Source organism: Rhopalosiphum padi, chromosome 1, assembly GCF_020882245.1.
Source record: "Rhopalosiphum padi isolate XX-2018 chromosome 1, ASM2088224v1, whole genome shotgun sequence".
NCBI classification, from domain to species: domain Eukaryota; kingdom Metazoa; phylum Arthropoda; class Insecta; order Hemiptera; family Aphididae; genus Rhopalosiphum; species Rhopalosiphum padi.
In genome coordinates, this window is record NC_083597.1 from 53,883,136 (window position 1) to 53,935,485 (window position 52,350).

At 28.8% G+C, this 52,350-nt stretch overlaps 1 protein-coding gene across 5 annotated transcripts; it reads left to right on the plus strand.

Annotated features, from left to right (window-relative positions):
* Nucleotides 1-8,782: 8,782 nt before the first annotated feature.
* Nucleotides 8,783-32,356, plus strand: LOC132917058 (LIM/homeobox protein Lhx2-like). Of its 5 annotated transcripts, none has more exons than XM_060977582.1 (6): nucleotides 8,786-9,444; nucleotides 17,378-17,630; nucleotides 20,861-21,249; nucleotides 29,962-30,239; nucleotides 30,324-30,505; nucleotides 32,061-32,349. In XM_060977582.1, the coding sequence occupies exons 2-5, from the start codon at nucleotides 17,398-17,400 to the stop codon at nucleotides 30,495-30,497; spliced, it is 1,074 nt and encodes a 357-aa protein (XP_060833565.1). In that variant the 5' UTR covers nucleotides 8,786-9,444; nucleotides 17,378-17,397; the 3' UTR covers nucleotides 30,498-30,505; nucleotides 32,061-32,349. The 5 variants fall into 5 exon arrangements, with proteins under 5 accessions (XP_060833567.1, XP_060833565.1, XP_060833566.1 ...); XM_060977583.1 differs by having other exon boundaries at nucleotides 32,099-32,348; XM_060977584.1 differs by having other exon boundaries at nucleotides 8,783-9,444; nucleotides 29,965-30,239; nucleotides 30,324-32,356.
* The last annotated feature ends 19,994 nt before the right edge of the window (nucleotides 32,357-52,350 follow it).

Below are 52,350 nucleotides of genomic sequence, written 5' to 3' on the forward strand. Positions count from 1 at the left end.
TAATTTAAAAAATATCATAGAATACTGAAGTTTTTATAGTTTGACGTGGGAAGTGTGAATACGAAAGTCATTTTGTACAAAAACGGCGAAAAAATGTCATCCGAGTGCAACGCAAAACGTACATTTTTATTTTTTTACTGATTTGGATATAGAAATACAACTAGAACACCTCTAGGAATCTCAGCGCGCAACTATACTATACATACTATATATATAAAGACGCTTTATAATATTATTATACGTACTATAATGTATTATATGACTCGGGTTCGATAATTTTTAACGTCGAATTCATTGTCGGAGGGGGCACGGGAAGGGGCGTATTTTTTACACATCGGAATTTCTCCTAAACGTTTCTCTGTGGCACACTCGACTGCCGCAGTTTGCATGAGCGTGGGCGCCTATACCATAGCGCATAATACACGGGGGAGGGAATTTTTTAATTTTTTGTTCCGTACGCCTCGAAGCTCGCTCGTTTAAGCACACGCAACAGCATATGGCAAATATCAATTTACCGAACCGTACGATTTTCGCGGTCGGGCGAACACACGTTCACTCTACATTATATACTATTATTATTATTATTATTATTATTATATACACGAGCGTTATTGTTGTTGACGTTGTGCGTAAAATAATAATAATAATATGATATAATAGGTTGGTACATACGCGTGCAAAACGTTGCCGCGGTTTCTACGAATGCGGAGGCTGCCGTAGAGGGGTGGTCTGGCGCGATCCCGGAACGGCTCCCTCATCGTCGCTCGAGACCGTATAATATCGCCCGTGTTCGTCGAGCCCGGACGGATGCCGTATGGTTTATTATTATTATTATTATTATTATTATTATTGTTATTTGCTTTCTACTTATCCCACCCCCGACGAGACTTCGTAGACGTGCTGCAGGCATCGTTTATTTCTCCTTTCATGCCGATGTCCTCTCGTCGTCATAGATAACGTGCATGTTATTCGAGTTACACAACAATGATGGAGATGATGATAACATAATAATAGTATTTGACATTATTATAATTGCATTTCTCCGAGTACTGCGCGTAGGCGGTTATTATTGTATACACTGTGTCACTGTACACACTGGCGACGTCATATTCTTATATTTATTGACTATTCCTATTATTATATGCATACATATTATAATGTATTCTCGTCGTCAACGTGGTGCGATAATATATAATTTATCACTACACCCAAACGTCCTATAAAATAATGTACCTACGTGCGGTTATTGGTTTTACTGGTTGCAATGCATTCATCGATTGCATGATTAAATCATAGGTTTAGTGACTTATTGTAAGAAAAAAATGTAAGAGACTTACTATACAACTAACTACTACGAAAAGACGTGGTAAGAGTTAAAATCTTCTTTTTTCTATAAATATTAGTGTAAATTGATCACTCTGTATGATAGACACAACGCGCATAAATACGGTTATATATATTATATTGCAGATACTCATGATTAATATAACAGTATATATTTTAAGATACTTGCTTATTATTTAATATGAGGTTTTTTTTAGTCACTAAACGCGCTGCGTTTAACATAATATTTTGGGTATATGTCTAAATACTAAATAGATATTTATAAGTGCACGTGTGAACATTTGGTATATATTATATTGTGTTATTATTAAGGTTCTTAGTCTTATTGTATAAAATAAAGTTCTAAAATATCTAAGGATATCTTATTGTAGATTATATTTTATGTAAATATAGCATATATGACATCAATAATTGTTTAAAATATATTTTTAAATTCTTAGCTACATCTTACAAATTTTCTTTGTAAAATATGAAATATGCAATAAATCAAAATGTGTATGTAATTTCAACATTTCACCGCAAAACAATTTTTTTTATTTTACCTAGAATATTAGGTATACAGCCATTACAAAGTGCATTTACAAGCAAAGAGTTTAATTCATCCAATTATTATTATTTAATAAATATTGTGTATGTTCGAGTGTGTTTCATACATTGTGAAAAAATGTGATGTTGTTCACGTTACACAAGTTACGTCAAGCTGTAAGTATAGCAATATATATTATTTACATTTTACAGTGTACATACTCGTATTTATTTTCTATCACCGTCGTCACCAAGAAATCGAGGAAATCATTAAACAATGTTATAATATATTATATTATTATTATACGGATGGTTCGTTCACTGCAATATCTCCTTACGGGAAAAATGAACGGTGCTGCCAATAATATATTTGTATATAATGTATATATAACTATAGATACTATACGCACGTACCGTATCTGGAAAATATCAATAAAATATCAATACGCATCAAATGATTTGTAACAACTAACAGATGGATTTATAACAGTTCTTTTAAAACAACAATATCACATTACGTTGTAATATAATGCAGTACCGTATAACTGTATAAGTGCATGTATAATGTAATGTATTGCGAACGGCGTTTTCGAGTGATGGCATATAACGATGACAAACGATGATAATTTACATTTTTGCGTTTTTTTTATTTTCAAAATAACTAAAATCAATATACAGATCAATATTATAATAATAATATAATGTGATATAATAATAAAATAATATATAATATAGTAATAAAATAACACACTATAATATGTGTAGTTAAGCTTTGTATTTGTTTGTAATTAATATGCCATTTGAACATGCGCATTTGTGTTTATGTAGAAATCCAATAAATTTATTGATAACACGATGAAATACTGAAGTATTTTAACTGCGCGCCGACTTTTTTTTTTATGTTTTATACAACAGTAGGTAGAATCCAACTGTCACTTCTACCGGTTTTCTATCTCTGCATCACAAAATATCCGTTCCGATTTATTTCATTCCGTGACTTTATATGCATGTATCAATGTACCTATGCATCAGTGCGTGAGTACCTACCATATATATATATATTACATACAACTGTATGACTTGATTTACCTTTGGGTAGTATTATTTCACATAAATAATATATATATATATATATTTCAGCTTATATTAAGCTGAAATATACTGTATAGGAAACATATATAATAAAAATATATAACATAAAATGTTTTGAATGTTATTACAGCTAAACGAATCAACTAAAATATAGTTATTAGGTCCAATGTTGTGGGTGTGTACATATTATATGTAAATTTATCTCCCCGCAAGCATCTATATTGCAAAGTATACATATTGTTTTATTTATTGAAATGTGATTACTGATTAGTGACTATATAAAATGATAAATATAATTTATTATAGTTATCAGTAGTTAGAAATATCACTTGATCTTATTTATGGCGCAAAATTAAATAATGATACATTTTAGTTAAATAAACAAATTTGTCAATTTTTAGTAAAATGTTTGTGTTATATATTTATAAATATTTCGCATTTTTTTAATTTAAAGCAAGAATATAATTATATAAATCTTAGTTTTAATACGTACCTAATATTTTGTTTTTAACAACTAGAAATATTCCATTTATCAATAATAATCTTGTTTATATAATATTCGTCTCCAACAATACATTTTTTTAAATAATAATATAATTACTAAAAGTACTTAATTACATAATATTTGTTTGACAATAATTTAAAAATAATGAAAGTTTTCTTAATAATCAATTATCTGGTGTTTTTGGTAAAACTCAAAATATTTACTAAATGCATTATATTGATTAAAACTGTTATTATTTACATACATATTATATGTATATAAACTAATTTTTATATTTTATTTATTTAAATGTGTATTAATTATAAATTATAATAACTTTATATTTAAAAATTCTGTATGGTTATGTAAACTATGCAAGTATTACAACAACAAATCATTTTAGGCGTTAAGTGTAGGCAACTACCGAGGCTGGTAGGTAAAAATATTTGGTAATTATTAAAAAAAACATTTTGCGTTGCTTATATTTTATACATTTTTAACTTTACTCACCAAAATGAATTAGATTATGTTATTGTTTAGTGATTTATTGGTTATTTTATTTTGGATTTAACTGGTTTTGCAAATAAATTCTAACATGTGAGATTTTAAAACCCGTTTTTTTCGCGCGTGGTAAACAAATATCAGTCTCATATACATTACTACATAAATACATACCAAATATTATTAAATTTTTATCAAATTCAATAATACAACTAGTACATAGTATTATAAAAATGGATGGTATTAATGTGAAAAATATATAATTGCTCAAAGTATCAATATTAATATTAATATAAATAGTATGATCATTTTAAATACACAATAATGTAGTTTTAAAAGAGTAACACACGCTCATAATATTGCTATCAGTTATCGCGCAAGCCACCCGCTGACCACCGAATAAATTAACGTTTTAATATAATCTAATAAATGTAGTGAAAATTAGACACAAGACAGTGATGGTTTGGAAACAACACGTCTACACGGTTTACACGTACAGGTCGTACACGCTTCTAGATGTGGAAGACGTTTGTCGCTGGAAATGTTGGAATTATCATAATATTTAATTTCGTTTACGTGTCGATGGTGCGCACTCGTGTCGGTTATTATTAATATTCATGAACGACGTTTACGACGTGAGCGTTCACAGTGTGGGGTGGAGGAGTTTATGCGGACAGGTGTATATTTTTATTATTTCTACACTATACATTATAGCGTATAAATGTAACATAATTCGTTATATATTATATTCGTCCGTACGTTACGTATATTGCACGATACAGCAGGCCTTCGATACAAGCAGACCGCCACTAAACGGTATTATATAGACGGCACGAGCCTATATATTAAATTAATGTGTAGGTATAAGTAATCAGTATACGGCGGGCGCGCGTGTTTTTGATGCTCTTGAAAAAAAAAAAAATAAAAATGAATAATTAACACCTGCTATTTATGATGTTTATAATAATTAGGGCAGAGGGTTAGGGACAAACGATAATCGTGTTTATAGCTTAAAAACCCCACCGCTCGTACAATGTATTATGTATATAATCCACCCATGTAATAATATTATATATACCTGCCGTTGCCACTGCCCTACAAAACACTACTGAATAATATTGATAGTTATAATTCTGCAGTAATCGGTATATAATATTAATTTCGATTCAGGAACTCTCGCCACTCAACCCTCTATAATATAATACCTACATACTGTACTTACATATACTTACTATGCTTTATAATTATAAATCTGACGTACTCAATATACACATTCATCCATTTGTGTACATTATGTAATACACGGAATATTACGGCGCGTACGCGATTATTATTATTATTATTTTTGTTTGAATATACGTTATGTGGAACGTTATTACTCCCATCATACTTCGAGAGAGTAAAGATTTGCGGATGTTTCGGGAGCAAATACATACTGTATACAGCGCAGCGGCACCGTGCGTAATGAAGAGAGTATATAGATATAAATATTATATAGAGAGAGGTAAAATGAACAGCAGAAAAATAAGAGAATAAATAAATTCTATACCGATTTTAGGGCTTGTAGTGAGAAACCAAGAGGGTTATACCGTGCCATCGGAAAGCAACGCGACTACAACGACAAAACAATATAATGGTACAACGTCATACATAACAATATTGAACCCTAGGGATTTAGCCAGTTATATTTATATGTACCCTCGCCGTCGAACGGTTCGCCAAACATTATGTTAAATAAAATACATGTTTGTTTTTAATGTAATAAATGCGAATTACTGGATATATTCTGTGTTTGTTTAGAGAGGTATAAAACGGGTTTTACGCTTTTCCGAACAACTAATCAGCTTAAACGCTTGCTGCCGTCGTTGCTGAGTCAAATTGGGGGGAGAGAGAAAAAATAAATAAAATAGAACGCGGTCGGCGGTGACTGCAATTTGTCAAAGATCTAAAAAATAAAAATAAACAAACGATTAATAACACACACTGCCGGGTTTGGGATAGGGTGACGAGTCGAAATGAACTTGAAACACATTTACTTCGGCTCATCATGCGCGCATATAAAAGGTTATATCTTATGCGCTATACGAAATTATTTTATTTTTAATTTAGACACATTATATTAATGTTATTATTTTATAGTTAAGTGTCAAATAATTTAAGTTATGCTTTCAGAGGTACAAAAATATACAATTATATATTATAATAATATACACACGATATACAGATATAGCTGTACATGATGATTTGAATTTATTCTATGTATATATAAGTATATATTACAAGTCGTTATCTTGATTACATTTCTTAATTTATTATTCAATTTTATAAAATATCAAAAATTATCAAATTTCGTCGTTTTCGATGATGACACTTTTTACATTGTGTAGGAATGGATTTGGAATAATATTACTGAAGAGTGAAGGTTAACTAGATTTGCATTTAATACTTTTGATTAAAAGTGGTGAAACTGATATGGACAATAGACAAATCGAATCCCAGGTTTGTACAAGAGTATTTTATTAATGACAAGTCAAGTTCAGTCGATCGAATACATTGATAAGGATTTGTTCGACTCTTTCAATATTTGATTAAGAATTCAAAAATTCAACAACCAGATTTATTATATTATTTGATGTTGTAATTTATTAAATACCTTTATATGGATGATTCTTACTATGAGATGTTGTTACCGAGAAAGTATCGCTATATAATTATTACATTCAAATAAACCTACATAATATATTTTTTCAATTTTATTTAATTCCCTGTATTTTATTATTCACGTTTTTATATTAAGTAGACACTGCTGTAATTTGTATGTGTTTACTGATTCTTTAATCTAAAAGACACATTTTGAAAAAATGTATTTTAGTTGTCTTATTTTTATGCCCAATCTTTTCCGACGTCAAAAAGTAGGTAAAGGTGCTGCCATTCATGATGATTATTTTTTAGTGAAATGCTCCTGATCCCTTTGCTAATATAATTAAAATATATAAATTATTCAACCTAATCATATTTTCCATCTATAATATTAAATAATAAATATATGCCATAATTATACAAGTTTAAATAATATGTTATAATATATATTGCAAGTTGTATAAGGTAAAGAAGTTCAATTGTATAACAATATTAAAACTCTTTACATAAATTTGACGACTTGACATAGTATTACAGTTTATTATAATTTTATGTATCATAAATTCATAACTGATGTAATATGGAATATAAGTATATGTAATAAGTTGTGTACTGTTATATAGGGTAACATCGTGTTCCGTGTATAAATCATCTATTTCCAGTCCCATTTTAATAATATTATTTCGTACTATGCGTACGAGTTCAAGAAGTTTAAATTTATAAACCGAGTTAATCTGATTCCTGATAGCTACCCAGTAGGTAGACATATAACAATGCCTCTGGCTACGATTTACTCGTATAGCAAACTATCATTAATATTCTAATATTCAATCGATAAATTGAAGCATTTAAACAATATTGAATATATATTTATACATATATATATATATGTAAATATTAGGTTTATGTTAATTATGATAATAAATAATTATTATTATGATATTATTATGCATACAAATAATATAGGTATAACCATTGATTTTATAATATATAGTCTATTATAAAATCAATGGTATAATTTGGTATAACCGTATAACCTACACACATTGTTTACTTGTAAGTCAATAATATGTTTGTAGTATTACTATAGTATTAAATTTGAATATCAATGAAAATTTAAATAAAATAAAATTTACTTCTCTTTATCTACTAGCAAAACGTATGCATGTACAAAATATAATTCCCAGCTCGTAATAAATAATAATACATAATTAAGTATTGATATTTTATCGTTGTCTTGCCACAATAATAAATTCTTACTTCTTTAAGTGTTTATGATTTGATCGCGATTTTGTAATTTTACTAATTTATAATAGGTATACTTAACTATGTAGTTTTACGTAAGTAAATGTTATACTCATCGACGTTAACATACATAATTGATAAAAATTATACGATCTCTGTCGTTTAATATTATCATACATTGCAGACTGCAGTTATCGTCGTCTTTGGGGGGGAGGGGGTGAACGGCGCATTGCGTGCGATGTGCTTGCGTAACAACGACGATTCCCAGGCAATATATAAATCGGATTCGAACACCTTCGTGGTTTTCCCTCAGAGAAATCACAACATCAAACAACATTTGGGCGGCCGACACCGTATATTTAGTATGTAAACATCGATGGGTAAATTATCGTCACCGTCGTCGCCGGGTTCGCGCGGCGGTGCTCCTCGCGGAAGCGCGCTATACTCGCAATCGAATCGATATACTCACCGGGTCCGCCGCGCGCGCGCTCGCCCGAGCTCGGAACGACCGATACGCGTATATTATATGGGCGAGCGACGGCGGACGGAGCGCGGCGGCGTCGTCTCCGGGCAGTACAGTGTGGGCGGCAGCGGCGGGGGGGTCTCCGGCTCTGCGAGGGGGGACGCGGAGGGGGCGTGGTCCATTTCTCCGGTACACTCCTCCCACTCTACACGCGCAGCATCGCTCGCACACAAGAATACACGAACGCGCGTGTGCATACGCGTCTGTGTGAGCGTGTGTGTGTGTATATATATATACATACGCGAGCATTATTCGCGTGTGCGCGCGCGCGTGTTTACCGTCGTCGGCGCTCCCACCCCTCCTCGTCTCACCCCGCCCGCGAACGCGTCCACCCACTACACATGATATTATTATTACTATTATATTATATTATATCCGTCGCCGCCGACCGCGTTTTTTTTTCGCCGTTTTTCGTACCCGCTCGCCCTACTGTACGCACGACGACGACGACGGCGACGGCGATCGCGACGCGCCGTCGCGGCCTGCGCCTGGGGCTACGCCGCCGCCGCCGCCGGGTTTCCCGTCCGCGTCATACTCGTATTATACGGCGTACGCGCGCGAGCGTTATCTGATGATTCGCGTTTCTCTCTGTGAACCACCGCCGCCGCCGCCGATATATCCTCGTGGTGTGGGTGCCGCCGCCGCCGCCGCCAACTACGCGGTATTCAATTTTTCTGGTTCGCTGCAGTGACGATCTCCGCAACCGCCTCGGCAATCGGTCTCTCTCCACACCGCCGTCGCGCGCATACTTATAATAGTTAATGTGTATTGCGGTAATAACAACACGAGTACATAATAATATAATATAATGCCGTTACCGTTATCGTAATATTGTGTTCGCGGCCCGTCCGGGTGCGTGTCGGCCGACCACGAAATTTTTTATTTTACATACGCTCTGAAGTCGACGTCCGCGACAGTCGTCTTCGCCGTCGTTGTCGCGGTCGCCGCCGCCGCAGCAGCAGCCGCCGTCGGTACAGTGCGAATCGCGCGCGCGCGCACAGTCCGTCGTCGTAGGTGGATGAGCGCGCACGGACGGCGCGTACTCCCGCCGCCGCCGCTGCCGCATTGACAGACACACAAGGATACCGTGGTAATATTATAAATTATTAATAACATATCATAATATCTAACCATATAGTGTTGTATCGTCATTGATAATTCGAATATATACGTGGCTAGGTATAACGTTAAAGTGACGGAAAAATCGCGTTTTTACGTTTAAAATTTTATACTAATATCGACCCCATCACTGCTTAATAATACCGACGTGTTATCGTTACTTCGAGATGTACAGCGAGTGCAGCGTCCTATAGGTACGGCAGGACCTCCGTGTGTCCTTGCGCATTTCATGTTACACCATTTTATTTGGGTTCTCGATGGATCGGTGCTATACGTACATTATACCGGGGGTCATCTCGGAATTGTCTATGTTTTCAAGTATCATATTATATACCCGTTTTACCTGGGTATAATATGTAAATATATATTGATATTTTCGACTGAGGATACCGCTGCGATGATACTAAGTTATTATTAATACCATCAAACTTTATTATTGTATCATTATTTGAATATATTAGGTATATAGTTAACATTGAAGTAGTACGAAAAATCACACTTTTATATATATGATTTAGTTCGATTTTCTCCCATCACAACTCACTATAACTATGTATTATCGCTACTCCGAGTTGTGCAAATGCGAGGACCAAGGTGGTTTTGCGGTAGATTCACTGTGTATCCTTGCAGTGTATTTTTATACAATAATGTTTTATTTGGATCCTGAATGTCATGCGTTTTTATATACGAAAGTGAGTTACTCAAAACTAACGAACGTTAGTTAAATTTAACTATTCATTATTTTATTCTCATAGACTATTCAAAGTACTAAGTGCATAATATTTTTCTCATAATCACAGTACCATGTCATAAACACATTATTTATTATATGTATACAAACATAAAATTATAAATTCCTCTTTATAATTGTCCATGGTAACTAAATTTAAAAAATATATATAATTATGTTATTTTATCCAGACTACATTGAGTATAACATACTGTCAGATAAATAAAAAAAGCATAATCAATAAGTACTATAGTAAATTTTAGAATTATAAAAGCATATTGTTTGTGACTTTTAATAAATGACTTAACTCTATTTCTAATATCAATAGGATTAATAGGATATACCTATATATATATATCACATTTAGCTTATAATGCATTTACGTTTTTGTATAAAAATTTAAACTTCTCAATAAATCATAATAGATACTAAATTAATTTTAATTTTTAAATCACTGATATATTACGTTTAGTGATATAATATTCATAAAAACGTAACTAAACATAATTAAATACTAAAACAAATGGTTAATTAATTTAATTATGACCAATGTCGTGTATAGTTATGATACACTCGAAAAATGAAGAATTTACTCTGTTTTGATTGATTTTAAATGTCCTCATTTGTGATGTATGTGTTTTAAAAACCTCAATAAATATATACACATTATAAAAAAGGTATTACATTGGTATAACGCATTCATTAAAAGTAATAATATATTATGTTAACTTAAAATGTAATACAGAAATCATATTTAAAGCGCATGTATATAGTATAAAGTTGATATTTTGAAGTTTTATTTAAAAACAGACATGATATATCATGGATTTGATAGTATATTTATTAGAATGTTAGTAAAACACATTTTGGTATAATTTATTTATGTACTTTAAACAAATGACTGTACCTATATATAGTTACAACTCTATCTAAGATAAAAAAAAACCTATATGTATATAACAATTATATAGGTAGATATTACATTTCAATTTTATTTTAACTTAATTTTTGAAACAGGCATATTTGTATTTATTATTTATATTTATTTATTATAATATATCCAGGTTACAGTCAATGTTTATTTTAAATAATTAAACATATAATAGATATTATATGAGTGTCGAGTATAAATACTGCGGGTGATTGAAAAATGTATTCAATAGCGATTGTAAATATTTCAGTATACATTTTTTCGTGGATATTGTGTTTATAGTACATATATGTGTATACTTTTCAATTAATAAAAAATAATTAATGTAATTTTAATTTATGTTCTATTTCGTGAACCAAATACGAAGAATTATATTAATATGTTTCATATTGAATGTTCATCCCTGCTGCATACATATTAATCACGGATAATCAATCTTCGCTTTTCATACGAAGAACAAATTTCCATTATGAATAATATATGGTTACACCAGTAAACCCACTATAAATATAAGTCTCCCTCGCCCTAACCAGATTATATAAACTTATAAATATATTTATTTTTTTCTGAAAAACTACCATATTATATACTTGACATGATTTTAACAGGGCGGTTTATCCACACTTTTTTTAAAATATAATGTACACATTAATTGTTTGATCAAATTTATTTGTTATTTCAATAATAAAAAAAGTAAAATATTTAGAAAAGTACCTTTTTGAAACCTATAATATTAAAATGAATACCCATACACAAATTATTTTTATCTAAATATAATTAAATATAAATCGTGATGGTTTAATAGATTAATTTGTAGATTTTCACCAAATAAATCTATAAATTATAATTTATTTATATTTTAATTGATTAAAAATATTATAAAATTGATAAAGTATATTTAGTTAACGATTTAGTGTAATGATTATACTGATAATTGATTTATATTAATTTATGTTTAATATACTGTTATTATATATATATATAATATATATATTATAAATTAATATATACATAATATATGTATATTATCGAATAAATAATAAATAAATAAAAAAATTATAGATTTGTGAATATTATAAAATATAATATATATATTGTGTATACCTATGCGGCTATATAATATATAATATATTATTTGAATTTCAAAATTAACTTTTCATACATAATATTATGAAATTTTTATTAATTACTTAAACTGTTGACTTTAGGTAATACTCAAGTTTTAAAAATTATAAATAATGATGATATACCTAATTAATATATAACCAAATTCTTTGTATTTTCATAATTTTAGTTACATGACAAATATCTACCAACGTTCGTGTTTATTATAATCTATATTTATAAACACAAAAATAAATATTTAATCGATATTATAAATCACGAGATATTGAGATTAAACCATTTGAAAAATTTTACATACAATGATTTTTTTTTATTTAATAAAAAATACATTTCTTTAAAAAAATATAATACATACACACCTATATTATAATTATATATATATACAAAAATATGATTAACTACTATGCCCTTTTGATAATAACAAATAATTGATAACTGAATACCAATCGGTATTAAATGATACATAATAATATTATGTCTTATAAGAATATTAAAAAAGTTTCTTTTTTCTAATTTAAAATATTTATAGTAATGTATATATTTTTTTACCAATAATGGGCCACTAAAGAATGTTTAAAGGATCATTGGCCTCACTATTGATTTATTATATATTTGTAATTGTGATGTAATCAAAAATTAGAATATTAGCATAGGCAGTATACTTAAATATTATAGAAAACTTTGATTACATATTAGTTTGATGCTATATGGTACTTAAAAAATTGCTATAAAATTGCAAGAATTCAGGATTCGTTTTTTTTCTTGAATGCCTATATTGTATTAAGTTAAAAAGTATTGTTTACTTTTCCATATAATTAAGACGACGTGTTGCGATGTGATCGTGGTAGATCACGTACATCATGACCAGTGGTACATGATCACTATACTTGGTTCAAATAACCCATATTAGGCTTTAAATTGGTGAATTAGTCATCGTATTATGGAATATCATATAAAAAAAAGTATGTACAAATTATACAAGTTACTGTGTGGCCAATCGTTTAAAATAGCATAAAAAACATATATGCACTTACTATGCGGATGGTGGATATCAATTATCTCAATAGTAGTTAGAACATTTTGATATAACTAGTATAATAAAAAATTATGTCGATACATGGCTATGTTATCAATCGATATATAAATATAATAATAAAATTGTCTACGTTAGAATGTTGAATGAAACCACTTTTATTTTTGGTGAAGTATTTAAATTATAAATAATTATTATTTTTATTGTTTTATGTTCATAATTAAAAATATATTAGCTGTATAAATTATCTTCACATAGACCATTGTTAATACTATCAATTATTGTGTGTAAAATGAATGAGCATTATTAATAATATTATAGATATTATATTATATTAATTGATATATTTTATTGATTATTAAATAAATAACACATTTTCATTTTAATATTAAATTAATTTAACAAAAACAAACATTAATAATGGTATACATAATATATAACAATCACGGTCCATATATACCTATTATTTATTATTTTAGTATTAAATAATTGATGAAAATTATAATATTTTTCATGATAATTTTTATTTCTAAACCCTATTAAGTGAATGCAATAATTAAAAAGAACGGTATTATTTTGCATATAGTTTTGATTACGATTTTCATAGTTATTTTAAGTATATTTTGTTATTAGTATCCAAGATGAGTGGCTTAGGTTAGGCATTTTTCGATTGTAAAAATACGGAGGAATGCGATTTTAATGATTTAAACAGTGAACAAATCCAATGCAAAACGTTTTGTAGACTTCTGTTTGACATTTTTGTTACGAGAACCGAGCTCAGTGGTCTGAATAACAATAATATGGCCACCGCTTTTCGGGTGACTTTGACATTTTGTGACCCAAAAATCCGGTTATGATAGATAAAGAGGGGAAGGCAGCGTGCGTCATCGAATTTACTTTATTTTTTTTTGCCCGTCCACCTCCTCTGACCATCCTTATAGAATTTTTTCCACATAAAACGTACATGCTACAGATAGATTTTTACTGTGCGACGAATTTTCCAAATAAGTCGAAACCGGTCGTCCCGCAGGAATCTCAACCGTATTGCAACAATGGCTTTTATTGGCTAAGACAGGTTCTCTCTGTGCTCGGTATATAAACCGAGCGGTCATTTCACCTGCGAAGTATTTTTATTATATTATGTGTGTGTATATGAACATGTGTGTGAGCGCGAGCGCGCGCGCGCGCGTTTTATTTTTTTATAATACCCCGCTATAACAAAACGCGCCGCCGCCGCCACTCTTAAGTCGGATATATATTTTTATATGTATAAATGGGAATCATAAAAAAAAATAGCGCTTGTCGAGGAAAAATACACAACTACAGCAGCAATCGATTATAAATTGTGGCAATTTACCTTGGCAAAAGTATTATTATTATGCGTGTACGATAAGACTGCAACGACGACAACGGTACTTGATATACAAGATAACGAACGGACCTATACAAATAAGAGCTAGTGCGGACACACGCGTCTTAGAAAAGTATGATAATATTGTATGCATAGGCACAAAATCGCGAAATCTTTTCTTTTTTAAATAAGTACAATTGCAATTGTGACAACAATATATAATAAATATATTTCATCACATGTTTAGAAGTTAGCTATGATCAAGTGATACAGTTTAATTAAAGTTATTTTGTGGCCTATGTATTCATAACAGTCATAATTTAAAAAAAAAAATGTTAACAACAAATTAATACTGTTTTTATACGTAGTTTTAATATATTTTATAATTACAACCATTAACTTTATATCAATGTTAGCAACATTCTGTACCATATATATTTATTTATATATTCGTATATGAATATTCGAGATAGAAGTAATAAATTAAAATACTAAAAATAGTATGGTATTTATATTATAATTTTATGATTTTTATATTAATGTAAAATAAATTCATTATATTTTAAACATAATTTTATTTTTTCTTTCGATTTCAAGTATCAATTATACATTTTAATTTCAATTTCTACCTATGAGAAACCTGTCGTAGTTTGTGCGTCCCATACGCATCGTTAGGTTAGTTACGCACTGCTGTGAAACGGCGTTAAGAAAACGAATATTTTAATATAAATAACAATAATACTGATAAGAAATACTATTGTTTACCTATTTATGTATATAATACATTGGCAGGTAACAAACTAATAAGTAATAACTTATAATCTACCAATGAACAATACCTAACCTAACCAGGACGTTGGCTATTCAATTTTAAATCAATTTGTGTGTAACAAAATTATTGCTTTGAAATAAATTATTGATTTTAATTTTTTTTCACGTTCTATATAAATGTTGAATATCATTAAAAAAAGTTGGTTTAATATTACTTTTGATTTTTTTTAAAGACTTTTAACGATTTTTATTGATTTTGAAATCGATTTCAAGCCCTGCAAAGTTGAATCATCGAGTAGAAAATATATTCTCATAAGAGTGAAAAAAAATCATCTTTTCCATTCATAGTGTTTTTGCTGGATCATTAACGGTGTTATTTATAGCCGGTTTCAGTGGTTTTTAAAACTAACAGGTTCTAGCTTGTGTGGGGGAGGAGAAACACTATACCGTAATGTCAAATTACTATAACGCCCCGCCATACGATGGAAAGATGATAATTAATTTTTTTTATAAGTCGCAGTTATAATTTTTTTAAACACTTCTTACGAAATGATACGTGTAATTAGAGGAAGGTCTAGCAATTGGTGTTACAGTTTTTTTGAATCATGGCCAGAAAACAGCACGAATAGGTGGGTGTTGTTGAAGAGGGGAGAGGGACAAAAAAACATTTGAAGATCTAGATTAAATAACCCGTCACTGTCAGAGCTCTAATTAAAAGAGATGTAAAAAAAACGTGTTTGTTATACATTCATAACTTTTACTACTCAAGTGAAGTGTGTATACTCTCGAAGAAAATAATTTATTTAACCAAGAAAAATAGAAAATATTATTAAATATTAGTGAATTCTGTCAATCAAGGTGTATATTTCACGATTTATTATAAACGTCGACAATTGTTTTTACACGATAATTTTATTAAATATTGTTCATTATTAGTGTACGTATGTATCCATACTTATGATGGTATTGGAAAATACATATTTTGTTTTATTATTTTTTTGCGTAGGTTTGGAAAAATGACCAACTGTGTTTAAATATAATTAAGAATTAACACGGCCGTCTTATCAATTTCAATCGATAGCGATATATTTTCCAATGTTTTCCATTAAGTTAAATAATTTTGAGTGTTTAATATAGATTTTTATACTAAGTAATTCAAATTTTGGAATCGAGCCATTCCGACTAAACCGTTTTACTTGATTAAATAGGTACTAACAACTCGAACAAATTGATGAGTAAATCGCGTATTATAGAATGCACTTTTCTGGTTTAAATATAAACACTTATGTTTAATCAACTTCAACGTCATGACAAGTGTTCGTATTCATTACGAAAATTGGCAATTACAACAAGATTGTCTCTTTTAATAGTCACTAGTTTAACTAAATTCCGAACAAACCATTTTACATATACCAAAAAACTATACTATGTCTTGAGCCAAATTGTCTAAACCAGGGATGTTCAACTTTTTAGGAATTCTGAGACAGTGAATAAAAGCTGTCATTAGCTACATTTATTAAATAATAAATGCAAAAATCATAAAAAAAAATATGATCCTTTTTAAATAAAATATTACATTTATAATATTACGATATAATAATAATAATAATAATATGTAGGTACCTAAGTGTTACTTGTAATATGCTATTTGTTCTATATATACTCAGTATAAGATTTTTGTCTCATAAATATAATTTATACTTCTATAGTTATCAATGATAATAAAACTAACACGTGGAATGTGAGTTAGAAACTTCTGGTCTCAGCCTGCTTGGATTCCACTTCCGAGTAGTAAAACACCAAGTTCGGCAGACATTAAAACGTTAAAATATTCAAAAGCGTTTCATAATAATCATTATAAATTATAAATTATAATATACGAACGATTTCTTATACTGAATAATAATAATACATACATAACTTCTACAGTATGACATGTATGACATGTATGCTATTTTCACAGGTCATGTTCTGTAAGTTGATATGCTGAAGGATATTCACAGTCCAGGATTGGCAGCCGATCCAGAGGACGGCAGCAACGGAGCTTGTTGCGCCGGTTGCGGTAGATCCATAGACGATCGTTTCTACCTGTCTGCAGTGGACATGTGTTGGCACATTGGGTGTTTGCAATGTGCCGAATGTAAACTGCCACTAGACACAGAGCTAACGTGTTATTCAAGGCACGGCAACATCTATTGCAAACAAGACTATTACAGGTATTATTATTGTTATGGTAGAGAGTATCTAGTACATTTATTATTTATTAAATAACCTAAATATCTGTGTAGTATATATTTTAATAATTTATATAATGGATTTTCTTGTACCGTGCATTGGCGCACTTACGAGCGAATTAGTACCCCAAACGTCACATAACCACCCCCCTCATTTGTTTTGAAATAAAATATTATAAATGTAAGTTATATTTTATAGTAATTGGTTTGATTTTTTTTAATAAGATGTTATATAAAATTCATAGAAAAGTTATTGTATAATTGATGAGGTTATATTATACTTAATAATAATAAGTAGGTAACAAATAATAACATATTATATCATTGAAACAATACACGAATAAACAATAACTAAGCGTATTTTAGTATCATAAAAATGTTTATCACAAAATTGTCGAATAAATAATAATTATTATAAAACATTGCTTTAGTATAGGTTTTACTTATACCATTGTTTTTTTTAAACTACTGTTTATATCAGGTTAAGAAAACAATAATATAATAGCATGCCAGTTCAAAATAAATTAATTTATTTAAGACTATACATTGTAGTGAGACAGACGAAGACTTTGTATGCAAATTCCTGAAGTGAAGTCATTATGTTTAAATGTTTAAAATTACTTTCAGTCGTAACTACACGACTTCTGAATGCAATTACGTGTAGGGAGACTTTGTTCAACAGCAACGCGAACACCCTAATTTACTCGCATGATGACTGCGGGTTCCGGTTGAATTCTGACCTATGGCGTGGGTGGAACAAATGCCCTTATAGTAATTATTAGTTTATAAAAATATGTTAAACGATAGTAACAAAACAGATCTAATTTAAGACAAAATAATAGTTTTTCTTTTCTTCGTGATATAAAACGGTATGGTATAATAGTATTATAATACCAAGATATATAGGCACGTTTTCAGAATCTCAACAGTAATAGTGAAAAAATACATTTTTTAACAAATTTTTTGAATAAAAAACTCAAATATATATTAATCGTATTGATATACGTATGAATATAATGTATTATTCCAGAACAAACTAATTCTATGGATTTATTTTAAGCCAATAATATGGAATCAGATTTTCTGTCAATATGACGTGAATTGTACGCACGTGCGTATCACGTTTGAGTTGATGAAGTACAAGGATTAAATAATACGATGAGGGGGAGTTAATAGGTACTGCAAAGCCTATTGAAGTGAATTGTGCGTGTGTATTATAATATTGAAGAAGTCGCGCCTTTGCGATAAAATATTTCAGTATTTTATTTCATATTTTTCCGCTCCGTACTCGTTTATAATAATATTATAATATCATGTATAAAATGCGTAGTGAATAAGCAAATAAAACATAATCCTACCGGGGCGATGAAAATCGGTTTCCGTGATTTTTCGACGAATTAATTAATAACCATCGTTACGTCACGATAATAATAATGTTATGATATTTGTACACGGGCACCGCTATGTCGAGTTTGGACTGCTTTTTGAGATCGGCTCCGTCGACCGACTGTCGGTCACGTTCCGTTTCTCTGACGATGATCGACTGACAGGCAGGCTTTAATACAATATAATATATATATATATATATATATACATGATGTGTGTGCACGCGGTAATAACGAGAACGACTTGAGGGTTGTTCACTCGTGAACCGCACGCCGTTTGGGCGAACACAAAACATCTGCACCGACGACAATATTGCGGTATATACCGCGGACGTGTGCGGCGACGGGTCGAGTCTACCTGCCGCGTGCTTAATCCCTTTGTAGATACGCTTTTCTATAGGGTAGGTACAAGCCGCGCCAACTTATACGTATTATATCATACCGCGGGGCACCCGGAGAGAGACGTGCACGTGCAGTCTCTGGTCGTGTAATCATTGTTTCCGCGATGACGATCCCGACTTGATATTATATTTTATTTTAATACATTACAATACGATAATATATACTGCTTTAAATTAATATAATGGTCGAACGTTGCCCGCAATAGCTGGTGTTTTCGGACGTCCCCCGCCGGTTTTCCAGATGTCCGTTGTTGCGGTGTCGAGTGTACAGGTACCTATAAACTTATGTCGCCGTCGTCGTTGGTCGGCCACGCGTCTCCTAATCAAAATCCGATCGCTGATTTTTGGCTAGATAATCTCTCTCCCGCTGTAATACAGCAGCACAGGACGAGTATTGTAAATTTCCCTTTTCTTTTTGCACGTGTCCAACCCGAGCCACAATGTGTTTAGTAGAGTGTGCTTCTCATCGTGTTTGAGGTATAAATCTATATTATATAATAATAACGTCCACTACTAGTAGCTGCCCGTTCACTCTTCAAACCAATCGAACAATTATATTTCTGACTCGGTGGTGGTGTTTCTATGGTGAAAATTTTATATGATGTTTACTTACCTGTATAGTGCGTGAAAAATGTTCATACCTACAAGACTTGTTGCTAAAATATACGAGATGATTTTTTTCAATTTAGTTTACCAGGATTATGTTGTATTGTTTTTCATTTATGCATTTCTCAAAATCACATTCTAAAAAGTATAAAAATATAATATCAAATATTTAAAATGGGTTAATTACAAAACATATATTTTTTAAATAGTTCAACTTCTTGCAAACAAGTTACCACACAAAAAATATTCTGAAATTTTACGAAAATAATCGAAATCTACACTTGCATGTGTTTTATGATACACGTTTAACGACTTATAACTGGGTAAAAAAACTATAGAGGTAAAATTATTTATTTATTAAAATAAAAATCATAATAACCTAATTGTTTATTTTACACAAGTCTTAAAACTCATCATATGACTTGGAAACAAAACGTTGGTATCAATATCACTCATATCAGTTTTCATTAAAAAGGTACCTACTATAACTTGTTTGAAAAAACAAATGTGATTTAATAATTCTATAAATGTATGAAATAATATTATTTTACTTGTTACTCGGATAATACGATAAAGTTAACATATTATGCAACGGGAGATACGTGATATAATAATATACTTATATGTAATAATTTGAAGAAAAAAATATTTTTGTCTTATGAGTGCGTTAGATTATACTTCTTTATTTTGGAAAATTTAAGGTAAATTCCTAATCCACGTTTGAAAATGTACCCTCAATTATGCCACTGCAGGACGAGTCTATGATAATAAATCGTACAATGACTTATTTATAAATACCTACGTCACGTGTTTTTGCCAGGTTGTTCTCGATAAAACGCTGTGCCCGGTGTCAGGGCGGTATCGGCGCTTGCGACCTAGTGATGAGAGCCAAAGATCTCGTGTACCACGTGGAGTGTTTCGCGTGTTATGCGTGCGGCGCGGTCCTGTGCAAAGGCGACTATTACGGAGTACGGGACGGCGCCGTTTTCTGCAGACCTGACTACGAGCGCCTCAAGCACAGGGACATGGCGTGCGATCTGGAGCCGATGTGCAGCCCACCCCGGGCGGCAGGCCATCATTGGCCGTCGGTACACAAGGGCAGGCCTCGGAAGAAGAGAAACGTCCAAATGCTGTCGTCACCTATGGCGACGGCCGATTGCAACGGGCTTACCGAGCTCAACGTGCTCAGCATACCACAATCGACATTGGGTGAGTATTGCCATTAATGCGTCATCGAACCAGTTGTATAGGTCGAAGTTATCACGTCGCTATATACCTCCTAAATAATTATATTCGTTTAAAACCGTATAAATACTACTGTGCTTTATTGTCAATCTGTGTGTGCAAGTAAAATGCATCATGAAAAGGGTTGTAATTATAAAGTTGTATATGTATGAAATATTATAAAGCTTGCAATGACGTCATTATATACGTTATTGGGGAATAACGAACTACTGAAATTTTTTAATTATTTGGTCTGATAGAATAAAATAATACTTGATAAACTTTGGTGTTTTTTATTATGGCTGTGACAATATTACATTTATTATTATCAGTTATGACCATGTATGTAGATATGTCGTATGTGTTTATAATTTAAAAATTTAAACAAAGCAACGTACACTGAAACAGATTAAAACATTATGTATGAACATTTCTATTTAAAAAAAGACATTAATTCTTACGTATTTATTTGCTGTACTTACTAAAATATATATAATAAAAAAAAAAGTATGCCCTCTATGATTTATTATGACCTTCAAATATGCAAAATATTATTTTTTAATATTTTATAAAAATAAGTTTGTATAATTTATTCAACTTTAGACACCAAATTTAATTTATGGATACATTAGTTAAATATAAAACAATCAAATTTAATAAATTAATATTTTATTTAAACATCTAATTATTAGTAACAGCCAACCACTGTTTTATTCTACCTATATGCTCTGTGTTATTTTTATAATATTATTGAAAAGATTATAAAAATAACGCTTGTTTTTTGTTTTAACAGGGCAATAATTAGTTTAAATAATATTAATACTTTGTATAAAGTATCTATAAAAGTACACAAATAATAAATTGTAAAAATATTTTTTTAATAACTTTTTTTAGAATTTGTTTATGGGTACTTTTTCTAAAATATTTCATAACGTTCTTAATATTTTCAATCACAATAAAATACGCGTTTTTAACCAAAATAAATGTTTTTCTTTGAATTATATTTCTTTGTGAATCGTAAAGGTATAACTTACTCCAGTAAATAAAACTGCATAAATTATAAACAACTAATATATTATGCAAAATTCTGATCTATATTTGTAAGTTGTTAAATTATTGTTATACATATCGTTCCGTTTATGTGGTCGTTGTCGATATTGGATCTGTGATCACCTCACTCAAACTTTTGCAATTACCTATTTATAGGTAGATACTTCAAGTTAACAAAATAGTTCAATCAGTGACATATTTACAAGGGCTTTTATTTAAGTTATATTATTCTGTCAGTTTGAAATTTCAAATGACATAAGTAATAAAAAGTGAATATTATATGAAGACAAAATTGTAACCTTTAATATGCATATCTAAGTACTTAAGTATCTTTTTTTAAAGAATAAAATCTAGCATATCCGTCTATTTACTATTTAGTGAGCGAAACTGTTAATAATTATCATTTATCAAGCGGTGTAATAATAATATACGCCTAAGGGGAACTATCAAATTCAAGCACATCATTTGCCAACCACTAATATATTACGAATAATTATTATTTAAAATACGATCGTTATGAAAATTGATCACATAAAATGAGACAAATTATTAAATGCGGTCGTGTTAAACGTATTAATTTAAATATTACTTTAAATACATTGAATGATTCTACTTTGGTGGGCAGACTAACAAATGAAGTATACATTAGCCAAAAACATAATTTTAATAGAGGTTTTATTTACGTAAAATGTTCAATGCCAAACAAGTTTTTATAGAATTTACTGATTTTATATCTTGTTTACTGTAAACCCCATCCATATCACTAATCTTCGTCTGGCTCGAAACAGTCGTATCACAAATAATTTAAATACTATTGAATCTCTTGTAATTCTTCGAATTTCGGTCCAATTAGTATTCTTTTTTTCTATTAGTTATATAATATAATACACCGAAAAAACATATAATTTTGTTAAATTTTTTTTAACCTGTTATTAATAATATTTTACAATATTGTTAAATCAAAAAAATTATAAATTACATTAATTATTAAGATTTTATGTGTGTGCAATATTACAAAACTTAATGTTTAGGTAGGAGCAAACAAATTGCATGCACCTGAATATCTGAATTATATTAATTTTTTTAATTAAATATTTCGAATGAGTAAACGATAATTATTTGCATATACATATGTATATATATGTATGCTGTAGATGTTATTTTAGTTATAATTTAAAATTTCAGTTGAGAACTTTTAACATACTATAAGTATAGCGTAAAATAAATAATTTAAGTTTTTTAAAATATAAATTTAAATTTAGTCTTAGCATAAGTTACGGGCGGAAGTCAGAATCGGGCATATCCCATAAATATTTGGGTAAAACTAAAACTGCTCACGGTAGTTAGATACAACTTCATATTTCAACCTTTGTCCGTGCTAACCTAGTTTTGATTTTATCATTTGGTCAAATCCGTAGAAACTAAACTTGTTTAAATATTTCACAGTAAGCCACACATTTTTCAAACATTAAGAATATATAAACAACGATACAATTTATATAATTGTACTATACTAAAGTACCTAATGCTAGTATTATAATTTTTATTTTAAAAATTTGAATACATATTTTTTATTATCGAATAATGATAAGTATATAATAGTGCATAATAGAATATTTAATAATAAAAACATATTTTTGAGATATTTATATTTTATTTACATTAAAATAATATTATTATGTTCTATATTATAATACTGTGAAATATTCAAATGTATAGTTGCTTCTGTGTTTCTCAGATGATGTTGGTCACCACCATTAGATAATATGTCCGGTTATTTAGAAACATGATTTATGTCCAAGCACTGTGGGAAGTCTGCGTTTTGATTGTGAGGTTTGCCCGAAACACATTTTACATTCAAATATTTATTTTTGATATTAAATTAATTAATTTTCATCGTGACAAAAAAAAACAAATACTGAAAAAGTTGCTTGAAATTATTCAAATCGAAACAGCCATAAGGTTACGACATTATAATTTATTGTATTGTATTGAAATAATTAATTCTGCGCGAACGTGTGATTCATAAATTGAAAATGTAATCTTATATGATACACAAAATTTTTATTTTGCAATAAATCAATAATATGGTACGTGGGAATACAACGATAATTTGTTAGTAATTGAAAATTAACGCGATGCGGCGTACATAACTGTGGGATATTATAGAGTTCGTAGAACGCATTGCAGACGAGGTGACGAACAAAATGCTGACAGAGGTGGAGAAGGGAAGAAGAATTTTTTTCTTTTACTTTTTACCTACATCGGCGTATGCACATATATATATATACAAATACGTACATACGGCAATATAAATCACGTAACGTTCGGAAATAAATTTAACTCGCGTCCGGTGGCTAAGACGTATTGGCCTTCTGCGAAGAGCGCATGCGAGCTCACTATACAGTTTGCGCTCTTCCGTTCGAACTTCGAACCTATTTATACAGAGCAATTCATCGAGCACGCTCAATTCTACTTTATCCTTTGATTATGCGTTTATTTAAATTATGAAAATTCTTTAAATTTTAGAAATTATACTTAAAAATTATATTATATTTTATAATTAACAAATTGTTTATGGTTTAATTCAAGGTATACCCGGGTACAAACCTCTTCTTTCCAAAATAAACACATCACTTTTTACTGTATACCTATACTATTGTTAAATAAATAATGTTTTTGAAAACGTATGGAACATAATATGGAGTTAATATTTAGCCAATTATACGATTCAATTACCCAAAAATTGTTCACAAATGATAATAAACGATTATTTCAAGTGCATTAATATCGTAACACAGAAATCACTCGTTTGCCAAACTTTGCAGGTTTAAATAAGTTGTAAAAATATGCGAAAATCAATTTTACGGCCAAAAAAGAATTGTTCTCATTTGAAAAAAGTGATTTGTACGATTTTATAAAATTTCATAGTAAAATCTATATAATTCCAAAAATTTGAATTTGAATAAACGATATTGAACGATTACAAATGCATTATACGCGTTAATGTATGTGTGACGGTCCTCCGGTAAACGAAATATCACTCTTGTGTACTTATATTATAATAAATTAACAATATATATTGTTTATTTATAATATTGTGTTTGTGCGCGCGCCTGTGTAGTGTCGGTGGAGGCGATAAATACGTATAATATATATTGTAAATAACAGAACACGAAATACTATATAATATACAGTCGCAGCGCACACATACTGAAATACTATATATTATATTTTATTTTTATTGGAGATGGTGCCACCATGATGTATATTATATATATATATATATATATAGGTAGTGTACCGGAGGGATGGTGTGTCGTATAATAATAATATATTATCGGCGAGAGACTGGAAGCGAAGATTATATATTTTTTATTTCTTTTTCATGTCTCCTTCTGTCTATTTATCTCTCTCTCTCTCTCTCTCCATATATATATATATATATATATATATATATAAACGCACACACACCCGGTGGCTTTAAGATAGAAACCGTGTCGTCGTCCCCAAGACGATTTATATGCAAGTGCTTACACACACATACTCGCGCGATCGTCGGTTTTTATTTTATTTTACTCGGTCGTCGCGCGTAGGAGCAGCAAAAACTTCTTTACACTCCCGGGGACCCGAGACGACGACGACGATATTATAATAATATACGATTTTACACGGAGCGTGTGTTGTCGCACCTCTAATTGGACGCCGCCGGAGGCCACCCAGAGACGATCGCCGCCGCGAGCACCCGGTAGCAACGCGCTACCCCGCGTGCGAGTATTCTATTAACACACACACACTATAATATTATACAGTCTTATCGGCACGTCCTCGTAATAATAATAATATATTTCATCCCCTGCCGCCGCCACCGCTTCCTATTCGGAAGGTTTATTAACATGTTATATATCTATATGGAAACCGTTCATCGGTGTCAACGAAAAACGAACCCTTTCGACGGAACCCAATTAAAATTTAATATAGTCCTACTGCGGGGGCTTCCGCGGGAATGTATATAATAGTATATCGTAGCCAGATATCTATATATATTTATATATACAGGAGGTACTTACGTTTATTTTATTACTAAAAAAAACAACGATCCGTATATTATCTATATATTATAATACAGAGTGATTCACTAAACATGCTCTCTCCCCTTTTTTTCCAATTTAATAATGAATTTATTCAAATCCTGATTTTTGAAATTCTTAAATATAATTAAAAACTATGTTTTCAAATTCTTGAGATTTTTATAAAATGTCCCGTGGCGATACATACTTATGATTTTCAAATAAGAATCTTATATCTATTTTTACTGTAAATTATTTAGAGGATAATTTTTTTAATGTCGATGTATCTAAATGCAAGTATCTAATGCAAAGTTCGAACGTGTAGTTCTTCAATGATTAAAACTTTAAAAATATATACAACTAAGGTTGAAAGTCCATAAATACGGATTTACAAAAATAAAGAATAGATATAATACTGAATATAGTGCTTATCATATTTGGGCCACTTTTATAAATTATTAAATGTGTTGATATATTAATATTGATTTGAATACCTCATCAAACTCAATATTAATGGACCTATGATCCTTAGTAGGTACACAAACAATTTTCTTAACAATTATTGAAATAATTTACTGTTTTAAAGATAAATTGTCATTTAAAAAAAAAAAGGAATTTATATATTTACATGGCACTTCTTATTTAAGTAGTACAGACAAATCTTAAAATTGTAATATGGTCTTTAAATATGATTAAAAATTTAAAAAAAATATTAGGTTTTAAATAACTGCATTAATGAAGAAAAAATTAGTAAGCATACTATTCGAATCATCCTGTATATTACACTATCTGTTTCTTAATCGAATCGAGGTAAACGTAAACAAAAGTAATTCCGTATAAAATATATAGACATATACAGTGTATACAGGATGAGTCTACTTGTATTCCTATTATTCTGTGTTGGCTATATGGCAAAATAAGGTGGCCTGCATCCTTTATACTATGTAATATATACACAATATAATATATTATGCATATACATTTTATATTATTATATTAGTAACGTTAACGTCTAAATGATAATACATTAATCGAACAATTTCGTGTGGGATCCGGATTGTCACAAACCACGTCTAATGTGTCTTGGTAATCGTGTAGTTGTTTGGAGGTATAACAGGTATTCATTATGAAATCAAGTAAATTTTGATTTTGTAATGTGTGCAATCAATAATTCTGTTCTTCAGAATATTAAGTTTCGTTAGTATATGTATATATATTATTATATATTATACACAGCTAGTCGTGTTTGATTATTTACTTTAGATTATTATGATAAACTTTCCCCTGAAATTAAATAAATTAGATTATACCAATATCCGTTAATCATATATTTTTTAAATATAAATAAAACATTATAAAGTGTTAAAATATACACTTATAGGCATTAACATTTTTTAAATAATATGTCATGAAATATTGTGTACTAAAAATAGTAATTATTACAGAGTCTACTTGACAATGTTTGTGATGCCACTTTTAAATCACTAACCGTATTAAATTATCCGTAGGTAATACAAATTAAAAATACCCGTAATAATTTAAAAGTACCTAAACTTATTTTAACGTGGCGCTGCTGTGAACTCCTTTTCATACGTTATGATAATATAATATATATAATATAAACTTATTTTCAATGTTAACAAAATTATTTTAAAGATTATTTTATAGTTTAAAAAAAATAATTTAACGAAAAAAATATATATAATTTATTTCAAATTCAAGTTCTTTTCTCGCATAATACATTTTCGAAATGTATATACAGTGTTTAAACTGTACTTGCATATGTCGCCACATGTCGTATGATAAAGTTTGTAATATGTTAAAATGTTAAAGTGTTAAATGAGTATTCAACGTACCTACCTATAATCTACATTCATAGATACAAACTTTACCTACAACAAACCAGACATATTGTGTAGTGTGTACTTAACTATACAAATTGTATCAAAAAAAACCTTTGAACAACCGAATAGATCCGATTCGGTCGTGTAAACTTGTGCATATATATGTACACACTCTGTCCAAGTCCAACAACAATAACAATGGAGGCGACGTGTATAAATTATATATACACGAACGAAAGTACGATGTGGGGCTGTCAACGAGCGAGTTGACATAAAAACACCACCTCCAAACGATTTCCATTCGTCGTTGGTGGATATAACGAGATGTCATTGAAAAAAAAAACCATTTCTAAGCATTTCTCCCCTCCTTCCTTTTTACCATCACTACTACCCTTGTTTCTTTTCTTTCGCTCTCCATTCTCTCCCCCCCTCTCTCTCTCTCTTTTATTCTGTATATTTTCCGACCCGAACGCGTCGTCAATAGTTGTGCCCATTAACCTCGGCCACTGTTTGTGTCGAACAAATGTTTTCTTTCCCAAGCACACTTCTTATGCGCATTGTTTATTTTGGATTATTTCGCCGATGTGGGGCACCTGTCCGTCATTCGTCACTAAAGTGTACATATATATTATATACAACATACGTTTTATTTCCGTACGAGTTCAAAAAAACAGTACACCTACATGTATGATATGCCATATATATATATATAAACGAAAAGAGAATAAGCGCGCAGAGAGAGCGTGTGAGTGAGAGCGAGGGGGTAAGTATACAAAGTATACAAAAAAGAGACGGGAATCGAGAGAGAGAAAAGTATATATGACGTATATACGTTCTGCAAACAATGGACGCCCCCGTGCCATCCAGATGTCGATACTCGTGGAGAAAGGGGATATAGGTTCCTGCAGCAAGTCCTGCAAGACCATGTGCGATGGTTAAATGACGTTTCCTGCAGCTCCTCCAGTGCACTATTCCACCTAATAAGGAATAAATTACTGACCGTAAGTCAGTTTTTTTCATTCCTTTTTTTTAAGATATAATAGCGGATATAATATGAACACATGCGTACTACATAGTACATATACGTACGTACCTTTACATAACAGAAGATATAACAATATATTATATTATCTATGACATGCGCGTGTGTGTACTCCATTTGTGCCAATTCGTTTATTTTAACGGTAGACGGTTGGATCTCGATTTACACGCGTTACTTGATTAAATTATAATACACTTGAACTATTGTGCATAATATATATGTATATGTGTATATATTAAGCTCATTATCATAAATTCGACTAGACTTAATTAGTTCGGCGTCTAAATAATTATGTAGAGTATAATGCAAGGTGCATTGTGTATTTTTATGATTAAAAAAGTACTAAAGTAATAATTATATTTTACCATTTTTTCTATACAAGAATAATTTATAGTTTTAGATTCGGATTTACAATCCTCGACAATTATCACCTACCAAAAATATTATATTAGTATAATAACACGAATCGTTTTCGTATATATAAAAAAAAAAAAGTACCATTATTATTATCTAATTATATATTTTATAACAACGAAAACCATCACGGTTAGGTTACCACGCAGATTACATTTTTCAAGAATACTTTTAAATTCGAAACGTTCAAACGTAAAATGTTCAACAATACTATTGGACACTGTATTATATATTCAATAAAATACATTCACGATTTAATAATATATTTTCTTTATAGAAGTCATGCAAGCCACAGACCTATCCTCTTCGATGGAATCATTGACTTACGAAACGTCCAGCCTGTCGTCGCCCACAAACTCTTCGACGATGGGCGGCACTACCGGTGGCATGTCACAGCAGCAACATCAGCAAACACGGACGAAACGCATGCGAACGTCATTCAAACACCACCAGCTGCGTACAATGAAGTCGTACTTCAACATCAACCAAAACCCAGACGCCAAGGACTTGAAACAGCTGGCTCAAAAAACTGGACTGTCCAAACGAGTGTTACAGGTAAGATAAGCCGACTCGTCGGATTATGTTAATATCGTAATATTATGTAGGAACTATAATATACGACATATCGCGTGCACACAGGTATGGTTTCAAAACGCTAGAGCAAAATGGAGAAGAAACATTATGAGGCAAGAGAACAACCAAATGGTAACCAGTTCCATGTCGAATCAAAATCAGACTACGCCGTCCGACCCCGATCTCATCAGGGGACACACCCAGACCTCGCAGGGTTTAAACTTTGTAGATCTCTTTTGATTTCACACGTGAGTCGTAATTATATTTATTAAAATATCACCATCGTCATCGGTGCCCTGTATTATCGTCGGCCAGTCCGAGCACGTTAGGCGTATCTGAAGTTAAATACAATCGCGCCCGTCACCAAAACATTCGACCCTCCCCTATTTATATATATTATACCGTTTTCTTTTAAAATCCAATAGATAAAATCCCGGTAATGAATAATGATGCGTAGCCGTACCCCATTATAATAATATGTACGGGCGCGTGTTACACGATAATCGTTCGTAACGATTCGGGTATACATAAAAATGATAAATCAATACGATATTATATTATTATATTACGATATTCTTACAAAATGATTTGTGTACGCATTACGCATTGCATGTACGTTACTATAACCGATTGAAAATTGTAATTAATATATAATATTACGTTTAAGTGATTTTAAGTTTAAGAAAGAGAAAACAATTGTTCCTTAACTTGATGTATTATTATTATTATATTACACTCTTTGTTATATATGTGTGTATGTATATACTTACATGCGTATGTATTTATAATTTGTAATCCGTACATTGTAACTGTTACAATGTAACATATTATTATTAATTAAGTTTAATACGTATACATTATTGTATTATGTTCAACACGCGTGTTATTTGAGCTGCCTATTCGCGTGCGGCGTATACTCAAAGGTCGCTAAACACTCGCAATTAATTGTATATGTTTTCTTTTGTGCGTGAATAAAAAAACTAATAATAATTGAATGGTCACCCTAATTAGTAATTAGTATAAACGACTCGTAAAAAAATAATTATACACCGCACGGCACAGACTGGCAATGATAATACGTACGCGTAGGTACACGCCTTGGCTGAGAAGTTATAAAACCCCTGTCACTTTGTTATATAATCTAATTTTTTTTTTTAACAAATCCGATAATTCAAACATATAATATTCCTTTTCATAATGCCGTGTATCACACCCATTAACTAATCGTTTACAAACAAATTCGAAAACAGGCTAAATACCATATCATAATGAATTTAATATTTATGCCATCAGTTTATATGACAATTTAATGAGCCTGTGCTCGATATGTATGTTTGTAATAATTTATTGGTGAGATGATTTCGGCAACATGAAAACGGTCATAGATTATTCTCTGAATAAAATTTAACAAATTCAAACAAAAGTGACAAGACTATTAAAAATATTTCAACAATTTTTGTGACGTAGGCATATTATTATTACTTTTTTCAATTATCAAACTATTGTATCCGGCTTGAAATAATAATTAAAGACTATAATACATTATCGTAATCAGTCTACAAGAACCACGAGTGCGTTTTATTAACCTCGTTTTCATGAATTTTTATTTTTAAGTGTATCGACCAAGCATATAGTAGGTATACCTATGTAATATAATAAAACATAAAAAATAATTGAACATTTTAATTTTCCATGTAATTGTATAGTCCATAAAAAAAAGAAAATACTTAGTTACGTAAAGTATATAGCTTCGAAGCCAAAGGTACCGTAATATCAACTACGTTATATTGTATCATATTATAGGAGGAAGAGGATTGTTATAAATACTGTTATTGTTTCAGGCCAATATCTTTATTGCTTACAACACATGCAGATAAGCTATTCCAAAGCAATTGATCTTATTAAATTCTAGTCAATTTATTATTTAAGCATATTAACTATATTATATAAAATTGAAAAAAATCAATATTATAATATTATTAGCGAATATTTTAGTGTTTAATGGTAGATAGATCCGATTACAATGTCGTTATTATAATATTATATTATTATATACTTCTAGGAGATTATAAAAATAATAATTATTATTATTATATTATATACGTGTGTGTATTTATATTGTAATGTCTATGAAAATTATGTTCATTTTTTTTTGTTGAAAAAATATATGTTAAAAAAGTAAAAAAAAAATAATTTCAATAACTTTAACAAAAATGTGTTCTTTTTTGTGTATATTATTTTATTTTTCACATACCAACCTGGCTATAACTATTAACGTGCCTCATCCGGTGCCTACATGCATGTTAATTTAAAGTTAAAATACTCATTTACCCAAAATTACTCAGTGTTTTGTGTATATTTAATTGAGGTCATTTTAACCCATTACAAAATAATATTTTTGAAAAAATTATATTATATACTATCGTTGTCATTTCAATTATTTTTTTATTTTTATGATACCATTCATTTTAAATTAAATATACCTTTATAGAAAAATTTTCTGAGAAAATCTAATTTAAAAATAAAGTATTTAATTAGTTATGACTTTTAAGTATTTAAGGTTTTTATGAATAAATAACAACCACTTTACTTCACTTTTCAAAACCTTAAACAGGTACTTATATAACTAATTAATTAGATACTTGTTTGAAATTCGATTTTTGTGTATTTTAAATGTAACTGGAAAATATTCTGTTTTAAAACATAAAATAAAAAATGTACACAGTGTTTCAAAAACAAAAAACAAGGCAAAAATAATAATAAAATGATAACGAAAAATATATAATTTTTTTCTATAATACTTCGCATATTAATAACTCCAAATAAGTGAAAAATAATAGGTATCCTCAAAAACATTGAGAAAACGAACGTTATATTTTATCTCTGAAAGAGTCACATTGTATAATACTATTATATTGATACACATTATAATAATTCATGACGTGTACGCGCTGTGAACCGCTCAAAACGTCCGTACGCGACAATCGATATTATTATTATCGCTGTATTGTTTTGAAACGATGAAAACGGGCGTGAGAACCGTATAATAAACATAGTTATTCTCTCCTTAAACCTATAATATACTCGTACATGATAATATTGAACTGCACAAACGACCGGCACTGTTCGTCGTCAGTAGGACTCCTATTCCATCGCAAAGCATATTCAGATCGGTATAATATAATAATATTTCTCTCTTACGTTATTCACTGTTGTTAAAATATAGTCATAGCATTATAACCGTATAGTTATTCGGAACTTTTACGTTTACGGTTTACGTAAAAAGATCCGTTCGGCTAAACTTAATAATGTCGTAGAAATCTCATTTGATATAGTTTGATAGATATGGATTTGTTTTGTGCAATGTCTGGATTTCAATTATGTACAACTATTAGCGCAGATATTTGCATATCTTGGTTTTTAATTGTCAATTAATGAATTCGTACTGCATTTAAATATTTTTTTCGTTTTGATTAAAAAAATATAATATTTGATGACTTTTTAAATTATTTTAATAATTTGTAATAAAAATAAAATGTTTGAATAAAATTAGGAAACTAACATAATTTTTGTTTTTAACGTGGTATTAAATACTAATAATATTCATCATTTTTTTAATCATATTTCATATTATATGAATATTGAATATCAGCCATCTTAAATTTAATTAAAAATAAATTAACCCAAAGTTAATCACATTCAAGGTAATGACACCAGTTCTCCATTAATCACTTTTAACTCACCACGTGGTCTTTTCCTTGTGTTTTCTATAAAATATTGTCAGATAAAATTAGCAATCATGAATGATTTAATAAACACTCGTGTAATTATAATATACCTACAATTATGAAATATTTTTTTTCCAATACACCCTTCACCATAATTCCATTAGTATACTACCTAATATCCACTTCTACTGTATTCGTGCACTTTAATATACACATTCATGCTCACCCCTATTTCCTTCTTTAATTATACAATTATTGTTATTAAATTTTAATACTCACTAAAGACTATATTGTATTAAAATTATTGAGATTTTTGTACTACTTAAGGAGTATTCTATAAACCTTTTTTTATATATGAGATCCTTCCCCCTTCTTTTTACTGTAAACTTTTAAGTAAGTAAATTTTCTAAACATTTTGGCATATCAAAATTGAAATTCCAACTAGTATTTTCTGAGTTTTTTATTTTATTTACTAATAAGGATAATAGGCCCAAATAATAGATTTAAAAGATATGAGGGCTATGGTGGTTTGCAACTTGAAGTACCTTATTAATATTAACCTATCAACATTTATAATTTGTAAAAATGGTTCATGCATAATAAACACTATAGACACAAAATAACATCTGTTTTATATTTTTGTAATTTCATTTTTAATAACTCGCTTAGTATAAATATTTGAATATCTGAAAAACTACTCGTTAAAATTGTCATTGTGTAGGCACATCAAAATTGTCAACAACAAAATATTCACTAAACTAATTTATAGTCAAAATTAGGGTTCTCATTTGAAAAACAGAAGTTTGTATACACACAGTCTGAGAACACTCATTAAGTAAGTTGTAGTAGAGAAATAAGAATTTAAAAATATAGTCTTAAAGTATATATTAAAAATTTTTAAAAATCAAAACCTAATCAAATTCATTGTTAAAGGAAAATATAGGGGTGAGCATGCTCGGTGAATCGCCATGTATTACATACACATAAAATTATAACACGCGTATCGTGTAAATGTAATATTATTATGCTTTGTGTTAAAAACGCGCCGAGTTCGAGTGTCGCGGCGTGCCCAAGCATTCAAGTCGCGCCCCCGTATAAATAGGTACGTGATTTTCCGTGTGAACACCTTCGCCATCGAATATTATATTATATTAATAAAAAAAAAAAATAAACGTTATCAGACGACCGTTGCACAATGATTCGTTATCTCCACTCTCTTATCTCTGTTTGTATAATACGCCATTCGTTTCGCATACTATAACAATAATAATAATATATTTTGTGTCACACGGTCTTGGCGGTTTAATATAATTATTATTATCGTTATTATAATGATTTCAATCGTGTATACCAACGACCATAGGATTGCGTATACTATACCATATATTATTATGAATATGCGCGTGCCAAATACTGACACGTAATAATATGTGGAAATCACAGCATATACGTCATCGTTTTTAAAGGGTGACCGTATTTTTTTCTTCTCGCTTTTGAATCCATTCAATGTACGCAATATAATAATAATAATAATACGCTTGAAATCGATATCGAACAAGAATAATAATATATACCGTTGCTCACGTATATAATATACTGGTTGAAAGTTTTTTTTTAGGTGGCGGAGGGGTTGGCGTAATGACGGAGAATTTCAGCACCCTGCACAACCTTTTTTTATTTTTCTGTTTTAATATTTTATTTAATACAAATGGTATAGTCGTCGGTAAGTGTATTGTTTGTATAAAATGCTGCAGTATATCTATGAGCCTATTATAATACATAAAATATAAACCTGTGCTGTCCGCGGTTATTGATGAGTTTCACGTGAAAATAACCTCATAAATTACTCCAAGTCTATTTTTTATTTTTTTTATTTAGAACTTAAGTATAACAAAGTGTCAGTAGAAAATCTTGACACAAAATTTACTATTTATACTCTTTGTTTAATACATGACATCAGCTATACTTCTATAAATACGGCTATTTTAGACAAATCTCAAATATTATTTTTATTTTATTTATATGAACGCCAATCGACCTTTTTCATAAGACAGAACAAAAGTGAATTTTCATTCTTTTACTCGTCATTACCTTCATCTAAATCAAACTGTAAATTCTATTACCTGTAACAAAACATTGTATTATAGATATACCGATTCTTGAAGATATAAGATAAATTATTTTTTAAGTTTTAAACATTTTTCATACATCTGATTATCTTATTATTAAAATATGATGGTTTTTATACATATTTTAGTTTAGATTTTTTTAACCTTAAAAATCGTGTATTTCATGGTGTATTAAATTGGATAATATGTTGACTATATGTCTATATAGATTTTTAATTTTTTAATTTTGGATTTTTAGTATATAAGTTAGTATATACAGCTGGGTAGGGTCAATGAGTACCCAACCTATAATTATACATGACAAATCGAAAGATATAATTATTATGTATTAACACCATTCAATTATTGAAATATTTTTTTAAATAATACATCATAATTTATAATATGATGAATATAGACTTTATAATTTTTATGTTTGGTTTTGCTATAAGATATGAGAATATTAATATTTTAGCGCGGGTTTCAAACGATAAGTGGGTAGATCTTGTGAAACCACATCTTATTAATTTTAACTATATATATATATACTTGTTGCTAAAACCTGTTTTAATAACAATAAACACGTTGAACATTACTGTATTCGATTTGATACATGTTTTTAGATTTTCTATAAATGTTGAGCTTCATATTTTCGTATATTATGTTAATTCGTATTTCGTATATATTTTTCTCTTGTTTAGTAAATTATATGTATCGCTCCTGAAAAAAATAAATCGTTATTATAACGTTGTAATATTTACGCATCTCGCAATAAAGTCCTGTAATCCGTTTACTTTATTATCATTATTATTAAGCTCTAAAATGTATAGCACTAAAAAACCGTTCAAACTACCGTACACTTATATATAATATATTTCACCAAAAATATAACACGGAAGTATATTAAAAACCTAGAAATAAAGTCAATAATTCTTTAAAATAAATACATTTAAAATTTTTTTTTAAATTTTTCACAAATAATAAAGAATACAAATACAAATTAACTATCATAGTTTGTAATTTATGAAGACTATTGGAATTAAAACGATGTTATTATTTCGAAAATAATTTCAATGATCTTTTCGCGAATAATAACAAGAATAAATTTGTAAAAAAAAATTCATTAAATATCCCTTATAATCGGTTATGTAACATGGTAAAAACCTTAACATTTCATGTTTAAACCCCCGAAATTTAAAACGTACTTGTGCCCGCCGTGTGCACACAATATGCTATATACTCGGAATATATACGATTGAAATTTAGTTCCGTGCCCGGATTATATATATTTATAATATTATAATATGCTACAGTCAAAACAGCGGGCGTTTCTTCTTCGGACACAAACACGTACATACGCGTAACAAGTGTATAGGCGCACCTCGGCATTGTGCTTATCACGTTAATCAATTATTATAGGACGGCAGATAAAGAAAGACCTTTCGTAGAGGCGACGCATATATAGTGTTTTATTGTACACATCATAATATGTATATAATATATTATGCACCTAGCACAGTCCGCCCGCGCGAAGAGGCGCACCGAATGTAATGAAATAATGAGCGTAAAATATGAAATATATAATACAGCGCCGCTGTCAAACGACGAAACGAGATAATTCCTCTATAATTTTCGCCCGAGACCGGAGACGAGGGACCGCGCGAGGAGAACTGCTGCCGACCGACGCAGCCGCCGTCCAACCTTTATAATATAATATATTATTTAAATCCTCGCGGCGTCGTCTTCTGCAGCGGCGCGCGAGCATATATACACCCGAAGTACGTACCTACATATTATTATCATTATCATTATTATTATTATTATTATTATATCGCAGTATCTCGATTGTCGACAACAATGTGCGATTGTAGTTGTTATTTTCATTGTGTAAAATGACTTGACAGTATTCGGACGCGTAATATATTTCGTACGCGCCGCGCACCGTAAATAAATAATACGTGTGTGTGTGTGTGTGTGTATTATTGTATACCCGTGTGCGACCTACCTATAAAATACGACTCGAGACGCGACCCGTCATCATTAGGCCACTATTATTATTATTTTATTTTATTGTGCCGGCGCGCGTAACGTGTAATAATAATAATAATAATATATCGTTATCTCGCCGAACGCCATCGGTCGTGTTGCCCGGGAGCCGCGTAGTCCTTTTTTTTTTTTTTTTGGACGACGTGGACGAGAGTGTGAATTACGGGGCGCCGCCGCCGACGTCACTGCTGCTGTTGCTGTTGCCGATGCGGTCGGTTTTCGGAAATTACACGACGCCGTCGCGTTTAGGCGGCGTTTAGATGATTTTTTTGATTTTTTATACTCCACAGTCCCTCCACGCCCCACCACGCCCAAACGGACCGTTTTTTTTTTTATTTTCGTATCTCGAACGTCGATCGTCAGTCCGCAAAAGGGGAAGTTCATCGGTTGTCGCTGGCGGCTCGCAACCGTACACGTCATTATAATATAGAACGTCTTGTCATTCCACCGCCACACACACACACACACACACACACACACACACGACTCGTAGATACTTTATACGTATATATATATATATATATATATATTATATTATTATATTCGCGATTGTGTTTTACCTGCACCACCGAACCCGACGTTATGATATATAATAATATATTACGTCGTCTCGAGTTCGCGACCCTATTTTAATGTCGTCCAGTACTCGTATATTATAATATAGTACAATATGCTATATAGCTTATTAGAATCAAAACCACCCCCGTTCGAAATATTTCATCTCTGTTTCAAAAATCTACAGACCAATCACTTCGTCGTATACGTTTCACGAACTTGAATTACCGTAATGAGATGTGATTGTTCTAGAATACTACATATCGAAAGTATAAATTTAATCATTTGGAGCCGCCAACGCGTTATATGCCAAACCAGTGGGCAATGAGTTCAATGATTTTCCATGTCAATTTAAAGTTATATCTTTCATATTTTAGACGTAATCCTTATACATTTAATACATTAATATTTAATATAAATATAGGTCCGTCATGCCTGTATCCCGAGAACAAGAAACTAAGATTCCAAGTCTCTGGATTCAGGAGCAAAAGCAATTATTACAAAAACAGTTTCGTTTAATTATTAATGATGACATATATTTTCATACTCTTAGTATATATATATATTAAAGATTGAAAATTCTGAGAAATAATAAAAAAAAATTTGCGAACACATTTTATAGTTAACGTTTATAGTATAATGTTACTTAATAGTGTATTTTATTTCAATGTTGTGTTTTAGCAAGTCAAACAAAAGAAACAAATGTGATGAGTGCACCTTAAAAGATGGGATTCACTGATCTAGAGGACACCTAGGTTAAAATCTGTTTGCTTTCGAAATCTTTTTTTTTTCTATCGTCATACCTAAATTTATTCTAACCAAAAAAAGATACAGAAAATCAATCGTAATAACTACTAAACATTGGTTCATTTGAAATTCTAAAATTTTAATTGGAGTTTCGTTATGGTTTCAAGCATATCACCCCCGGTAAACGGTCTCCGTTATTTATATTTAAATTTCATTGTAATTCAGTTTCATTGTAGATTGCACAAACGATGAAACTGGAGCACATACCACCACAAACGAATGATATAATTTAAATAACGAAAATTCAGTAGTTGAGGTGTGGACATTTCGCAATCGACCTAACGCTAAAAATGCCTTTATTGGTTATTAGGGCTGAAGCACAAACGATGGAATTCGAGTGAATGCCAGCACGATTGCACGAATATATGACATAATAAATATTTAAAAAAAATTGAAAATGGCGATGAAACACAATTGCGTACGATTTTTATCTGCAACTTTAAAGCACTGTTGCCATTTGATTTGAATTAATAGAACGTACAATTTAAAATTAATCCAAAAGTTTTCATCGAACTTATAACAGTCAATTTCATAGCTCCTATTCTTCTGGAAACATGTACAAAAATTGAAAAATGCAATCATTCTATTTTAAAGGACAGATTAAAAAAAATAGAAATGTTGATTTAATTGATATAAAAGAGACCACGAAAGAATAAATGTATAATAAATACAAAATGCATACAAATATTATTACATTTGTCAAAAATTAGTTATTTAAGTGGTACCAAGGTATACAATTTTAAATTGAATACACTTTTGCAATTCATTATTTTAACCTTTTATTATTTTTTAAATATTTTGGCTTATGTTTTTGACTTGAGTCATTTTTTCAAACTTTAATTTTTACCGATCACAAATAAAAACTTTAAAGGGACAATGTTGCACAGGAAATCATACGCAATCGTTTTACTTTTGAGGTAAATATTAAAGTTGATTGTTAACATATTACGCAATCGTGTGGTACCAGAAAATGGAAGTGTGGTAGTTTTACTGATGCCTCTCAATCAAAACCCTTATAAACCATTTGGGATTGCAACAAACGAAACCCTTGGTTAGATTTGAGATGGAGGTGGTAGGGAAATGTATACCTGTACAAAATGTTACTATTATAGCTTAATTATGTATCTTATTTAGACAAACAAAATATGGCAATTTTTCAAATGGTATACAAACTTACAAAATTCAAAAGTTAAATTTATAATTCTCTTAGGTTTTTTTTTTATTTATATAAAATATGCATATTAAAAGTGTACAAAGAGCAAAAAAAAAACAATTTTTATTTTTTATTTTTATAACTCGTACAATCATTGATATTTTAATCATTTTATTAATACATCGCCAAACATCGTTTCTCATTGCATCATATTTTGAAATAAACATCTATTTTTGTGGTACCGTTTATTTGAAATGCGGAGTACATTTTAAATTCTGGTCAAATAGCTTAGTTATACGAGTTTTTCTTACGGAACTGCATAAACGGTTTAGTCATTTCTATTTATAATATTCATAAAATTAAAGTTTTCAAAAGAGGAAAATTCTATACTGATTTTTTAAAAGCACAATATACATATTAGTATATTATATTAACATTGGTCACTGGTTAAATAAACCATTATGGTTATACGCTGTACTATATTATACTATATTTGAAGTATATATTTTATTTTTAACTAAGCGGAAATTATAAGAGAAGATATCACGATTTTTCTCCATGCAATTAAAAACTATATTTTATTAATTAGTAATTATATATAAAAAAAAATGTTGATCATTAAAATATAAAATATTCAATTATATAACATTTTTGTCGATAAAAAATTTAAATTTATACTAGAAATTAGATACTATTTAAAAAATATATAGATAGACAATCTTTCACGGTAAGATATTTCTAAAAAAAATTGTGAACATTATCATTTAAAAATCCAAAATGCTAAAGTATTTTTACTGGACAACTTTTTAATTATCTTAATTATTATTAATAATGTATACTAAGTAAAATATGTCATAATTTTATCATACATTTTTCACTTTGGGTTCTGAGCAGAGCGATGAATATATTGATTTTACAATCATGTGTTCTTTTATTTTTGTCGGTTATTACTTATTACCTTTTAGGCAGTAAAAATATACATATTCTTCAACTTGAGAATGGTTTCTTATATATATATAACAAATTGAATAAAGTTGGTACTTTGGTGGTTTAAAGGTAAAAAATGTGTATTAATGTCTTTTATTATAATTCAAAAACGAATCTTAAAATAGCATCTTAAAATTTTCACTAAGTGTTTATTTGATAAATTTCTATACAATTTTAAAAGTATTTTATCTCTTTTTTAAGCTATGTATAATAAATGTTTGAATATTTATTTTAAATATTCAAATAATTGTTAGTGTTTTTAGTTTATAAATGCCTATAAAAAAGTAATGAATAGGTAAAAAAGATTTTAAAATTGAATAGACGATTTTTATAAGTTTAGTAATCTTTATTAAAAAAAATGTCTACTGGAAAGTGAAATTAATATTTTTGGTCGTTTAAAGTTCAAATTGTTATATACCTGTATAATAAATATTTCTCTTTAAAAAAATTTTGTTTTTTGTTGTAATTCAAAAACCTCTTGATATCAAATGTACAGAAATATGATGTATGCCCATTTATCCATCTTTTTTTGTATAGCGGAACTGATAGATGTGATTAGACGTTTTTGGGGAATCAGAATTTCGATCAAGACGATATTATTATTTGGATAATGATAGTATTAAATGTATATTGTATATACATACCAGTATACCACCACAAACGAACTCGAGTCGTATAGGTAAATTATTATACGATAATAGAGTCATCTGTTACAGTTTACACGTCAAAAACGTGTTTTCCCTTTTTTCTTTTTAGAGAATTAAATATAGTAATGAATAATGATAGTTCACTGTGGTTCTCTTTCAAAATAATATAGGATTTTATCATATTTTATTCAATACAACACACGCGTATGGAATGGTTTAATAAATATCAACAAATTTATTAATTTACTTTTTTGTTACTCACGGAATAGATAAAATATCAACTGTTCATTTACGCTGCGTTTTATTAATTTCTATAAATTATAAAGTCATGATTTCGGTTATGAAGACGCTAGAACCACGTTTGTTGTCTCCGTCTTACAAGTTCATGATATAGCAAGTTTACGTTCAGAACAGTTCACGTAGTTTAGCTTCATTATTTTTAATATTAATTTAAGTTTATTTATCTTTAAAGTAAGAACATTATGAATTTTGTATGTCAGTTTTACATTATTTCCATTTTTAAGTGTTACAATCATTTTTAAATTTCAATATTTTACTAGTTAAAAATTGAAATTTCATAAAAAAAAAATCTACAGTAAATGTTTAAAATGTTTAAATATAATATACTCCAAGGTTTGGTACCTTTCTATCTAAGAATAGCATATATTATAATGTATGACAAAACCACTTTGACACATTATAATAATAACCATGCTCGTTATTAGGCATCGTAATGTGTATGAGTAAAGAAAATTGATAAAAATCTGAAAACAGATCATTTTTATGAAACCAGTATTTGTTGAGAACATTATATTATTAATATAATTAATATGTATTGGTATAAGATACAGGCAATATTGAACACTGCAGCTGCGTTAATAGTAAATATCATTAAATACACATTTCCGTTTTTTTTTTATCTATTTCCCCAATCACAATTTTTTCTACCAAAAGTAGGTTGTTAATACTCATAACTCTATTTATTCTCACGGACATTATTTTTACCAGACTAAAACACTAATTAAGCACTCGAAATACAAAATATAAAATACTACTAACCAATCAACCAATTAAATATGTGTGTTATTAACTATAAAAATTATATCTAATTAATAACAATCACAATTATTTCTACATAATTTATAATATTTATTAAGAACATCACGTGTAGATTTTAGTCAAAGTGAAGTAAAACCAACCAGTTCTAAAAATGCAAATACTATATATGTTGAAATATTTAAATACAAGTGTATTTTATAAAAACACATTTATATACATTAAATTATTGTTCTCATGCAAAAACGTATAGGTACTAATTAATAATAGTTTAAAATTATAGTTAGTTTTTTTAAATTTACTTTTCATCTATTCGCTTATTAAATTATAATACAATGTATATCATGACATGCTACATTCAATATTTTCTACAATTTCACCATCTTTACCATAATAAATTATTTTTAAGTCATTAAAATTGCTTTAAAATTTAATTTAAAAATGATTTCATGGTGGTTTTATTTTATTTGATGTTCAAATGGTTTTAAAAAAATGTTATAACTTCAACCAAAAATAACTATAAGTTATAAAGATTTTATAAAGATATAAAATATAAATTAGCTATTATATTTATACAAAATATTTAGTTTTTTTAGAAAATTATAATTATTTTAAAATTTCTTTTAGACCCTTTTTTTTAAATTAAAAAAAAATTTAAACAATCAGATTATTTTTATTATAATAAACTAAAAAAAAAAAATATCCAAAAATGACGTGTACACTGTACATTGTACATATTAGTTAATTACGAGTAGGTATTGATATTATATTACTATCAATTCGTTTTAAATTAGGTATTTATAAGTTGTAAATACATTAAACATAAAATGAAAGCCTCTGCCTTGTATAAATTTTATCTACGCGTAACTAGTAAGTTGTTCTAAATTATATACCATAAACATCGCAGGCTGTAAAATATATTTAACACATAATACTCGTATATTGTATGTTCTGTGTCTTGATAAATTATTATACTATTTGGTAGACAAAATACTTAAATTATACTTTAGAAAATAAAAAAAAAACAATCCCAAGTTATAGATATAGACGATATAGTGTATATTGTATTAACGCAATTCTGACAGACGAAAGAAACATAATACCTATATCATATTCGAGAGGCCCCTTATATTTTGCTGTCAGAAATCTCATTTATACGGTTTGGCGCACGCAATAGTATGTATGATGTATTGATGTATCATATGACAACATATAAGTCACATAAATTATGCGTATAAAAATGCGTCCAAATCAAAATTGTACGCCATTTGTGTGCACAATATTACCGGACACATTTGTCACATTTCCCCCATCCTCAAAAAAAAAAAAAAAAAAACGAAGAACCCTCGGAACGACTTGGTACGTCCTCGAAACTGTCGTGTTTTGAGGGCAAAAAGTGCTCGTCGACTAGGGTTTAAGACTTTCAATGGCGACCACGTCTTGTTATTTCGATGTCGTCGAGTGGTACCAACACGCTGTATATACCGGAATTCATAAATAAATCTTCACGATTGGAGTTTTTTTCTTTGAACTTTGGAATTAGCCAGAGTGATAGATGAGTATTTTCAAAGCTTTTAAATAATTACGGTCGAGGACATTTTTCCACAAAATTTCAATTTTATCTATATAAGTACAAAGTATATAAATCAAACTAAAATATTATTTTTAACTGTAAAAACATGATTACGCTTTTTAATCTTTGACTTTATTTTGAATTTTCTTCAAAATATTTGTTAATATTTATTATTCAAAATAACAAAATACAAATTAAGTGTGCTTTACATAACTAGTGATCTATTGTATTTTTAGTATTTACACATTAATATACAAGGTGATTGAAAATCATTTTTAAAAGAAATGTTTGAGTTCAAAAAGTTTTTGAGAAAAACTGATTTACAAAATATTACAAGTCATTAAATAACATTTTTGAAATCAAAATATTTAGTTCTGTACGCCACATCACCCTATCTAAATTTTAAATACACATATTAACAATCAATTACTAATCTGAAATTTGATTAATAAACCTACATCAAAATTATCAAAAGAATATTTTGCTTCGGAATATGAAATTAGAAACTATACCATTCAAAGAAGTAAAAACTTACTTCAATTAATATTATAATGAAAAAAGTTAGTAAAAATATATATATATTTTATAAATTTTGTTTTATAGTGACTTCATATTATGTAAAAAAAATAGTGTCTGTATTAAAAAATAATAAAAATAAATCATAACAATAACAATAATTAATGAGTAATAAATTATTATTAATAATATTATAATATAATTAAACATATAATTAGGTAGTTACTATTACTATAATAAAATACCATTCGTAATTATTATTGAACAATAAACATATCAATATTATACCTATTATATATATATATTGAATATACTTATATAATAAAACGATACTGAGGGTATATGGTTTTTTCATTTGTGTATATACCTATATACATATGATAATATGTGTGTATATTATAAAATACGGATAGATGAGGACGTTAGATAGCGCCGCAACGGCTGGCATGATCCGATGGCGCTTTTGTCTACTCCAATACATTGTAATCTGTTGTTTAATTGGAAGAAATTCCGATTGTCACGAGGACAGATCACCAGTATCGATTACCGCGTGTTTTCGGTGGTTTTTTCCTACACACTATTCGTTTTTGTTTTTGAGTTATTTATTTATTTTTTTACCAATATCGTTCCACGCACTTATATTATATTATATTTATATATATATATACGTATATATTATGTTTTATCTGTTCAAAAGAGTTTATCATCGACTCACGTCTACGGTTATAAATTTGTTTATTTTCGTACTTTATCGATCGGCGGTTACCCCGTCGGCCGAGAAGAAAAATAAACGGTAACAATCTCGTTTGTTTGTCTGCGACCACATTAATTCATCCCAAGCAATATAATAATGTAATAATATTGTAATATACACCCATTTCCCGTGGGAACCTGAAGTATTTTATTTGACTACTATACACACGTCTCCTCTTCTCATATAATAGATTTTACGGAAGGTAGTATTATTTAATTTATTTATTATTATTATTTTTTTTTTTTTTTGATTTCTCTATAAACGTTTTACCTTTATAATCTGTGGCTATATTTTCGTTGGACTATATTTATTATATAATAAAATGTAGTACCACTAATTATTATTTTATTTTTTAAATTTTGTCAAACAGGTTAATTTGTTTTTTAAAAGTTAACATTTTGATGATGTAATTAGGGACTGGCTAAAGTGAGATATTTAAGAGTCCTATATGTTGAGTTTCCAAACGCCGAGAATTATATAATTATCACGATATTCAGTTAAAATGTGTTGTGCTGTATGTCATATCATATTATATATGAGGCACATACCTATTGCCCATACGTATAAATTGTATAATAAGGCTCGAGATAACAGAATTCACATACAAATCACTGTTTTGGTTCAGATGCTATACAAACATTTAAAATCATTTTATAAATCTTATTAAAAGTATATATAATACATTCAAAATATACTTTTCTTACTGTGGCAGTAGTAACAGCCAACAGATGTAATATGTTTAACTATAATTAATATTTTTTTTTTATATAATATATGATCTATGATTTCAACTTATACGTTTTACTTGCAACACAAATTTTTTAAAATAATAATTTCACTTTGAAAAAAAATATATTTTTAATTTTTATAATACATTTGAAAACGAGTTTTTAATTCTTACAAGTTAACGAACCTATTGTTTTTAACTAGATTATTAATTTATATGAATTCAAGTTTTTTTTTTAATTTGAAACCACGAAATTGGGTGAGAATTTTTTACGCGTTACTCCCACTTTCGGGCTCACGTCTTAATTTTATACTTGCACAAATTACAGCTTTTTCACCTCCTTCGAGTTCCTCGGCATTGACCACACTGATTTACAAGAAAAATTAAAGAGTTGGGGTGGAAATACGGTTATTATTTTTTTTTTTCAAAACAAGGGATATAGCCAGTTATTTTCCATGTGTTTACAATTTTTAATCTTCGTATCATTTAAGTGACGTTAGGGTTAAATTTTTAAAAGTTGTAGCTCAAATTAATTTTCATTCTTCTGGATGAATTAATATAATATTATCTAATCATATGTATTTTAAACACATATACCTATTAATTGTATTATACATAAATACTCGTATTATTACAATTGTTTTATTAGTTTATCTTTGTATCATATTATTTATAACTGGAAGTGGATGACAATATATTATTATAAGATCTTATAATCTAAATAATCTTAAGCGAACTATTGACGAGGATTATCAAAAAATAATTCATTTAACCACCGTAATTTTACTAACATTTTGCGAACACGTGCAGTTGGGTTTGGGTCAAAGACGCAGGATTCGAAATAGATTCGTTCGAAATGAGTTAAGACGTTAATTAATTAATTGTATATTTCATGTACCTATATACCTGTACATGCAATACTTATGTCCAAGAAGTTTTTTAACAAAAAACTAAAAACACGAATTTTATTATCTTATTAAAAATTAATTACCAGCAATAAATATTTATTCCGGATGTACGTTATTTACATTATATTCTTTCCTGTTTTTTTTTTCAGGTAAACCTCTATTTAATCTTTCGTATTCCCATCATAATAGCTGACAATAACCCATTTAACACTATAACACAGTATCTACATTATACACATAATGAAAACATAAAGTTATTTTAATTTAAAACAGTATTTTTTTGAATTATTAATCTTCCATTGATATATAACTATAAAGTATTTTATTTCACAAGATGACACTTTTTCCCGCAAAGACTCAATATCAACGTATACAAAAATAAACTATTACGAACGATTTTCTATCAATGAGATAAAAACTTAATTAACTTAACTCGCATACTTTATATCTGTACAAAAAATGTTTTTATATGTAAAAATTGCCTGTAAATAATGAAAAAAGCATTAAAAAAAAAAAGAACTTCTAATAAATAGTTTTTGAGTTATTTAACTTTGTAATCAAAAAGTCCATGATAATAATATTGAAAGATTTGCGATATTGTTATTTAAAAATTACAGTAAAATTTTATTAGTGGTCTAAGCTAGGACATCTAAGAGAAAATCATTACGGGGAATCGTTTTTGGTGAATAAGTGAATTAATAAGTATTTCAGCGATCAAAGCAAATACTATATATTTTTTTATATAGTTATATAGTTTTTTTTTTAAGTTATAACTAAATTACTTAGTTTTCAAAATAATTTTAAATTATATTAATTTCTAAGTTTATTAGATTTTAAGGTTAAAAACTGTATGCATTTTTAGGAACAAAATAATTTAAAAGTATTGGTAATTTTGATTTGAATTTCGAAAAAATATTAACTTAACACACTTGCAAATAAAAGTATTATATCATTTATAAATAGCAAAAGAAATATAAATGGTTTATTTTTACAATAAAAAAAAAAATTGGCTTTATCGAAAACTGATACCTAAAAATTCTTCTGAGAATTCTTAATTTTGACATACCCTTAAATTACTAACAAATTCGTCAAATCAAAAAAATTATTTATTCACACGCTTTACTCTAAATGTTAGTATTAGTCAACTAAATTTAACACGGATGTATTTTGTACAGACAACTAAATGCACGAAGACAACTGGTATATATATAATTTTAATACTTTAAAAGCAATTTATCGTTCACATTTTTCTTGAGAATTTATAGTAAAGAAGTTTGCATCACCATAGGGCATTATTTAAAGGATATACAAAACCTAAATAATTTAAATTATAGTTCCTAATTAGTAACTTAAAAATTCTATCAGAATTTGAAAAAATGTATTATTAAAAGAAAAAATAGAATTAATATTCTTGATCGATTGGGGGGAAATACGTTTGGGCGCATTTACCCAAAACAGAGCACTTTAGGGCGTAAATCCAAAACACGTTTGGGCGTAATATTTCCCTTTATAATAGTACGTTCGCATTTATTTATTTGTATATATTAACATTTTTACTAAATCTGAGCCTATTAGCGTTACCCAGAAGACACCGCGAGGAGGTTGGCTCAATAGTCTTCCAAAAATATTTAAAAACTTTTTTTAAAAAACCTAATTTAATTTTTTTTTTATTTATTTTTATTTATCAATATTATTGTATGTTATTATATTATGATATTTTATATTTATTAATTAATTAATTTTTTCCCTGCAAAACGTGGTCATAATTTTTTATGCAATTCAATATATTTTTTTCAACTCCCTAAGTCTCCCAACATTTTTGTACAAACTTGTGTTTTTCTACAGTTTCTTTTTTTAATTTATTAGTTATTTTTCTTCCAATGCTGTTTATTTTTAAATTGGTCTTGGTTTGAATTTCGATCAATACGTTTATAACATTTTGATGATTTGGATGTTGTTTATAAAATTGTTGGTTATAATTTGAATGGAAAAATTGTACCCGAAATTTGTTTCGAAATATCTATTTTTTTATGCTCAATAAAAGCTTCAATTAAAATGGTTTTCTATATCTAAATTAACTTAATAACTATGATTATATTTTACAACTACATGTACATTATTATGTGAAAATTTACATATTTCAACTTCTATATTATGCATAATATTATGTTTATATTTGATATAACATTGCTTTATACCAAATAAGATATTAACCAATCTAATCTTCTTTTATAGTCATTCTCTGGATATTCTTACCAATAATATGATATATATATAATTTTGTTGTTCTGACTCATTAATGTAAGTAAATGACCATAGTTTTCTAAAGGAAACAACAATATTCGCACTATTATTTAATTCTATAGTATTTTTATTTTTAATTATTATTAACTATTAGTTTTACAAATATTACGCCATTTTCACTTCAAGCTTCTTTGCTGAAAATTATTAGGAATTACATTGATTTAAAAGTGATGTATTGAAGAATATGAGTGTCCATCAGGTATTTCTCTCTTATTGAAATTGTTTGCTTCTTACTGAACAATTTATAGACGCAAACAATGTGAAAAATGTAAATTACATAATATTACGGAAAATTCGTTATTTCACTTAAGCTGATATTTTGAAGTAACCGTTTTTTTTCAGCTTTGAGATTCCTAAAATCAAAAACTATTGGTTCAGATTGATTATACGTGTAAGTTACCTATTATAGGCCTATATAGTATAGGGTGTTCATTATTAAAGAGTAATATTTTTAAATTCTAAATTATAAATATATTTAAATAATACATCAACATATGTGTTGTAGCATCCTGTGTATACTATACTCGTGTATCGTTAAAATGATTAATTTATGCATAGACCCACATTATGCTTATGATTGTTTATGATGTGAAAATAACTTTAATCCATTTGCTTATTGCACATAGCTGATACATAGGCAGGTACCTATATGTATATTATGTAGATTGTAGTAAGTATTGTATATTTTAGTTATGGCCAAATGTACATCAAATACATTGTAGTATAATGTTTAATAAATAACAGATAATGAATACAGGACCATGTTTTCAATTGTATTGTGGACCATGATGTATAACATGTTGCTTTGACAATATATTCATAATTATTTTTTGTTTAACTTTTAAAACATAATGTATATTTTTATCTTTCTCCTCGTATTGACTTTTGGTTTAAGATGTCGATCCAGTGTTTTGATTTTTATCGATCAACGATAATATTTTTCTAAACATAAGGTATTACACGAATTGAACTAATAACGGTTTTTAGGTCCAATATTAATAGTTATTTCGTGCTTAAATAAGAATAATAGAGAAAGAATAATATTATAGCTAAAATCTGAAAACATACGAAATGTATACCCCAATTATTATTTTATGGTACTACAAGTCTACAACTATTATTATTTTAAAAATGTATTATTAAATTTGTTTTTAAGTAATGTACATATATAACTATTTTTGAAAAACCCATTTAATAATAGGTTCGAAAAGTTAAAACTGTATGTAAATAAAAATTTCCATAGAATAATTGTACTTTAGTAATGAACATTTATCCACTTACAAAAAAATCACCTTGTATAATATATTATTATTCCGTCTGACAGACAACAACTATAATACCTACTACTTATATTTTGTACAGAAAATAATGATTTAATACATAATAAATCAAATTTAAAACATAACTAACTTATGCCTATGAATATTATGATAATTGTATGTTTAAAAGTAATATACATATATAATATAATTATTTAATCCGTTTAATTACTTTTGAATTCGCCTAAAAAATTTAATTGCATTTTACTAATTTATTAAAAAAGCGTTTTATAATAAAATCTGAAATAATTAGAACAATTTTTGTTTGGGTTTTTAATTTGATCATTAAATGAATTGTTTTATGTTAATACATACATATTATAGTTTTAAATTAACATTCTAAAATATAGACAGATTATACTTATTACACCTAACAAGCATTTGTGTACTTAAATCACAATATAAATTATTTTAATTTAAGTTCATTTCATTTTTCTTTTGTAGGTTATACTTATTCATTTTACAGATTTTTCAAATTTAATCTCTAAAATACATATTATATGTTTTTACGATCAATAATTTTCTACACAATTTTACGAAGAATTCAATTTTTATTTTTTTGTAATTGAAAGTTAAGTCATACCTACCTGTGGAGATTAATACATTAGTAATGAACACTTTTATCCTTTTGTTATAACATGGAAAGTTTATTTTATTAAAAATAAAATAGTTGAACCATGATTTTTATTTTAAATATAAAAATTTAACCATATTTTTAAAATTAAGTTATAAACAACATTATAGGTACCTAAAGGTATTGTAAAATATTTTTTTGTTATTCTTGAACGTGAACGTAGTTTTAAAACTGAAATAAACGTTCAACCATTATTTTCACCCTTCAAATGACTATATAATGCCCGCGGGTTGTACCCTTAGTAAATCTCGTAGGAAGTAGACTTTTTTAG

Bases quoted from the DNA above. Each gene is read 5' to 3' on its own strand.
- LOC132917058 (XM_060977581.1), top strand. From the start codon at position 17,398: ATGCTGAAGGATATTCACAGTCCAGGATTGGCAGCCGATCCAGAGGAC. The intron at 17,631-20,860 runs GTATTATTATTG...TGTTTTTGCCAG, and splicing joins TGCAAACAAGACTATTACAG to GTTGTTCTCGATAAAACGCT. The intron at 30,240-30,323 runs GTAAGATAAGCC...GCGTGCACACAG, and splicing joins TGTCCAAACGAGTGTTACAG to GTATGGTTTCAAAACGCTAG.